The 72,089-nt window shown below is 29.1% G+C and overlaps 1 pseudogene; it reads left to right on the forward strand.

Moving 5' to 3' along the window:
- The first annotated feature begins 53,834 nt into the window (after window positions 1-53,834).
- On the forward strand, window positions 53,835-56,487 carry LOC147909113 (uncharacterized; annotated as a pseudogene).
- Window positions 56,488-72,089: the final 15,602 nt, after the last annotated feature.

The following is a 72,089-nucleotide window of genomic DNA, read 5'->3' on the forward strand; positions in this document are numbered from 1 at the left end:
AGTTTTATATTAATTTTTATATTTATGTGTAAGAATAATGAATGATTCAATATTATAATAAGGGTAGAGTGTAATTATTATTCAGTAATATTAGTGATGTTAAGATTTTGGATTTTGGATTTAATATTTATATGTTTGAATAAATTTAGTAAATTAAAGTTAGTAATTTTTGTTAATATATTAATGATATTAGTAATATTTTTTATATTAATAGATTTGATTTTATTTTATTTAATATTTGAGATTAGACTGATTCCTACTATTTTTTAAATTATTTATTGGAGTGGTAATCTTGAGCGCCTTTTGGTTATTACATGATAACATATATATTATTAATTTCATTTCCTTTATTTGTATTTTTAATATGTATATGTATAGAATAACTGTTAAGTTTAGATTAATAATAATGATTATAAGAGGTTATGATTTTACTTTTTGGGGATTTTTAATGATTTATATAGCTTTTTTTATTAAGATCCCATAATAAATTTATTTCATGTTTGATTACCTAAGACCCCATGTTGAGGCCCCTGCTTATAAGTCTATAATTTTGTCTGGAGTATTATTGAAAATGGGGGGATTAATTCGATTGTTAGAAGTATATTATAAGCTTAGGATTAAATACGAATATATTATTTTTAGGGTGGGGATTATTGGTAGAATTATAGTTGGAATTTTATGTTTAGTTCAGATTGATATAAAAAGTATAGTAGCTTATTCTTCGGTAGTCCATATAAATTTAATTGTGTAGGTTGCCAACTTTCATTAAAGTAGGAATATCGGCAGGGTATGTGATGATAATTTCTCATGGAAAGTGTTCTTCTGGAATATTTTATATAGTAAATTTGTATTATGAGCGATCTGGGAGACGATGTTGTTTTTAAATAAGTGTATAGTAAGTAATTTACCTACAGTTATTATATGGTGATTTATATTTTGTATTATTAATTTTTCTTTCCCTTTATCATTAAATTTTATTAAAGAGATAATAATACTGATAAGAATTTTAAGTTGGGATATGAAGATATTAATATATTTAATATTAATTTGTTTTTTTAGGAGGACTTATTCATTGCATCCATTTTCATATGTTTATCATGGGAAAAATATTTATTATGAAAATAAAATTTATAATTTTAATTTAAAAGAGTATATAATTTTAATTATACACTTTTTTCTTTATTAATATATTTATTAAATTTATTATATTTATTTATAATTTATATATTATATTTATATAATTTTTAAAAAAAGAGTGTAAATAATTTTAGGATAAATAAGGTGTATAAAATAAAAAATTCAAGTAGTTTAAGGAAAATATATATTTATGGGATTAAGGATACTCATATAGCTAATTTTTGAGTCTTGAATTATTTCAAATGTATTATTTTATAATATATATATATAATATATATAAAATATTGAGAATAGTGAGGGTAACATTTTATTATTTAGATTTAATAGTTATTTTAAAATAATTAGTTTTTGAGTTTAATGCTGTAAATTTGAAATTTATTATATTAATTGATTGAATTTCTATTTTATTTATTAGATTTATTATATTAATTTTTTCAATAATTATGTTGTATAGAATTAGTGTATATATTATAAGTTTAGAAAAGTATAATATATAAATGGATAATATATAAATTGATTTAATTCTATTATTATTATTTATTTTATTTATTGTTGTTATTTATTTTATCTATTGTTATTATTTATTTTATTAATAGTTTTAATAGTAATTAGATTTTATCAATAGTTTTAATACAATGTAATTAAAATATTAATCGGGAATGGTTAGAAATGGTTTCTTATTGTTTAGTTATTTATTATCATAATTATGTATCTTATAATTCTGGTATGGTTACAGTTTTATGTACCGGATTGGTGATGTTGAGATTTTAATAACAATAAGGATAATAATAAAAATTGGGAGATGGGAATTAATTATGTTTAAGGGAGAGGTTCAATCCATTTCTATAGTTGAATAGCGATACTACTTCGTTTGGGCGCGACCGATAGGAGGAATGGCGCTTCTTATTAAACTCGACATCCGAGTCGAGTCAAAAATGTGCTGTATACAATAATTTTAGACCTTGCATAAGTAGCTGGCGATTTACAGAAAATCTCAAAGAACAATACTATGCTTGCAGAAACGAGTTACGAGCTTTAGTATAAGAGCAAAGAGTATTCGAAAATTTCATTTATATGCTACGTCTATTACGAGATTGCCGCTTGTCGTTCCGACATCCGAGCAGAAAGGAAGCTCAACCGAAACACACATCGCGTTCCGAACCTTGATATATGCATGTGTAAATAATTCAGTAAATAAAGTTTAGACATGTGTTGTATATATGTACACGCACACACACGCGCGCGCGCGCGCACACGCGTGTTTATTTATGCTATTATATATTATATATATATATATATATATATATATATATATATATATACATACATACATACATACATATACATATATATATATATATGTTATTTTATATATATGCAATAATTTACTAAATAAAATGTATGTAAAAGACAGAACAGTGCAATTAAAATAATTATCTTCATTTGTATTCATATGTAAATAATATGGTATGTTTCTTGTTTAGGAAGAAATTATTTCAACAAAATTGAAATAACTAATATCATATTTATTTTATTATTTTTCCTCTCAAAAGAAAAAACTTTGATCAGGGCACGTTTATTGATATGAGCCTGAGTATTTCGATAATTCAGATCATTTCTATGGTTCAGCGACGCACTTTTCATGACAGCGCCGCTGTCAGAATATCGCGGAACTAAAATACTGCTCAGTTTCATGGCTTCACATCAATTTCACTCGTAATATACAAACGAAATTTTCGGATGCACTTTTCTCTTATACTAAAATTCGTACCGCGTTTCTAAAAGCATGGGATTGTTCGTTTAGGTTTTCCGCAATTCGCCAGCTATTTTTCATGAACGTGCAAGATCTGAAACTCTTATATGCAACATATATTGTGATGTGTTGACTACAGAAGCCGATAACAAAACTGTCTTTAATTTTCTTTCGTTTTTCGTATTCAAATGTAGCTGGCGATTTGCATTGTTGTCGATACTTTAATTGTGGAGAAGGATTTTTCAGTCCATAAACACAATTATGAGAAAGGTGTTTTTAAAATTTAATGATAAAACAGGACACTCCAGCATCCCCTTAAGCATGAATTACGTCTATGAAAATAATTAAGATTTGAATGGTGTATTTGAATGGTAAGATATATCGATTGTCGATATCAAGAAGACGGATTTTATTCAGTAAAAGTTGATTGGATTATGAATTAATCCATATCAATATTTAAAAAATCTGAATATTTATGTCTTCAATATCATTGATGGCCTATAGCTTTAATGATTAAATTATTATTGAAAATTTCATTAATAAAATATAGAATTTTAATTAAAGGGATAGCAATAAAAATTAAAATAAATATGGGAGTGACAGTTCAAATAATTTCAATCATTTAGTGTTCTAGTAGGAATCGGTTAATGAATTTATTATATAAAAATCTAAAATATAACAAATAAGATTAATGTGAAGTTAAGATAATTATTGTAGAATCATGAACTAAAATTATGTCATAAGTCGGGGAATTTAAATTTTGAAGGGAAATAGATCAAGTATCACTTTTTAATAAAAGATATAGAAAAAATCTTTATGGTTGGCATTTAAATCCAATGCACTAAAATCTGCCATATTAAATAATAATATTATATAATATAATTAATATTAAATTAAAATAATTTTTTTAAATTAAGGGAATTTCAAAGAAACTGTGATTTAAAGGGGGGAATTTATTTAATTAATCTAATGAATACTTAAGAAAGAATATATTAATAATGTCCTTTTTAGATAGAGGAACTCTCAAATAATAAATAATAAAATTGATAGTCTTAAAATTAAAGATTCAAGAGGTGAAATGATATTTCAAGATAAAAATGAATAAAGATAATCTGAGTAACGTGGTATACCTCTAAGTCTAAGAAAATATTGGGGAAAGAAGTTTAAGTTAAGTTCAATAAATAATATAAAATTAAACTAAATATTTAGATAAAAATTATTTAAACTATGTCCAGGAATTAAAGGATATTGATTAATGAATAAATCCTGCAATAATAGAGAATACTGCTCCTAGATAATATATAGTGAAAATGAGCTACCACATAATAAGTTTCATGGAGAATAATATCAATAGAAGAATGAAAAATTATAATTCTTATAAATCTTCCTATTGAGAATAAAAAGATAAATCCTATGATAAATCCTATGATAGGATTGTAATTAATATTTATGTCATGAAGAGTAGAGATTCGTCTAAAAATTTTGATACCTGTGGGAATTACAATAACTATAGTAACAGAAATAAAATCGGCTCGTGTATCTACATCAAGTCCGATAGTAAATATATGACTCAAACAATGAAATTTAAGAATCCAATTGCAATTATAGCATAAATTATTTTTAATGATAAAGGTTTCTTTTTTATCTCTTCCATTTATAATAATATGAAAAATTAGCCCAAATCCTGGGAGGATTAAAATGTAAACTTCGTGGTCCAAAAAAATCAAAATAAATGTTGGCATAAAATAGTCTCTCTCCTCCCCTATAGGAATAAAAAAAAGGAGATATTTAAGTTTCGGTCTATTAAGAGTATGGTAATGTCTCCAGAAGGGATGGCACATGGACGCTGGACCCCTAGGGGAGCTGTCCGATCACCGGCTGATCCGAATGAAGCTGGTGTCCACCCCCGCGGAGATGCTGCGTAGACGCCGCTGCGAAAAGGAGAGACGTCGATGGGCCCTGCGAAAGTTGGACCCCGGCGCTCTCGAGGTGAGCTTTCTTTCCTCCACCTGGCCGGAGCGCAACCTGGCCAATACAGGAGGAGGAGGCCGAGTGGCTCGGGGACGTTATGTCGCGCGCGTGCGATGCGTGGATGCCCCGCTGCCGCCCAATGGCGAGGAGAGCAGCCTACTGTTGGTCCGAGGAGCTGGCTGAGCTACGCCGGCTACCACCGTGGCTGCCAGAAGGGCATATACTCATCGCAGACGGCGGGGCACCGACAAGCAGAGGGAAACGGCCTCCGAGATGCTCCGAGCGCCCTTAGGGCGGCCATAAGAAAGGCGAAGGCCGACGCCTGGAGGAAGCTCGTCTTCTCCCTGGACAGGGATCCGTGGGGGAGGCCCTACAAGATCGTAACGAAAAAGTTTCGTCCGTGGGCCTCCCCGATAACGGAAACCCTGGACGCTCAGTTCCTGGAGGACGTGGTGGCTGCCCTCTTTCCCACCAGGGAAAGAAAAATACCGGAGAGAGCTGATCCCCTGTTGGGATGGACGGAGGAGCTGAGCGACACCGGGGAGGAGATGGGGAAGGCCTTCGCCTGAGGGGAATGCCGTGGGCGCCCGGACCCGACGGCGTCCATGGAAGGGTCTGGTTCGCCGCGGTCCCCCTCATCGGGAAGGCCTAAGGCAGCTTTACATGAGCTGCCTCAGAGAGGGAAGCTTTTCCAAGTTGTGGAAGAGGCTTGTCCTTCTATGCAAGGAGGGCAAGCCAGCGGAAAGTTCCTCCGCATATAGGCTAATATGCCTGCTGGACGATGCGGGCAAATTGCTGGAGCGTATTATCGTAGCCCGCATCGTCCGACACTATCTCGGGATGGACCTGTCCTGCGGTCAATACGGTTTCCAAGAGGAGTTATCCACGGTCGACCATTAGGCAAGTCCGTGCCCTCGGAGAGGATGACTGCGGGCGGGAAGGTGGCGTTGGTGTCACTCGACATCGCCAACGCCTTTAATAGTGTGCCGTGGGGCCAAGTAGTGGAGGCGATGAGAGAATATCATCTTCTGCCCCCCTACCTGCCATCGTGGAGGACTATTTCCGGGACAGGCAGCTAGAGTTCCACAATAAACAGGGACTCCAATAGCGGAGGGACACGTCGTTCCAGGGATCCGTGCTGGGCCCCTTACTCTGGAACGTCGCTTACAATTCGGTCCTCCGTGCGATCCTCCCCCCCCCCCCCGGCTGCCACATCGTCTGCTACGCAGACGACACGCTGGTGATGGTCGGGAGTTCGACCTTGGAAAAAGCAGTGGATAAGACGGACGTCGTGGTGACGTGCGTAATCGGCTCCATAAAGGAGTTAGGCCTGAGGGTGGCCCTCGCCAAAACGGAAGAAAATACCGGAAAGGATCTATAAGGACTACAGGACGATATCATATGCGACCGCCATGGTCCTCGCGGGGATCCTCCCTGCTGAATACGTGGCCGAGACTTACGCCAGAGTGAAGGCCATTCGACTACGGGGGGGGGCCGTAACCCCGAGGGCCGTTAACCGCCTGAGAGGGAAGGTCCATCAGCGGGTCTTTCGGGAGGAGTGGTGTACCACTCTTGACAATAGCCCGCCGACAACGGGCGTTCGGACCGTGGAGATCATCCTCCCCTGCCTAGAGGAATGGGTAGGCAGGGAATGGGGCGGGATTTCGTACCGCATGACGCAGGTGCTCACCGGACACGACTGTTTCGGGGAGTACCTGTGTCGTATAGAAAAGAAGCCGACCGCGCGTTGTTTCCACTGCGACGGGGACCGGGACACTGCGCAACACACATTTGAAATTTGCCCAACCTGGGCAAGCAAGCGCGATGGCCTGGTTCGTGAAATCGGGGGACGATCTCTTCCTGCCGGCTGTTAGGGCGATGATCGGCCGGGAGAGCGCCTGAACGGTATTCTCCTCCTTCTGCGAACAGGTCATGTCGCAGAAGGAGGAGGCCGAGAGAGCAAAGGAAAGGGACCGCGGCCCTCCTTCGCTGCCGGGTGGCGGCGGCGACGATGGTGGTAGTAGAGGAGAGAGAAATAGGCTCCCAGAAGTATGCTGCACGCGTTCCTGGGAGTCCCTCAATTATGGCCCAGTCAGGACCCAAAGGGATTTTAGTGGGTTCAAGTCTCGGGGTATACATCAGGCATTTCCCCTCCATTATCAAAAAAATAAAAAAAAATGATAATGTCTCCGGCAATAACAGGTAGGGAAAGAAATAATAATACTGCTGTGATAAGAATTGATCAAACTAAGAGAACAATTTATCTAAAAATAAAATTTTTTAGTAATAATATAAATTAAAAATTGTAGAGATGTAATTGATTGCACCTAGAATAGAAGATGTATCTGCAATATGAAGAGAAAAAATAATTAAATCAATCGTTGGTCCTCTAAGGAATAAATTAGATGTGAGAGGAGGATAGAGGGTTTATCCTGTGCCCATCTCTAGATATAAAAAATTTCTTAAAATAAGAAGTGTGAGGGATGGGGGTAATAGTCAAAATCTTATATTATTTATTCGAAAGAAAGCTATATTAGGTGAGCTAAGTATTAAGTGGACTAAAAAATTTTTTAATCCTCCGATTATAAAAGATATAATTATAAAAAAGATTATAATAAATGCGTGGTTAATAATTATAGAGAATTATAAATTTGATCATTATTAATTAAATTTCTACAAGATCCTAATTCTAATCGAATAATCATTCTTATTGCTGATCCAATTATACCGGATTAGCTAGTACAAAATAAAAAATTCTAATACCTTTATGATTAGTAGAAAATAATTATTTATTCATATATAAGTAATAATAAAATAATAGATAAAAATAAAGAGAATAAAAAATAAATAAAGTAATAATAAGGTATTTTTTATTATAATAAAAATATCAAAAATGAAAAAAATTATCATTAAAGAAGAAAAATGAAAAGATAAAAATTTATTAATAAAATGTAAAAAATTATAGTAAATAAAATTAAAATATAGAAAATTAATAATATTAGGAAAATGTTATGTCTAATTCAAGTAATAAATTGTAAATTTATTTGAGAAATTTATTAAAAAGTTTCTAACATTACAAATTGGATGAAAAATTAATAATAAAAATATTTAAATTTAATATTTATTATATATTATATTTAAAAAAAAAATTAAATTCAAATTTAAAAATTATAAAGATAATTTAAATAATATATAATAAATAATTAATATAATAAATAAAAATAAGATTTATAAAAAAATTATATTTTAAACTTTGAAGGTTTAAAGTTTAAATTATAAAGTAACAAGTGGTATCAATAAGCAAAGTGACACAGAAGGTTTGCCTGATGTTTATTTTCCTCTTCTAAAGAAGGATCCCTCTTTCTTTTAATAAATAATTCTAGAACTTTCTAAACTGTTGACTCAGATATATAAATAGTGGTAAAATATATAGGACAAATAACAACACATAATATCACGACAATATTCTAATTGTGCAAAAGAAGTACTTGAGATTCATCGTTTAGTTTTTTTGCTGTAAAACAGGTAATGTATTCCGACTAGAAGATATTAATGATACAATTTTATTTTAAATTAAAATCTGGAAATTCTTGTTCTACACTTTTCTTGATATGACAACTGGCATTATAACATTATTGTATAAAGCATCTTCATATAGAAAAGAACATGTTTATTTAATTACAATTCCCGACTGTTGAATTTAATGTCAACTAGATGTAAATTTGCGTTTTAAAAATATTATTGAATTACTGAAGATGGCCAGATTGTGGCTGAAACGTTTAATGTTTTAATTAATGTAATAATAATTAAATATCACAAACTATAACTTGTGCTATAGTTTTTTATGCTCTTCTTTTTATATGTTATTAAATTAAAATTAAATAATAATTAATAATAAAAATAAGAGGACTAATAAATAAATATAAGTATTGTTATTATTATAATTTAGTTTAATTAATTATGATTCTATTAATAACAACTATATTATTATTTATAACAATTATTTTATTTTATTTTTATTGAAATTATATAAATTGTTTTATTATTATTTTATAAAAATTTTAATTTCTATTTATTGAGAAATCGTTTTAACGATACGCTATCGCTGACCACAGATGGCGTTTCTACCACCGGGATATTCATCTTTTGTATGCATAATAAAAACAATAACAGTTCGAGTCTTCCCTGCGTCGCGATCCCTTCTCAACAGGTTATGGGCCCAGGCAACAATTCGCAATAAGTGTTCGTATTAAAGTGAAAAAGTGAGTGAGATTCTCAGTGATCAAGTGCATCAAAGAAAACGACACTCACAATGAATGTGTCCGCTGTGAGCCGTATTGAAACGCTCAATAAAGACAATTACGACACCTGGAAAATGCAGATGCAAGCAATATTGGTGAAGAACAACGCATGGAAGTATGTGAATGGAACCGACGTGAAAACGGAACTAGTTGCCGGCGACGATGGGATATCTGCCCAAGCTCGTGCGGAATGGGACGACAACGATAATAAGGCAATGTCAGATCTCATCCTTTCAATTCACCCGAGCGAATTGAAGCAGATCAAAGGCTGCACATCATCTCGAGAAATTTGGCTGAGATTGGAAGGGATATATCAATCCAAGGGTCCTGCCCGAAAAGCAACGCTGCTGAAACGTCTCGCATTACAAAAAATGGCGGATGGGGAAGACGTGCGCGAACATATTCGTACATTCTTCGACGCAGTAGATAAACTGACCGAAATGGAAGTGATCATAAATCCCGATCTGCTCGCGATTTTATTATTATACAGTCTACCGTCGCAATATGAAAACTTCCGATGTGCCATCGAGTCGCGCGATGAATTACCTACACCGGAAGCACTACGAATTAAAATAATTGAAGAGAGCGACGCCCGAAAAAAGGACAACGTTCTTGTGCAAAATGCTATGGCGATCAAGCCTTACGCAAATAAAAATTGGAAGAACAAAAAGAAGGCGACATCGAAAAACGAGGACAAAGAAAAATCTAAACTTAAATGCCACAGTTGCGGAAAAATTGGGCACAAGGCGGCCGACTGCTGGTATCGAGACAAACAATTACCCAAAACGGCCGAAGATATAGGATTCTTTACGACACTCGCGACGAAGCCGCTCGAAACGGACGAAGCGCACGAGGCGCGCCGAAGACTCGCGAAGATAACCGAAGGCGAAGTTTCCCGAGCGATCGCCGAAGACGGAGAATGCAGATCGCAGCGAGCGGGGCCACTCGACGACAGTATCCGAAGTTTCCCGAAGGACGCCGAAGGCGCGACTGTAGCGAACCGCAGCGAGAATAATAAGTCGACGCACGCGTTAACCGCAATTCGCAATGAACTATGGTGCCTCGACAGCGGCTGCACGTCGCACATATGCAAAGACGCCCATGAATTCACTGAGAGGAGGGCGTGCGAAATCGGACAACTCAACTTAGCGAGCATTGCCTCTACAAAAATCAATGCGAAAGGAGTCGTGAATATTCCAATTATGTAGCGAATTCAGACGGACGTGAAACAAACGTGATGCTAAGCGACACACTCCACGTCCCCGACTTGCGCACAAATTTGCTTTCAGTCGGTAAAATAACCGAAAAGGGATATAGTGTAACATTTAACAGAAACTCCGCATCTATAATAGACGAAGACGGAAATACGAAATTCGTCGCAAAACGTATCGACGGACTTTATTATCTCGAGGGAAATGCGCGATCGGAGTGTAGACTGACTTTACACCGCAAGATTCAAAACGGAATATCAACGGATTCTGAGATTGTGAAATGGCATCGGCGCCTAGGACATCTGAATCTGAAAGACTTAGTGAAGTGCGATCGCGAGAATAGAGTGCGAGGACTGCGCTTGGATAAATTCCATGGACCGCTCGAATGTGAAATCTGCACCCGAGCAAAAATGACTAGGATTCCTTTCCCGAAGAACTCAAATAGAAGAACAGAATTGTTGGAGATCATTTATTCAGACGTTTGCGGACCCATGCGCGTGGAAACGAACGGCGGGGCCCGGTATTTCGTGACCTTCATAGACGACAATTCGAAGTGGTGTCACGTGAGGATGATCAAAAGGAAGAGCGACGTATTCAATTGCTTCGTAGAATTCAAGGCCTTCGCAGAAAATTCTACCGGAAAGAAGATAAAATATCTTCAAACGGATAACGGTCTGAAATACGTGAATACGGAGTTCAATGAATTTCTGAAAGCGAACGGAATTCAGCGGCGACTCACTGCACCCTACAACCCGGAACAGAATGGAACGGCGGAAAGGAAAAATCGCACATTAGTGGAGATGGCGAGGTGCCTTCTGACACAATCTGGATTAACCACATCATTTTGGGGCGAGGCCATCAACACAGCAAACTATTTGCGAAATCGGTGCCCCACAAGTAGTCTGAAGGGGAGGACACCGTACGAAAAATGGAGAGGACGCACACCGAACGTCAGCCATCTCAGAGACTTCGGATGCGAAGTCTATGTCCTGGATAGGACACCTGGCAAGGGGAAGCTCGAACCTCGATCTACGAGAGGAGTATTCATCGGCTACTCTGATACGTCAAGAGCCTACAGAGTCTGGCTACCGGAAGAAAAGAAAGTTGTGATATCAAGAGATGTCAAATTCATGGAGAATAACGCAAAAAATTCTACCTACATTGAATCTATGCCGGAAACGTTCAGTGAGAAGCAGGCCGACGATCAAATAGACGGATTACATGAAATGGACATCGAGCTAACGCCCTCACCAATAGTTAACGAAAACGTACCAGAAGACGAGACAGAGAAAAACTTCGAGGACAGGCAATCGACGGCGAATGAGCGGGACGTCGTTGCACAGAGAGACTCGCAGGCAAAAAGGGGCCGAGGCAGGCCTACCATAGTACGCACTGGACTGAGGGGAAGACCACTCAAAAGGTATCATGAAGCTCGCACCACCAGCGAAGAAATGGAACACGCCTTCTCCGTGGAGATCCCCATACGTCAGGCCATGGATTGTTCTGATGCGGATGAATAGATCCGCGCCATGGCAGAAGAAGTGATCTCTATCGTCAAAAATGACACGTGGGAACTTGAACAAAGACCGACAAACCGTGATGTGATTGGAAGCAGATTCGTCTTAAGAAATAAGTACAACGCGAACGGAGTCGTTGAACGACGCAAAGCTCGGTTGGTCGCAAAAGGTTTCTCCCAAAAGCCAGGAGTGGACTTTCACGAAACATTTGCACCAGTAGCGCGTTTGAATTCGATTCGTGCTCTAACCGCGGTGGCGGCGAAACATCAGATGTCGATGCATCAGATAGATATGACGACAGCTTATTTGAATGGAGACCTTGACGAAGAAATCTTCATGGAGCTACCGGAATTTCTTGAAGAAATCATGCAGCAAGTGGTTCAATCTGGCATGACATCAAGAAGAATCAAAGATAAGGTCAAAAAGATGCTAGACCAGATCAGGACTGGCGACATGGTATGCCGCCTAAAAAAATACCTTTACGGACTGCGCCAAGCTGCACGAAGCTGGAACAATAAAATTAGTAAAGCCATCAAGGAATACGGAGGCATTCCTGCTGACGCCGATCCTTGTATATTCCGAGTAAATCGAGGAGGAATCACACTTTTAATTGCCGTATATGTCGACGACATCATGATCGTCTCCGACAGCATCAAGGAGATCCGTAACTTCAAACATTTTTTGGCTCAGAAGTTCGACATCAAGGATCAAGGTGAGATTGGATACTGCATAGGACTGGAGTTCAATCGAGACAACGGAGGTATATCGATTCGCCAAAAAGGTTACATCTTAGGCATCCTAAAAAAATTCGGGATGGCCGACTCAAAATCTGTGTCAACGCCTATGGACATTGGAATTAAACTGACTCACCCTGAGGGCGCCATGGAGAAGAAATATGCCGAGTTGCCCTACCGTGAACTGGTGGGTGCTTTGATGTATTTGGCCACTGCAACGAGGCCCGATATTGCACATGCCGTGAGTTTCCTGAGCCAGTTCCTAACCAACTACAGACAAGAACACTGGACCGCTGCAAAACGTGTTTTACGTTACTTGAGAGGGACACCGGACATCGGGATTACCTACGGATGTGGCGAAAACTCAATCATCGGTTTCTCAGATTCTGATTGGGGAAACTGCCTCACAGACAGACGGTCGTACACCGGATATATATTCATGTACAACGGAGGTGCTGTATCCTGGGAGTCGAGGAAGCAAAGGACAGTGGCTTTATCTTCGACAGAAGCCGAATATATGGCTCTCACCGAAGCCTCTAAAGAAGCCATTCATCTAAAAGGACTGCTGAAATTTCTCAATTCAGAGGACACCCCAGAGGTCATCGTTTTCAGTGACAATCAAGGAGCGCTGAAACTAGCCGAGAATCCGGTCTTCCACGCTAGGACAAAGCATATCGACATACGACACCATTTTGTTCGTGAAGCTATAAATAACGGATCCTTTCAGCTGCGTCACGTCTCAACGGAAGAAATGGCTGCAGACGTCCTAACGAAAGGATTATCGAGACCTAAGCACGATAAGTGCCGGAGTTTGATTGGTCTCGGAGAAGCATGAGTAATAGTTCTCCTTTAGTTCGATCGCGTATCGAGGGAAAGTATTGAGAAATCGTTTTAACGATACGCTATCGCTGACCACAGATGGCGTTTCTACCACCGGGATGTTCATCTTTTGTATGCATAATAAAAACAATAACAGTTCGAGTCTTCCCTGCGTCGCGATCCCTTCTCAACACTATTTAATATCAATTTTTTAAATTAAAAAAAATTAATATAAACTAATTTTATAATAAATTTAATATTGTATATTAATATAAATACAATATGTTAGGTGTACAAATAAGTTTCCGCTGTTTTTAATCAAAAATTAAGCATTTATTGTGAAAGAATGATACATAATGTTTTATTGAAAGTACTGTCCATCAGATAATTTTTTTATTATTTATAAATATATTAATTATAAAGATAAATAAAAAATTAGAAATCTCTAAAAATAATCAAATAGATATTAAATGATAAATAAAGAAATATAAGATAAAATGATTATATTAAAAAAAATAATGTAATTCAAAATTTGATTTAAAAAAATATTAAATAAAATATTATAATATTATATTTATATTAATATATAATATTACATTTATTATAAAATTAGTTAATTTTTTTAATTAAAAAAATTAATATTAAGTAAAAATTAAAAATTTTTATAAAATAATAATAACAAAATTTATATTATATTAATAAAAATAAAATAAAAATAAAATAAAATAATTGTTATAAACAATAATATAATTAATAATTATAAATATTATATACTTTAATGTAAAAAGGAGGTATAAAAATTTTTGAAATTTTTGAGTTTAATTCTGTTAAATATAAATTAAGAGGGGTAATTATGGTAATAAGAAGTTTTAAATAATGAAAGTATAATAAAAGTATACATAATTTAATAAAAATACATAATTAATTTCATCAAAACAATCCTTTTCAATCAAAATAATCCAAAATAATCCTAAATGTCAGTATATCATGTAAAAATTTATTATAAATATAATAATAAAAAAAATTTATACTGTGAAAAACAAAACAATATAAATAAATTAATATAAAAATTGTAATTTGTTAATTTGATAAAATAGTAAAGATAATATAAATAATTTTAATATATAAAAAAAATATATTGAAATTAATAAATAAGAATGATTTTAATTTTCTGTGTTTAGTATATGAGTCTTAAACTTTGGCTTACTTATTTTATTTATTATATATTATAATTAAAAAATAAGAAATATATTATAATATGTAAAATAAATATATATAATATATAAATGTATTAGGTGTTGGAATTAATTCGTAGCGTTTTACAAGTGATGGGAAGTACTTTCATTAATGTATTTTTTAATGCTCATGTGAAATAAATAACATTCTTTCATTAAAAACGCTACGAATTAATTCCAACACCTAATATAAATGTGAGTACAAAATAGAATATAAGTATAGAATAGAGGAGTATGAGATGTGAGATGAAGGTGAGTTAAAAGAAGTATTAAAATTAATTATAAATTATAATAATAATTTAATAAGATTTATAATAAAAAATATTTTTAAAAAATGTATAAAAATAAAAAGAATATATATATATATATTTATGTAATAATATTTAATATATATATTTATATATATATATATATATATATATATATATAAAATAATTGATATATCCTATAACATAGACAAAATATTAAGATAAAAATTGTATTATTGAGGAAAATATGGGTCATCTAAAAAATATCTGCGGTTTTTTGTTCAATTTTCGAATGAAATTTTTCTTTATTGAAAATCAATTTTAATCAAGTATATATTGGCCATTATTATCTATAATCTTTTGTCATTTTTCCGCTAATTTCATAATTCCATCCGTGTAGAACTTTTGTGGTTTATCGGCAAAAAACTTTTTCAAGTGATTTTTGGCAGCTCTTTTGTCGGCCAATGTTTTTCCATCGAGAGAGTTCTGCAGAGATCGAAACAAATGATAGTCAGACAGTGCAAGGTCCGGGCTATACGGTGGATGCATCAAAACTTCCCAACTAAGCTCCCTCAATTTTTGACGCGTCATCAAAGATGTGTGTGGTCTGGCGTTGTCATGATGGAAGACAACACCTTTTCTGTTAATCAATTCTGGTCGTTTTTCCTTAATTGCTTCCTGTAATCTATCCAGTTGTGAACATTAGAGCTCTAAATTAATCGTTAGGCCATGTGGTAACACTTCATGATGGACGACTCCCTTCCAATCCCACCATACACACAGCATCACCTTATTTGCCATCAATCCAGGCTTTGAAGTCGTTTGTGGTGGTTCGCCGCGCTTATTCGATGATCTTTTACGAACAATATTCTTGTATTTCACCCATTTTTCATCGCCTGTGATGATTTGCTTCAGAAATGGGTCGATTTCGTTGCGTTTTAGTAGTGTTTCGCTGATGGAAATTCGATCAATCAAATTTCTTTGCATTAATTCATGTGGCACCCAAACATCGAGTTTCTTTGCGTAGCCAGCCTTTTTCAAATGATTCCAAACTGTCATATGGTTGATTCTTAGTTATGTGTAAGTTAGAAATTGATAGAACCGGGGTGAAAAGGAGTTTATTTTTTGTAAATTTTAAATAATTTAAATATTCAAATTTTAGTTTAAAAAATATTTCATTTACAATGAGAAGATTTTATCCTGATAAGATAAAAAATTAAAATTAAAAATAAGATAATTTAAAAAGTGAGGGAAGAAAATAAAAGGGTGAGGGATATTAAAAAATAAGTATTAATTACTTAATAAAAAAATGTGTTATATTAATAAATGTCATAAATTATGTAAATCATAAATAATTATAATTTAATTGAGAATATTAATGAAAATAATTATTTTAAATGAAAAGTAATATGTAAAAAAAATAAATACAAATAAATGCGAACAAATAGGAAGAAATGTGAATAAATATGAATAAATATAAAGAAAAATAAAAACAAATGAAAAAAAAAGAAAAAAAATAAAGAAAAGAAAAGAAATGAAAAAAAAAGTTGAAAAAAATTAATGAAAACATTAATAATAATAAATAATAAATAAATAAAAATTTATAAAAAAATTATTTTAGAAAAAAAAATTTATATTTCATTTAGAAAACTGATATAAAAAATTATTCTAAATAATATTTTAATATTTTTTTTCTGAATAAAAAAGAAATTTATTCAGAAAAAAAAATATTAAAAATAAGTAATAATTAGAATATATTTTAATATAATAATATTTATATTATAATTACATTATAATTATAATATAATTATATTATATATACAATGTAATTATATTATAATTATATTATAATTATAATTTGAAAATAATGTAATTATAATGTAAATATATAATATAAACACATAATGTAAATATAATTATTTTTTATGTAAATATTATACATAATATAAATTTAATTATTTTTTTATAAATATTTATTATATAAATTACATTAAATTTAAATTATCTAAATTATCTGAATCATTTAAATTATATAAATTATCTTGGTTATGTAAATTATGTAAATTATTTAAGTGATGAAAATTATATAAATTAATTAAATTATTTAAATTATTTAAATTATTTAAATAATTTTATCTAAGTTATTATTTTATTTAAATTAATATTTACAATTAGTATATAATTAAATTAATAATAATTATGACAATATTTAAATTAAAATTTTTAGTAAAAAGTATACAAAATTTAATTTATATTTTAAAATTTATTTTATAATTATAGATATAAATAAAAATTTTATAAAGAGTTTTAAAAAAATTTAAATAATTTTTTTTATAAAAAGTAATAATTATAATAATTAAATATAAAAAATTAAATTTAGTAATTTATATTATTAAATAGTGATAAATTTTAATGCCAGTAATATCAGTTAAATTATAAATTATAAATAAATTTAGTATTAGACAAAGGTATTGAATTTGGGAATAAATCCCTTTTTTTATTAAAATGAATTTTTATATGATGAAATATATAAAGATTTAAATTTAAAGAAAGAATAATAAATTTTATAAATAATTAAATTATGTAGGAAATTAGGATTAGATATTTTTGTAAATGAAATTTAAAAATGATTAAAAATGTCAAACATAAAATTTAAATAATTTGGCGGTATTTTAAGGAATTTGTTCGAAAGCGAATCAGAGCGAGAGCGCTGACGTGAAATTTTTAAGGTGAAGCGTTTGTCTAACAATATTCCTTGCGAATCACATTCGGCGGTTTTCTAGCGGCGGAGCGTCTCCTTGGCGGTGCACTAATGGCGATGCGTTAGCTTAGAACGGCGGAAAACTGAGAGCGGCGGAAAACTAATAATTGCGGAGAACTAAGAGTTGCGGAGAACTAAGAGTTGCGGAGAACTAAGAGTTGCGGAGAACTAAGAGTTGCGGAGAACTAAGAGCGTTAAGAGCTTTGAGAGAGCTTTAAGAGTTTTGAAAAACTAAGAGAGCTATTGCTAATCGGTTTTGCCTTTTATACTCTTTGAGAACAAAGGTTTCCTTTTGCATTCGCCTATGAGATTTTTACACATTGAAAATTTTGAGATGATCCTCTGTGTCGGATGACGATTGGCGATTTCGCGCGCAACGCCAAGCAGCACGCTATTGTCATGCGCGCCCGTTAAATCTGGATTCTTGATTGGAATGAACGCATATTACGCGTTTTGTGTCACGCGATCGCGCGTGCGCGACGACCGATCCGAATTGGTTAGCCGTTATAGCGGTTGAAGATTGCGTACGTGCGACGTGCGGTTTGGCTTGTTGTTTTTTGACTTTATCGACGAGATGATAGCCGAGTTTATGTTTTGGAAACTTCTAAGGACGCTTGAGATCCTTCTAGAAGCTTTCGATCCGTATGTCGCACGAACGCCAAATATGGAAATTATGTACATGTTGGCCGTATCTCGAACAAATTAGAGGAACTTGTTTTATAAATGATAGTCCACGATAGGGGGGTCCTAATAGAAATGTTTATGTATTAATGTTTAAATATTATTTTATTAGAAATATAATTAATAAATTAAGTTTTTTAACTTGAATTCAAATCAAAATGTAGAATTATTAGATAAAAAGTTACATTTAAGTGAATTAAAAACAATTCAAAATTTTAAATGTTTAAATAAGGAAGGATTTAATAGTAAATTTATTAAATTTAATAGATTGAAATTTAAGTAAAATATGTACAAATCGCCCGTCATTTTCATAAATAAAAATAGAAGAACAAAGTAATTATACAGAAATGTGTATTTAGATATAGGTGAGGGAGATTCATGAATATATGAATTAAATTTAAATGAATTAATTAGTTGCAACATTCAAAATAAAAAAGAGGTTTATTAATTGTAATTTTTATATTAATTTTTAATAATTACGTTCTATATATAGACAAAATCATAGTTTTTTAGTAAATAATATTTTGGCTAGTAGAAAAATTTTTTAGAGAATAATTATANATGTATTAAGNTATTTAGTTTTATTGAATAAAATAATTAAAAATAATTATATATGGAAAAATAATGTAAATGAATTTTAGTTGAAGATATAAAGTAATTTTAATTGAATGTGTCTTTTGTATCAGTGTTTATTAAAATATATATAATTTGTAAACTATTAAATTTCTGGAATTTAAAAAAGCTAATAAAAATATTTAATTTATGTTAGTTAATGTAATATAATTATTAAAAACACGTTACTAAAGGAAATATTCTTGTTAATTTTAAAGATATCTAGTTTTTTTTATATATGAATTTAATTTAGCCTTAATGTTATTATTAATATAATATATATTTTTTGTTTAAAATATTAATATTTAGGGAATGAAATTGTGGCATAATCTATATATAATCTATATATATAATTTGAATTAAAATAATTTTAATGTGTGTGTTTGTTTATTTAAATTAATACTAATAAAATTTTAGTTTTATAAGAAAAATTTAATAATTTATTAAGAAGGGAGACGAATAATAAAGAAATAATCTTGTTGATTTTTTTATATTTAATATTTAATATTTAAGAAATATGTGGATTTTTTTTGGATAATACAAAATAAAGTAATAATTTTTAATTAAAGAATTTAATTAGGCAAAGAAATATTATTTTAAATTATTGAAAGTAAAATATAATGATAAAATAAGTAAAATTAATAAGTAATAAATAATAAAAATATAATATAATTGGAGATATTGATTTTAGGAATTAGACAAATTAGTTAAGTTCATCTGTTTAATAAAACCATTGTTTTTTTATTATAATAAAAGATATTTTTACAGCTCAATAATTAGTAATAATTAAATATTTGCAGTATATTGACTGTACGAAGGTAGCATAATGAATTGTTTTTAATTGTAAACTAGAATGATGGGAATAAATTTAAGCTGTCTTAAGATAAAGTATTGAATTTAGTTGTTAAGTAAAAATTTTTTGATGATATTATGGGACGAGAAGACTCTATAGAATTTTATATTATATATAAAATAATATATTTTATATTAGGTGTTGGAATTAATTCGTAGCGTTTTACAAGTGATGGGAAGTACTTTCATTAATGTATTTTTTAATGCTCATGTGAAATAAATAACATTCTTTCATTAAAAACGCTATGAATTAATTCCAACACCTAATATATATTATATTTATATATAAATATTATTATATTTATATATAAATTTATTATATGTATGGTATTATATAAATTATTTAATTGAAATTTATATATTTAGTTTGGAGGATTGATAAATTTTATGAATTTTAATTTAAGATTAAATATAAATTAGTAAAAATAGAATTAATTAAATGAGAGATTTTTTGTTTGAAATTAAGTAAGAAATAATTACTTTAAGAATAACAGCATAATATTTTTAGAAAGATATCATATTGATAAAATTGATTGCGACCTCGATATTGAATTAAGATAAAAATTAAATATAGAAGTTTAATATTAATGTCTTCTGTTCGACTTTTAGAATCTTTCATAATTTGAGTTTAAATCAGTGTGAGCCAGATCGGTTTCTATCTATAATTAGGTTATAAACATTTGTACGAAAGGTCTATGTTTATGAATTTGAATTAAAAAAAAAATTATTTGGGATGATAATAAAAAAATTATATAATGTATTAAAATATAATATAACTACATACATATATGAATTGTATAGAAATATGTTTAATATTTTAATTTCATTACTTTGCCAGAATAGTGCATTAAATTAAAAACTTAATATTAAATATAAATATAATATATATAAATAATAATTTTAAGATATGTGAATGTTGTTGAATTGTTTATTAATAAATTTGGTTAGATTAATTATTTTAGAAGTTTATGTATTAGTATGAATAGCTTTTTTAACACTTTTATAGCATAAGATTTTAGGATATGTTCAAGAGCGTAAGAGTGACAAATAAAGTGGTGCTATTAGGATTGTTTTGATTCTAATTTAAATAAGAATAATAAATAAAATATTATTATAAAATGTAATATATTATTAAAAATAATATATTACTAAATATAAATAATATATAAGAATCCAAATATTATTAAGACTAGAATAATTAATAATTATTTAATTTTAATGAGAAAATTGAACATAATTTTATAAAAAATATAGAAAAATGTCGGAGGCCAGCGATATAAATTAAAAATATTAGATTAAAATTAATATTATTGTTAGGTGTAAAAGAAGAATTTTTAAATATTTTAAATGATGAGAAAATAAAAATTAATGAAAAAAGAGTAATTGAATAAAAATTAAAATATATTAATCAAGAAAAATTTTTATATAAATTAAAATTATTCATCTTGATAGAAGAATAAGCTATAATTATATTAAAATTAATAATAAACATATGAAAGGGGGGGAGAATGGAACATAGAATTAAGATAAGATATTGAAACAGTTATTAAGAGTTAAGATAAGATATATAAAACAATTATGAATTTAATTAGAGATATTGTAAAGAAAGGAATAATTTTTAAAATAGTAATAAAGATTAATAATATATTTAATGGTCAAAATTTGGAAATTATAAGAAATCAAAAATGAAAAGAGGAATGCTAAGTTTAATTGTTAAGGAAAAAAATAGAACATAATAAATATATAATTATTGAATATAATAATATTATTAATAGTAATTGGAATGATTATTAAAAATGATGAGATAATTTGAATAATAAAACATAAAAAATAATTTATTTCATTTTTTATTATTTATAAAATATATTAAATATAAAGATAATAAAATAAAAAATTTGAAATCTCTAAACAAATTAAATAATTATTAAATCATGCATAAATAAAGAAATGTAAGATAAAATGATTATATTTAAAAAAATAATGTAATTTAAAAGTTGATTAAAAAAAATATTAAATAACTAAAAATAAATAAATAAAGTATTATATTTTATTTATATTAATATATAATATTAAATTTATTATAAAATTAGTTAATTTTTTAATTTAAAAGGTTAATATTAAAAGATTAATATTAAATAAAAATTAGAAATTTTATTGAAAAATAATAAAAAATTTATATTATATCAATAAAAATAAAGTAAAATAATTGTTATAAACAATAAAATAATAAATAACTATAAATATTATATATTTTAATGTATAATAAAAAGGAGATATAAAAATTTTTATTAAAGTTTTTAGAAATAGTTTAATTCTATTAAATATAAATTAAGAGAGATAATTATGAGAATAAGAAGTTTTAAATAATGAAAGTATAATAAAAATGTATTCAAAATTTATTTCATCAAAATATTCCTTTTAATGTCAGGTATATCGTTATAAAAATTTATTTTTATTCAATAAATATAATAAATAAAAAAATTTATAGTGTGAAAGAAAAAAATATATGTAAATAAATTAATATAAAAATTGTAATTTGTTAATTTGTGATAGTTAAGATAGTTTAAAATAATATTAATATATAAAAAAATATATTAAAATTAATAAATAAGAGAGATTTTAGTTTTTTATGTTTAGAGTATGAGTCTAAAAGCTTAAACTTTGGCTTACTTATTTTATTTATATATTATAATTAAAAAATAATAAAATATATTATAATTATTAGGTGTTGGAATTACATGTCGTAGCGTTTTAACAAGTGATGGGAATCTTTCATTAATGTATTTTTTTTATGCTCAGGTAAATAATAACATTCTTCATTAAAAACGCTACGACTTATTCCAACACCTAATATATTATAATAATATATAATTAATATTCTTAAATAAAATAAATATAATATATAAATGTATAAATGTGGGTATAGAATAAAATATAAGTATAGAAATATAATCTAGAATAGAGGAGTATGAGATGTGGAACGAAGATTGAAGGAAGTATTAAAATTAATTATAAATTATAATAATAATATAATAAGATATATAATAAAAAATACTTTTAAAAAATATATAAGCATAAAAAAAAATATATATATATATATATATATATATTAATGTAATAATATTTAATATGGTCCCACTCGTCCCGAGCAGATAGAGCGGACTAAACTGAGTAGAAAAGTCCCCTACTATTTTGCAATGCTCGCAATAATTAACAAGATATTAACGTTTAAAGATAGCCGAATACGCGCGTCCGCTTGACTTATTATTATCGAAGGTATGGTCTACCGAGCGTACGGCGCGAGGAGCGAGAATGGCCTAGCAGGCGCGCCACGTCGTTTAAGCTTAGATGCTCGCGACGGCCCGCTCTTCGCGGCTCGCGCGCTCGGTGGGCCGTACTTTCGGTAATAATAGATCGGGAGGACGTGCATATTCGGCTATCTTTAAATGTTAATATCTCGTTAATTATTGAACATTACAAAATGATAGAGGACTGTTCTACTCAGTTTAGTTCACTCTATCTGCTCGAGACGAGTGGGGCCGTATAATCATGCTACCCTGTATATATATACAGGGTAGCATGATTATATGTATATATATGTATATATATTATAATGAATTAGTATATATATATATATATATATATATATATATATATATATAAAATATTAAGATAGGTTAAAATAAAAATTGAGTAGAGAAAAATAGTATATTATATGTGTAAATTAGAGGTAGGTAGAGCCGGGATGAAAAGGAGTTTATTTTTTGTAAATTTTAAGTAATTTAAATAATTCAAATATTAGTTTAAAATAATATTCCATTTACAATGAGAAGATTTTATCATGATAAGATAAAAAATTTAAATTAAAAATAAGAAAATTTTTTTAATGAGGAGAGAAAATGAAGGGATGAGGGTTATTAAAAATATAAGAATTAATTAATTTGCAGAAAAATTGGTTATATTAATATATGTAATAAATTAGTTATAATAAATTATAAACTATTATAATTTAATAGAATATTAATAAAAATAATTATTTTTAATAAAAAGTAATATGTAAAGAAAGAAATAAATATGAATAAATATGAATATATGAATAAATATTTTGAAAAAATGAAAAAAAATGATAAACAAAAAAAATGAAAAAAATAAAATTAATAAAAACATTAATAAAAACATTAATTATATATAATAAATAAACAAAAACTAATAGAAAAAGCAATTTCCTTTTGCAAATTATTTTTGAAAAGCAATTACGATTATAATTAACTCTACATTTTAAATTTAACAAAATAATTTTTAAACAGATTTTTGGCATGCTAATGGGTTCTCCACTTTCCTCTATATTAGAGAATATTGTTCTATAAGATTTAAAATAGGAAATTCTCACGACCAATAATATTGTTGCGGCCTTTTATTTTCATTATGTCGATGGCATTGTATTGTTCGTACATAAAGATAAGGTTGAGAATATTCTGAAATTGTTTAACTCGTATCATGAAAGAATAAAATTAACAGTAGATTTTGACGACGAAAATAGTATTAATTTTTTAGACGTTAAACTAATGCAACAAGAAGGAAGAAAAAATCTTCGACATATATAAAAAACCAACTAATTCAAGGAGATATCTGAATTATTATTCGAAACATCCATTAGTGCACAAAAGAAGTGTAATCATCGGGCAATTTGACAGAATATTGTTTTTATCCCATCCGAAATTTCATGAAAAAAATAAATTTCAAACTTAGTTCACACTCTGTTAATTAATAGTTATCCTCTTGAATTTTTTCAACAATCGAAAATAGAATTAAAATTTTAGAAAATAGAATCAATTTAGATACAAAAATAGTGGTTGGAATAATAACGAAAACGATTCTAATTCTAATTTAAGAAAGAAGTTTCTTGTAATATTATATTTAAGTAAAGTATCGGAAAAATTTAATAAATTATCACATAGCTTTAATATCGCATAATAGTGCATTAAATTTAAAATTTAATATTAAATATGAATATAATATATAAGTAATAATTTCAAAGTATATGAATTGTTTATTAACGAATTTGATTAGATTAATTATTTTAGAAGTTTATGTATTAGTAAGAGCAACTGTTTTAAGACTTTTAGAGCGTAAGATTTTAGAATATATTCAAGAGCATAAAGATCCAAATAAAGTGGGGCTAGAAGGATTATTACAATCTTTTAGAGATGCTTTTAAATTATTTTGTAAAAAAGTTTTTATTGTTTATAAACCAAATTATTGTATATATTATGTTTGTCCAATTGTTTTATTTATAATAAATTGATTAATATTTGGATATATTACTAATATTTATTATTTAAATTATTCGTTATTAATTTTGATTGTTATTTTAACCATTATGGGTTATATATTTATATTTATAGGGTGATTTTCTAATTCTTTATATTCATCGATGGGGGCAGTTCGGGCTAGTTCTCAAACTTTATCTTATGAAGTTAGTTTAATTATAATTTTTTTAGTGTTAATGATTTTGAGGGAGAGGTATCCTTTTATAGATTTCATAAAGTGACAGATGCATTTGTGGTATGGATTTATAGTTATTACAGCCTTTATTTTTAAAATTTTTGGTAAGAGTAATGACTGAATTAAATCGTAGGCCTAGATTTTGTAGAAGGTGAGTCAAAATTAATTTCAAGATTTAATGTAGAATATTTTAGGAGTGCGTTTGCATCGATTTTTATAGCAAAATATGGTATAATTATTTTTTTCAGATATTTGGTGGTGGGTATATTTACTAATTTAATTATTTCATCATGATTATATATTAATTTGATAGTATGTTTAATTATTTTAATACGAGGGGTTTTACCACGAATGCGGTATGATGAATTAATATATTTATGTTGAAAAATTATTTTATCTTTTATTTTAAATTATATAATTTTTATTTTAATGTTGAAGTTTATGTTTGTATTTGTTTATTGCGGGGATAATGAATGATAAAAAAATATTATAAAGTAATAAGATTAAGAATTAAAATTATATATTTTAAGAGTTTTGTAATGGGGGCGACATTTAGTTTCATTTGGTTTTTGTTTTAAAAGAATTAAAAAAATTAAATAAAAAGAAATTTGTTTACAAATAATAATAAAGGTTAAAATATAATTATGTATGTTATATAAAAAAAGAGAGGGAGGAGGAAGGGATAGTAGTAAGTAGAATGAATAATTATGATAAAAATTAATAGAAAATTTATATTTCTTTAGTATGTTTTCAAAACATAGACATATTCAAGATCATTAATTATTTATAATTAAATAAATATAAATAAATATATATAATTAACAAAATATTAATATAGATAAGATAGAGGTAGGGGGGGCAAAACAAAGTATGTAATTATTGTTAAATAAGTTAGAAGGATATAAAGATAAAATAATGAGGCGGGTGGAGAAAACGAATAAAGTGGTTAAAGAGTTTAGGAAGGAAAAAAGAGAAGGTGAAGGACAGAAGTATAATAATAAATAATATAATAATATATAATTATAATATTAATATGATAATTAATTATTATGTATGTAATATATAAATATAATTGTAATTATATAGATGATTATAATAGATATTAATAATAAAAAAATTAATTTTATATAATTTGAATTTATTTGAAAAATATTAATTTATTAATAAATTTAATAATTTTTATGTTATTATTATAATTAAATTAATTAATATTATTATTTTATTTATTTACAATAAAATATATATTTAATTAAGTAAAAGTAAAAAGGGCTACGAGCCTAAAACATAAATTGACAAACTGTATGAGTAGTTAAAAAAGTTTTTTTGAAATAAAACTATGTCATAAATTAAAAACGTAAAATATAATTTGACAATCAGAAGTCGAACAAACGTTTCGATCCTGGTTGGATCATTTTCAATGTGACAAATAAATTAGTGTGACAAAATAAATTAACAACGGTAATTAACAATAGAGTTATAACGTAAATAAAAAACATATAAAAGATCAAGTAAAATTCGCATTCGGACGCAAATTAACTATAAAACTCGCTCCAAATTGAGAGGAAATCAAATAAACGATTATAGTTGACAAAAATGTGCTCCTCCGAACCGTATGTGTGTATAAGGACGAACATGTTTCTGTTAGCAAGTATAAATTGTAATAATAAATTAACGGTAGAAGTAAATAAAAATAAAAATAAAAATAATAAGAACAATAAGAAAAGTACGAATCGAGTCGCAAACAGTAAAAAGGAAAGTACAAATAAGTCGTAAATAATAAGTCAAATTTAAAGAAAGAAGCAAAAATTATCTTTGATATTATAAGGCAAACACATAAGAAAAAAGAGTGAAATCGCCAACAAGCATTGCATATGTATGATAAGTTTAGAACAAATAAATTCACAATAAATACCTTATGTGTGTCGAAATGATGTATTATAGATTAGGCAATGCGAATGGAATCGAAATTGATCGTCTCTCTGAGAAGCTAAGATATAAAGTACGACATATAAAGACAAGAAGGTTGAAATGGAAAACTAGAAAGGGAAGGGGGAAAAAATAATAAAAAGGAAAGAATAAAGTGGAAGGGAGAGAAAGTAGGGAGAGAAGAGAAGGATGAGGAAGGGAAAGCAATCAAGAGGGAGAAAGAGACTGGATGATCTGTGAATAAGGGTGAATATCGGGTAAAGATTCGGTATCGTTCTGTCTATTAAGGCCTTGTTTCTGTCTTTTAATATGAATCATTTCAGATACCAATCTCTTATTGTAAGAAGATTCGCAGTCCAAAATTCTCACATCGTTCCATTTGAAATTATGATCAAAATTGATTCGATGATCAGTTATGACAGTAGGAGAACCTGTATTCTTTTTGATGTCAGAGATATGTTCGTGTAGTCTCGTGCTCAATTTTCTCTTTGTCTGACCAACATAACTCGCCTCACAATCATCACATGAGATCTTGTAGACAACATTCTGACTGGATAGGAGGCTAAGTTCGTCCTTTCCTCTCTTTATGAAGCTTTTTAACGTGTTGGGAATAGAAAAGGCCAATTTACAATGAAACATACTAGAGATTGGAAGGAAACTTTCGGAAATGGATTTAACATAAGGAATCGTAAAATATTTGTCTTTATTGCGTGAACAGTGTATAGTATCTTTGTTGTATTTATGAAACTTTAATCTGCGTTCTATTGTAGAAAAAATAAAGGGAAGAGGATAACAGTTATTTAAGAAAATATGAATAGCATCTATCAAATTTTTTTGTTGGAATCGTGGATGTGATAATAAGATGATTTTGTCAATAAAACTGATGATGGTGCCTTTTTTATGACACAAAGGATGATTTGAATGGAAATTAAGGAACCTTCCAGAAAATGTCTTTTTATGGTAAATGTCGAATATAATTTTTTGGTTATCTATAATCAGTATTGTATCGAGAAAACTCAATCTGCCATTTGCACCAAACCTCCAAGGTGAATTGTAATCTCGTATGTAAGGAATTGAAAATGTTCAAAGTGTCATTGACAATGTCAGATGGAAGCGCGAGCAAAATATCATCAACATATCTAAAATAGAACAAGGGTTGACAGTTTTTCCAGTGCTACTTTTTCTAAATCCTGCATTACAATGTCCGCGATTATTGGAGATAAAGGTGAACCCATTGGAGTGCCGAACACCTGTCTGTAAGTTTTTATTGTTAAAAGTAAAAAAGGTTGAATTTAAAATGAATCTGACAGCCATAATGAACTCATTTTTTGATGTGCTTGTCTTCGCCGAGATGTAATCCCATCTCCTGTCGATGCTATTTAATGCTAGTTCAACAGGAATGTTAGTAAAAAGGGATATTACATCCAACGAAGCCAAAACATAATTAGAATCAAACACAGAACCATTTAACTGCTCAACTAAATGGAAACTGTCTTTACTATAGCTGGGAGCTTTTGGAATACTGTCACTGATTATATTGTGTAAAAAAAGTGAAAAGTTATATAATGGACTGTTAATACAAGAAACAATAACTCTCAATGGGTAACCTTCTTTATGTATCTTAGTTAGGCCGTACGCTCTAGGTGTAACACCATCAGAAGTAAGCAGTCTACGGTATGTCAACTCGTCGATAAATTGATCCCGCCTCCATCCCACCAAAAAAGCGCGTAAGTCTCGCGTTAATTTCTTACTGGGATCTTTATCCACTAAGGCGTAGGTACTCGTGTCCGAGAGAATCTCCTCCATCCTCGAAACGTAGGAGTCTTTGTTCAGAGCAACAGTGACGTTACCCTTATCTGCGTTAGTAATTAGTATATTGGGGTGGTCATTAATAAACCTCTTTGTAGTGCGCAACCAGTTCAAAATTAATTTGTCAGTGGATGTAGGAGAAGGAAAATTATTTTGGAATCTATTAAGGATATTATCTATTAAGGATTCTTATTATTTTTTCCCCCTTCCCTTTCTAGTTTTCCATTTCAACCTTCTTGTCTTTATATGTCGTACTTTATATCTTAGCTTCTCAGAGAGACGATCAATTTCGATTCCATTCGCATTGCCTAATCTATAATACATCATTTCGACACACACATAAGGTATTTATTGTGAATTTATTTGTTCTAAACTTATCATACATATGCAATGCATGTTGGCGATTTCACTCTTTTTTCTTATGTGCTTGCCTTATAATATCAAAGATAATTTTTGCTTCTTTCTTTAAATTTGACTTATTATTTACGACTTATTTGTACTTTCCTTTTTACTGTTTGCGACTCGATTCGTACTTTTCTTATTGTTCTTATTATTTTTATTTTTATTTTTATTTACTTCTACCGTTAATTTATTATTACAATTTATACTTGCTAACAGAAACATGTTCGTCCTTATACACACATACGGTTCGGAGGAGCACATTTTTGTCAACTATAATCGTTTATTTGATTTCCTCTCAATTTGGAGCGAGTTTTATAGTTAATTTGCGTCCGAATGCGAATTTTACTTGATCTTTTATATGTTTTTTATTTACGTTATAACTCTATTGTTAATTACCGTTGTTAATTTATTTTGTCACACTAATTTATTTGTCACATTGAAAATGATCCAACCAGGATCGAAATGTTTGTTCAACTTCTGATTGTCAAATTATATTTTACGTTTTTAATTTATGACATAGTTTTATTTCAAAAAAACTTTTTTAACTACTCATACAGTTTGTCAATTTATGTTTTAGGCTCGTAGCTCTTTTTACTTTTACTTATTTTGATTTATTGAGCCTTATTATTTTATAATATATTTAATTATTTATGTATTCATATAATTAATAAATATAAAACATTTTATTTTATTTAATAATTTAAAGAAAAATAGACTAAATAAAAAAATTTTTTTTATTAAAAATTATATATATAAATTTATATATTTTTTTACATTAGTTATAAATAATAAATTTTCAATTAATACAATATGATTTACAATTAATACAATAAAAATGAAAAATAATTTAGGGTATAAATTTGATAATTAGGATATATGATGTTCTATTTCATTGGGCTCCCGTTTATGTTAATAAAATAAAGGTATTTGTGAATATTCAATAGATTAGTTGATTAGAGATTATGGTTGAGGATGAGGTAGAGTATTTAGATTTGATTCAAGAGAGAATATAAAGAATTAAAATTGATATTTTAAGAGCATTAACTCTCCCTAATTTATTGGGGATAGATCTCTTACTCTAGGTTAGCGTAAGCTAAATAAAAAAAATTTTTGATTGAATATGAATTGGGGTTACTATAGGATTTGCGGGGGTAAAGTTATCTAGGTCGCCTAGAATATACGGATATTGAAGAATGATTATAAGGAAAAAAGAGGTGATGATAAATCTTAGGTCTTTATAAAATATTAGATAAAATATATATGAAAGGGTATTTTGTAAAGATCTCTATTTATTCTTATGTGATTGGAGAATCTAGCTGAATGTAAAAAGGATAAATGAAGAATAAAAATAAATAATATGATGATAAATGGGAGAATAAAGTAGAAAGAGAAGAAAGAATTTAGAGTTGAATTATTAATTGAAAATACTCCTCAGATTCACATAACTAATATATTTCCAATATATGGGATAGTTGAGGGGAATATAAGGTTAGTAATTATTATAATATATACTGTAATATATATATTATTAATTTCATTTCATTTATTAGTATATATTTTTAATATGTATATGTATAGAATTACTGTTAAGTTTACTGTTTAGATTAATAATAATGGTTATAGGAGGATATAATTTTACTTTTTGGGGATTTTTAATGATTTATAGCTTCTTTTATTAAGATACCTTTTATTAAGATTTATTTATTTCATGTTTGAAAGCTCATGTTGAGGCCTTTGTTTATAGGTCTATAAGTTTGGCTGGAGTATTATTGAAGATAGTGGGATACGGATTAATTCGATTGTTAGAAGTATATTATAAGGTTAGGATTAAATACGGATTGTTTTTAGGGTGGGGATTATTGGTAGAATTATAGTTAGAATTTTATGTTTAGTTCAGATTGATATAAAAAGTATAGTAGTTTATTCTTCGATAGTTTATATAAATTTAATATTATGTAGGTTGACCACTTTCATTAAGTAGGAATATCGAGAAGGTACATGATAATTTCTCATGGATTGTGTTCTTCTGGAATATTTTATGTAGTGAATTTGTATTATGAGCGATCTAGGAGACTATTGATGTTTTGAAATAAGAATATAGTAAGTAATTTACCTACAATTATTATACGGTGATTTTTATTTTATATTATTAATTTTTCTTTTCCTTTATCATTAAATTTTATTGGAGAGATTATAATACTGATAAGAATTTTAAATTGGGATATAGGGATATTAATATATTTAATATTAATTTGCTTTTTTAGGAAGGCTTATTCGTTGTATCTATTTTCATATATTTATCATGGAAAAAATATTTATTATGAAAATAAGATTTATAATTCTAATTTAAAAGAGTATACAATTTTAATTATACACTTTTTATTAATATATTCATTAAATTTAATTATATTTATATAAAAATTTTTTAAAAATGGTGTAAATAATTTTAGGATAAATATGGTGTATAAAATAAAAAATTTAAGTATAATAGTTTAAAGAAAATATATATTTGGGATTAAGGATACACATAGCTCACATAGCTAATTTTTGAGTCTTGAATTATTTTAAATGTATTATTTTATATATAAATATATTTTTTTTAATATTTATAATTTTGAGAATAGTGAGGGTAACATTTTATTATTTAGATTTAATAGTTATTTTAAAATTATTAGTTTTTATTATTAGTTTTTGAATTTAATGCTGTAAATTTAAAATTAATTAATTGATTGAATTTCTATTTTATTTATTAGATTTATTATTGTATTAATTTCTTCAATAATTATGTTGTATAGAATAGTGTATATAAATTTAGAAAAGTATATAAATCGATTTAATTATCTATTGTTGTTATTTATTTTATCAAAAGTTTTAATAGTAATTGCGTTCTAATGTAGTTAAAATATTAATTGAGTGGAATGGATTAAAAATGGTTTCTTAGTTCTTATTTAGTTATTTATTATCATGATTATGTATCTTATAATTCTGATATGAACAATTGGTACAATTTTATATAACCGGATTGATGATGCTGGGATTTTAATATTATAACAATAAGGATAATAATAAAAATAAGGAGATGAGAATTAGTTATGTTTAAGGGGGGAGGGGGCAGAGTTCATATTATGAATAATGTTGGCGGCTATTACTAAAAGAGCGAAGATTCCCTTTTCTGTATGATTATCAATGGCCATAGCTGTTCCTACACCAGTATCAGCATTAGTGCATTCTTCAACGTTGATTATTGCAGGATGTATTTAATGATCCGTTTTAATAGATTTTTAAGGTGAGGATAATTTTAGGTTTTTTTTTCTATTGTTACTATATTTATATCGGGAATTATGGCGAATTTTGAAAATGATTTTTAAAAAATTATTGCATTATCAACTTTAAGTCAATTACGATTAATAATAATAATTTTGAGTTTCGGATTTAGGTTAATAGCGTATTATCATTTATTAGTGCATGCAATTTTTAAGTCTATATTGTTTATTGCTGCGGGGGATGTTATTCATTCTACGAAAAATACTTAAGATATTCGATTATTGAGAAATTTAAATGAAGTAATACCTTATGTAATAATAAGGCTATTAACTTTTCAAATTAGCATTAAGGGATGTTTCTTTTATATCGGGATTTTATAGAAAAGATATAATTATGTAGATAATTTATAAGGAAAAGAGGGATAAATATATTTATCTTATATTTATCTTAATTATTTTGTCTTTATTGTTAACAGCATCTTATTCCGTACGATTATTTTATTACTTTTTTTTTAATAGAAAATTAAAATTTTATTGGTATATGAATATTAAAGAAAAGATTAATTAATGTGTCTATAATTTTTATATTTTTAAGAATTATAGTGGGGTCGTTGAAAAATTGGATTTTTTATTTCGATTATTATAATTTATTTGGCTTTATTAGTTAAATTAATTACTTTAGGATTTCGTTTTATAGAAGTATTTTTAATAGGGATAGTTATTATTATAAGAAAATTTTTAAGAATGTATTATATATTTTTTTTTTAGGTATATGTGATTTTTGAGGAGATTATATAAGTGGATTTATAATCCAATTAATGTTTGCGAATTAATTTTAGAATTGGATAAAAGTTGAATCGAATTTATAGGCAAAATTTTTATTATTTGATTTGTTGAATAAAAGTTTATTTATATTTATTATAAGTTATACATATTTATATTTATTTTTGTTTATTTTAGTATTATATTATAATATTTGTATTTATGTTATTTTATAAAAATTTAATAATTATTTAGATAACTTATAATATAAAACATAATATTGAAGATATTAGGAAAATTTATTTAAAAATTTTTTTTATAAATATAGAAAATTAATAATATTTTTATAATGAAAATATAATGTTTTTTTAAACTGTATTTAAAAAAAAAATAAAATTTTCATAAATAATAAATTAGATATTTATTTTTAATTATTTCAATTAGAAAATTAAATTTAATATTCAATGATACTATTAACAATGATATACCTCTTGTTTGATTTTAGCTAATAATAAATTTAAATTATGAGTATACGTGAATTAAATTTACAATATTAATTTCATGTTATATGATGTATAGTTTAGGGAATGAAAAATTTAAAATTTTTACTGATACATTATATGCATTAATATAAGGTAATAGGGTAAAAAGAAAAAAATATAAAAAAACAGGGGGGCTGACATTATAATATTTTGTTATTTTTGTTTAATATTTAAAATTTAGAAAAATAAAAGATTCTTGGGATTTATTTTTATTATTAGCTGCTTAGTTTTTATTTTCATATTTATTTTTAGATATAATTCTTAGATTTTTTTATAGTTAAAAATCAATAATTTAATTCGAAGTTAAAGTGTAAAATTTTACTTTAAGAATTGATAGATTAAGAAATTAAATTAATGTTGTAGAGGTATGTGTAATAGCGTGTGATGTAATTTAATTTAAATTGAATGGATTATTATTTATTAATATTATTAATAAAATAGAATTATGTAAGTAAAATAATAAGATATATATATTTAAAGACAGTATTATTTTTTCATGCAACTAAAATGTTATAAATTAAATTAACTAATATCCTTAATTTTTATTAATTATTAAATAAAATAATTATTAAATAAAATAATTTATTGGGAGTACAAATAAGTTTTCGCCGTTTTTTATCAAAAATTAATTAATTATTATGTATTGTGAAAGAACGGTAGATATAATCGGTAATATTTTATTGAAAATATCGTCCATCGCTAGCCACTTTTTCCCATCTTTCTGGTAGCATACGGATATCGCGTTGGAAGAATTTCATCTTTTAAGGCTTCATCTTTTAAGGCTATCCAATTATCGATCCAATTTTTGGTATCTTCATATGATGTGAAGTGCTGCTCAGACAGGCCATGCGTCATCGATCGAAATAGATGGTAATCGGAAGGGGCAATGTCTAGTGAATACGGCGGGTGGGGTAGAACTTCCCAATTGTGTATTTCCATGTAAGTTTTGACCGGCGCCGCAACATGTGGTCGAGCATTATCATGCAAGAGAATAATTTTGTCATGCCTGAAGTGGGCGCGTTTTTCCTTGAGTGCTCGGCTCAATCTCATCAATGGTGTTCGGTAGAGAGCCCCAATAACGGTATCGTTCGGTTTGAGCAACTCATACACCAAGCTCATCCGACCAAATACACAACATGAGTTTTTTTCCATGAATATTCGGCTTGGCTGTCGATGTTGAAGCATGGCCAGGTGATCCCCATGATTTCCTCTTCTTTAAGTTATCGTAGTGAATCCATTTTTCATCACCAGTGATTATATGATGTAAAAAACCCTTTCGTTTATGTCTGACAAGCAGCATTTCACATATGGAAAATCGGCGTTCAACATTTCTCGGCTTCAGTTCATATGCAACCCAATTCCCTTGCTTTTGAATCATTCCCAATGATTTCAAACGATGTGAAATTTCTTGTTGAGTCGCTCCTAATGTAAGTGCAAGTTCTTTTTGCGTTTGGCACGAATCTTCATCCAATAATGCTTCCAATTCCGCGTCTTCGTACACTTTCAGCCTTCCGCTACGTTCTTTGTCTTTGACGTCAAATTCATCGTTCTTTTGAAACCACTCACGACAACTTCTCTCACTTAAGGCAGCCTGACCATATGCTTCTACAAGCAATTGATGAGCCTCAGCTGCAGATTTCTTCAAATTAAAGAAGTAAATCAAAAGTTCCCGTAAATGACGCTTATTCGGCTCAAAATTCGGCATTTTCGCACAAAAAAAAATATATGATGCTGATCGCTAGTTATGTTGTTGTCAATGACATATGTCCAACCTTACGATATAACGTTTTACATTAGACAATTTTAACCATAGCTTGCTAGTAGCGCCGTCTTTTGTCAAACGGCGGAAACTTATTTGTAACCCAATAAATAATATAATTATTAAATAAATATAGAATGGGTGTAGAGAAAGTTGAAAGATAGAAATTTGAGGGAGAGGTTATTTTGCAAAATATTTAATTTTAGGTTAAAAAATTAAGTTTTTAAAATATTTTGTAAATTATTTTAAATAAATACGTTATATTATTTTTCAATCAAGGGAGTATTCATTGTATTCTGAATAAGGGCCAATAATTACAATAAATAAAAATATAAATGAGTAGAAAATAGTAAATAGATTAAAATTTATGGATATAAATTAGGGATGAACAGAGAGCAATTTCAATATCGAAAATTTAAGAAATCGTGATAATAAAGAATTGAGTGAAAGGCAAATGAGACCTGGATATTGGGTTGAAACTACATATAAATAGAGATATTTTTTCTTGGTTTAAATTAGTTTTGTAGAGATGATAAAATTAATTAAAAATAGAATAGAAGATAGAGTTAATATAATAGTTAATATAATAGGATCAATATAATATATAATTATATATATATATAATAATATAATAGTAAATAATATTATATTTATAATTATTTATATCAATTTATTTAAATTTTTTAATTGGAAGTTAAATGTAATAATGATTTTATACTATATAAATATAAACTGGATAATTGATTATATTAATATATAATTATTATAATTATACATTGAATAAGTAAGGAAAAATTTTCATTAAGATTTTTAATAGAAGGGGAGCATATATTTTACTTTATTTTTATTAGAGTGTTTAGAATAATAAAATAATAAATTTAAAAAATTATATTGAAACCTTTATCAATAAATAGAGATAAATAATAATAATCATACAACATCTACAAAATGTCAATATCATGATGCTGCTTCAAATCCAAAGTGATAGCATGAAAAGTGTATATTATAAAGTCGGATTAAGCATACTAATAGAAATAAAATTCCAATGGTAACATGAATGCCGTGGAAGTCCGTAGAGGTAAAGAAAGTTGAATCATAAATAAAATCAGCTATAATAAAGGGGGAATTAAAATATTCAACTAATTAAAGAAGAAGAAAGTAGATTCCCAGGATAATTGTTATTAATACTTTTTTTCTTTCGTTTATATCTTTATTAAATAAGGCGTGATGGACTCAAGTAACAGTTAAACCTGAAGAAATTAGAATAATAGTGTTTATAAGGGGAATATCAAATAGGTTAAATGGAACAATACCTAAGAGATCATAATTGTCCAATCTCACTATTGAAGGCTAAAGATAAGTGAATATATCCCCAGAAAAAAGAGATAAAAAAAAATTTCTGAAATAATAAATAAGATTATATCAATTTTTATGTCCTTATACGTAAGTTGAATGTCATCCTTGATAAGTGGCTTCTCGAAATACATCTCGTCATCATAAGTATATGCAAATTAGGGTGTTTGGGATTGGTAGAATTAAAAGTGATCTGTAAAAATTATGGAATCACCTGATAGATTAGATTAAATTATTAAATATTCTAAGGGAGATCAGGAACTAAATGTAACTAAATGGAAAGGATGGTTATGATTTATCACTTTCCATAGTGATAATTTAAGTTTCTCTGTTATAGAAAGTAGATAAAATTGATAAGACATAGGCTTGAATTATAGATACTGAGATTTCAAGAATATAAAATAAGATTTGAGTGAAAATAAGAAGTAGGATAGCAAGATTAAAAATATTGATTCGTGATAAGCCAAGGAGGGTAAGTAATAAATGTCCTGCAATTATATTTGCTGTTAAATAGCTAGAGTAAAAGGACGAAAAATTAAGCAAATTGGTTCAGTAATAACTATAAATAATATTAATATAAAAAGGAATGCCTGGGCGGGCAGGGGGTTAGATGGGATAATAAATTATTCAAATAATTAGTAATTCTAAGTAATATTAATATTATTCAAAGTCTGTAGGAAAGAAAAAAACAAAAAATCTTGTGTGATTAGAAGCTGTGAAAATGTATGGAATAGATCTTACAAAATTATTGAAAAAAATTAATAAAATAAGTCTAGTACAAATAATAATAATGTGTATAATAACTATTATATAATAATAATATTTGAAAAAGAATAATTGATTAAAGTTTTTGATTTTAAAATTCATTATATGTATATATAACTAATATATAAATAAAACTATATATAAATAAATTATATATAAAGAATATATAAATAAATTTTAGATGTAAGAAATACGAGATAAGGAAAATCAGAATTGATAAGGGAGTATAATTAAAAAAATAAATATACTTAATCAATTTATAGATAAAGAAGGGGATAAAGCGGGGTCAAAAATAAAAAATAAATTTATTATCATATTCAATTTCAAAATATATTTTTATTGATTTGTTCTAAATCTAAGTATTGTTGAATTTCATTATAATGTAATGTAATTTCATTATAATGTAAATTAGAGGAGAGAATAAAGAAATAATGTAAAAAAGGAAGTTAAAATTACCATTATGATAATTAGGAAAATTAATATAGACGTTAATATTATTTGAAGAATAAAAAAGAATACTTTTTAATATTTTTAAAATTAATATTTTTAAATTAATATTTTTAATTAATATTTTTAAAATTTAATGTTTTATATTTGATCTAATTCTTTTATTAAAAATAGATTTGTAGTATTATAATTTGATTTAAGAGATCAATACTTTTCAATCATTTAATGGCTTACAAAGATGAATTTGATTATCAATAAAATAAATAAAATTCAAAAGTGTAATATATTAGGTGTTGGAATTAATTCGTAGCGTTTTACAAGTGATGGGAAGTACTTTCATTAATGTATTTTTTAATGCTCATGTGAAATAAATAACATTCTTTCATTTAAAAACGCTACGAATTAATTCCAACACCTAATATAATATTAAATACAATAAAATTTTTTTAAATATTTATATTCAAAATATAATATATAAATAAATTATTTATTGAACAAGTTTATTATTACATATTGTTACATAATGATATTGAAAAAAAAATTTTTTAAAGTTATAAAAAAAGTTAAAAAAATATAAAAATGGTTAATTGAATTAATAAAAAAAAATTAGTCAATTGATTAAGAAAAATATAGAAGCGAAATAAAATTTTAATAATGAATTATAAATTATTGTTTTGAAATATAAAAAATTAAATTAAATTTATTATTTATATTAGTAAAGTTGAAAAATGGAAGATAAAGATAAGAAAATGAGTAATAAGAATAAAAAAATATTATATTAGGTGTTGGAATTAATTCGTAGCGTTTTTTAATGAAAGAATGTTATTTATTTCACATGAGCATTAAAAAATACATTAATGAAAGTACTTCCCATCACTTGTAAAACGCTACGAATTAATTCCAACACCTAATAAATAAAAAGTAATAATTAGAAATGAAAATAAAATTATTTATTATTGGATGGAGAATGAATAAAAATAAAGAATAAAATAAATTAATAATAAAATTATGTGAGTCAGTTTTTTAAATTGATTAGATTTGTGACTTCAATTGCAATAGATATAAAACTGTGATTTATACCACAAATTTCTGAACTTTGACCGAAAAATTCTCCAAGTCGTTTAATTAATAATAAAGTTTGATTTAGGCGACCTGGAGTAAAGTCTATTTTGATTTCTAAGGATGCGACTGTTCAAGCATGAATTATGTCTATGAAAATAATTAAGATTTGAATGATGTAATTGAATGGTAAGATACATCGATTGTCAACATCAAGAAGAAGGAATTCATTCAGTAAAAGTTGATTGGATTATGAAAGAATCCATATCAATATTTAAAAAATCTGAATATTTGTATCTTCAATATCATTGATGGCCTATAGCTTTAATGATCAAATTATTATTGAAAATTTCATTAATAAAATATAGAATTTTAATTGAGGGGATGGCAATAAAAATTAAAATAATTATGGGAGTGACAGTTCAAATAATTTCAATCATTTAGTGTTCTAATAAGAATCGGTTAATAAATTTATTATGTAGAAATCTAAATATAATAAATAAGATTAATGTGAAGTTAAGATAATTATTGTAGAATCATGAACTAAAATTATTATATCATAAGTGGAGGAATTTAAATTTTGAAGGGAAATAGATCAATTTTTAATAAAAGATATAGAAAAAATCTTTATGGTTGGGGTTTAAATCCAATGCACTTAAATCTGCCATATTAAATAATAATATTATATTATATAATTAATATTAAATTAAAAATAATTTTTTTAAATTGAGGGAATTTCAGAAAAACTGTAATTTAAAGGGAGAAATTTATTTAATCATTCTAATGAAGAATTCAGAAAGAATATATTGATAATAAGTCATTTCTTAGATAGAATCCAATAAATATAGAGTTTAATTGAATATTTAGATAAAAATTATTTTAATACAAAGAAATTAAAGGAAATCAGTGAATAAATCCTGCAATAATAGGAGAATACTGCTCCTATAGATAATACATAGTGAAAATGAATTACATAGTATCATGGAGAATATCAGTAGAAGAATTAGAAAGTATAATTCCTGTAAATCTTCCTATTGAGAATAGAAAGATAAATTCTATGGTAGGATTGTAATTAATCTTTATGCCATGAAGAGTAGAGATTCAACTAAAAATGTTGATACCTGTGGGAATTGCAATAATTATAGTAGCGGAAGTGAAATAGGCTCATGTATCTACAACAATTCCGATAATAAATATATGATGGGCTCAAACAATGAAACCTAAGAATCCAATAATAATTATAGCATAAATTATTCCTAATGATTCAAAAGTTTCTTTTTTATCTCTTTCATTTATATTAATAATGAAAAATTAGCCCAAATTCTTGGAAGATAAAATAAAAACTCTGTAGTGTCCAAAAAATCAAAATAAATGTTGATATAAAATAGGGTTTCCCTCCCTCTTCCCCAGAAGGCCAAAGAGGAGGCCTATTTAAATTTCGATCTGTTAAGAACATGATAATGGCTCCGGCAAGAACAGGGAAAGAAATAATAATATTGCTGTGATGAGAATTGATCAAACTAAGAGAAGAATTTTATCTAGGAATAAAATTTTTTGGTGTATAAAATTATGAAAATGAAAATGATTGCACCTAGAATAGAAGATATGCCTGCAATATGATAAGAAAAAATAGTTAAATCAACTGATGGGGTCCCCTGTGGAATATATTAGATATAAGAGGGTGATAGAGGGTTCATCCTGCGTCCGTCCATAGATATAAAAAAATTTCTTAAGATAAAAAAAGTGAAGGATAGGGGCAATAGTCAAAATCTTATATTATTTATTCAAGGATAAGCTATATCAGGTGAGCTAAGTATTTAGAGAACTAAAAAATTTCTGAATCCTCCGATTGTAAAAGATATATTTATAATAAAAATTATAATAAATGCGTGATTAGTAATTAAAGAGAATTATGAATTTGATTATTATTAATTTAATTTCTAAAAGATCCTTCTATTTAATAATTCTAATCGAATAAGTATTCTTATTGCTGATCCAATTATGCCGGATCAAATAGCTATATAAAATAAAGAATTCCAATATTCATATGATTAGTAGAAAATAATAATTTATTCATATATGATATGTGATAATAAAATAATAGATAAAAATAAAAAAATAAATAGTAATAATAAGTAGTAATAATAAAGTAATAATAAAGTATTTTTTATTATAAAAATTTATAATAAAAACATTAAAAATGAAAAAAAATTATCATAAAAGAAAAAAAATGAAAAGATAAAAATTTATTAATAAAATGTAAAAAATTATAGTAAATTAAAATAAAATATAGAAAATTAATAATATTAGGAAAATGTTATGAATTAAGTAATAAATTATAAATTTATTAAAGAAATTTATTTAAATATTTTTAACATTAAAATTGGGTGAAAAATTAATAATAAAAATATTTAAATTTAAATATTTATTATATATTATAATTTAAAAAAATATTATATTGCAAATTTAAAAATTTTAAATTAAAAGATAATTTAAATTATATATTGTATAATAAATAATTATTATAGTAAATAAAAATAGAGAGATTAAAGATTTATAAAAAAATGATTGTTTAAACTTTGGAGGTATAAAGATTAAATTATAAAATTTCTAATTAAAATTAAAATAATAATAAATGATAGAAATAAGAAAAATAATAAATATTGTTATTATTATAATTCAGTTTAATTAATTTTGATTCTAACTTGAATAATAGTAATGAATAAAATAATATATTAGGTGTTGGAATTAATTCGTAGCGTTTTACAAGAGATGGCACAAGCAGTACACTATTTCGTTGTTACCTATAGTTCTGTATACATTGTAAACATCTATCATAGGACGTCATTTGCCGTACATAACCTTTCTTGAAATCATAAATAACAATACTGTATAATTCATTGAATATGTCAAAATTTGTGCCAGATAAAGTGTTTTTGCGGGGAGTTTTGCTTCATTACTTTAATATGAACAAAAGTGCAGCTGAAGCTCATCGTATTTTAGTGGATGTGTATAGTGAACATGCTCTGGCTGAGCAAACGTGTAGGAAGTGGTTTGCACGTTTTAAAGCTGGTGATTTCGACTTGGATGACAAGGAGCGACCTGGTCAGCCGAAAAAATTTGAAGATAACGATTTGCAGGCACTGCTCAATGAAAACTCATGTCAAACACTTAAAGAATTATCTACGTCATTGGAAGTTGACTTCTCAACAATAGGAAAACGTCTTAAAAGTTTGGGCATGATCCAGAAGGAAGGACATTGGGTCCCATATGAATTGAAACCAAGGGATATTGAGAGACGTTTTCTCACGTGCGAACTGCTGCTTCAACGGCAGAAAAGAAAAGGTTTATTGCATCGGATTGTTACCGGTGACGAAAAGTGGATCCATTATGACAATCCAAAGCGCAGAAAGTCATGGGTTAAGCCCGGCGAACCATCAACATCAGTGGCAAAGCCCAATATCCATGGCTCAAAGCTCCTGCTCTGTATTTGGTGGGATCAGAAGGGTGTCATATACTACGAACTGCTAAAACCGCATGAAACCGTTACTGGAGATCTCTACCGACGGCAACTGATGCGCTTGAGCCGTGCATTGAAGCAAAAACGGTCGGAATACTTCGAAAGACACGATAAAGTCATCTTGCTGCACGACAATGCTCGCCCACACGTTGCAAAACCGGTAAAAACATACCTGGAAACACTTAAATGGGAAGTGCTACCGCACCCGCCGTATTCTCCTGATATTGCACCTAGCGACTACCACTTGTTTCGATCATTAGCTCATAGCTTGTGCGAGCAGAAGTTCACATCTTACGAAGATTGTACAAAATGGTTCGATTCCTGGATTTCATCTAAAGATGAACAGTTCTTCCGACGCGGTATTCATTCACTGCCCGAAAGATGGTCAAAAGTAGTAGAAAGTGATGGGAAGTACTTTCATTAATGTATTTTTTAATGCTCATGTGAAATAAATAACATTCTTTCATTTAAAAAACGCTACGAATTAATTCCAACACCTAATATATAAATAATATAAAATAATATATATAAATGATATAAATAAATAATATAAATAAGGATCTAAATATTATTAAGACTAGAATAATTAATAAATTATTTATTTTTATTAATGAGAAAATTGAATATTATTTTATAAAAATATAGAAAAAGATGGCTATATTAAGAAAAGTCCAGCTGTATTATATAATATTAATAAAAATATTTAATTAAAATTAATATTATTATTAGGCGAAGAATTTTTAAATATTTTAAATAATAAGAAAATAAAAATAAATAATAAAAAAGTAATTGAATAAAAAATAAGATATTAATCAAGGAAAAATTTTAATTAAATTAAAATTATTCATCTTGAAGAGTAAGCTATAATTATGTTAAAATTAATAATATAAAAATATATTATTAAATGGAAGGGGGAAAGAATGGAACATAGAATTAAAATAAGGTATAGAATAAAAAAATTATTGAGTTTAATTAGAGATATATAAAAAGGAATAATTTTTTTAATAGAAAGTAATATGTAAAAGAAATAAATATAAATAAATATGAATATATGAATAAATATGAAAAAAAATAAAAAATGAAATTAATAAATATATTAATATTTATATATAATAAATAAATAAAAATTAATACAAAAATTATTTTAGATAAAATAAAAAAAAATTTATATATTTCATTATATATTTCATTATATATTTCATTACCATAAATACGAAGCGCCATTACGGTCTGAATGTGGAGATGTTCAACTATTATTTATGTTCATATAAATGAATTAATTTCAGAAATGGTAATTGCGTGCCGATGTGGTCGGACTTTCGACGCAATCAATTTGAAATATTAATAAGATACAGACCGTAGTAGCGCTTCGTATTTAAAGTAATGTTATTTAACATAAACGGCCTTGTTTCCAATTTTATTATTTATATTTCATTTAGAAAATTTCATTTAGAAAATAGATATAAAAAATCATTATAAATAAAATAAAATAGGAATTTTTTCTGAAAAAAAATATTAAAAATAATTAAATAATAACAAAATATTTTAATATTATTATAATTATATTATAATTATAATGTAATTATATTCTAAATATAATGTAATTATATTATAATTATAATGCAATTAAATTATAATTATATCATAATTATAATGTTAATTTGTATAATGTAAATATACATTATTTAATATAATTTACTTTAATATAATTTAAATTTGTTTAATTATGTTAAACACATTTAATATAATTTATATAATAAATATTTACATAATAAAGAAGAGTAATTATATTTACACAAAGAGTAATTATATTACAAATAAAGAGTAATTACATTATAATTATAATGTAATTATAATGTAATTATAATGTAAATATACAATGTAAATATATAATGTAAATATATAATGTAAACATATAATGTAAATATATAACATAAATATATTAGGAGGTTGCATTAAAAGTCACTGTTCACGTTTAGATGGCAGTAGCTGCGTATGCTATGGTCAGAAAGATCTGCTACTTATATCATTTTGAAGTAAGAACATTTCCTATTAAAATTCAGTCAACAGACGTCATCCTTGTTTACATATGTGCTTTTCTATAACTGAATTATAATAAAATGAAACGTTATAAGTTTTTTCCCGATGTGTACTTTTACACTATTTTGATTTGAAAAAAAATGCGACTGAAACTCATAGATTGCTTGCGGAAATTTATTGTGAAACTGCTCGAAAACAATATGTAGAGACTTGTTTCGATTCAATAGTGGTAATTGTGACGTTCATGACAAACAATGAACAGATCAAGCGAAAAAATTCGAAGATGAACAATTGCTCTATTTGAAAAAAATCCAGTTCCAACGCTCAAAGAATTGTCTCAACAACTCAAAATCAATAAATCAACTATTTTATGACGTTTACAAGCTATGGGAAAGATTCAGAAAGAAGAAAAATGGCAGACACATGAATAGACCTTGCCAAAAATGCCTTTGCCAAGCGTTTAAACATCTCAATATCTTTGCTTACAAAGCATATCAAGAAGAGTTTCTTATGGTGTATCGTGACTGGCGATGAAAAATGGATCTTTTTCAACAACCCAATACGCAAAAAATCCTGGCCATGCATCAATATCGACTCCATAGCGAAATATCCACGGTCTCAAAGCAATGCTCTGTATTTAGTGGGATATGGAGAGTGTCGTGTATTATGAGCTGCATAAACCGAATGAAACAATCGTCGCCGAGCGTTATCGACAATAATTGTAACGTTTGAATGATATTTGATGCAAAAACGATCATCAATTGCATCAAATCATCGAAAGGTGATTTTAATCCATGATAACGATCGGCCGCATGTTGCTATAGCCGTGAAACAAACACTGATGGATCACGAATGGGGGGTTCTTCCGCACTCAGCGTATTATCCGGACTTAGCACCAAGCGATTATCGTCTGTTCCGATCGATGCAACATACTTTGGAAGATACTCACTTCCATCATTATAGCGAAATCGAAAATTGGGTTGCTGAATGGATTGACTCAAAAGGCAGACCATTCTTTCGTCGTGGAATTCAACTTCTGCCTAAAAAGTGGCAATAATCACAACTTCCAAGGGAAAATACTTTGATTGAGGTATTCATATATTTTGTTATTGAAATAAGTGCTCAAATACAAAGAAAAAACAGCGGCTTTTAATGCAACACCCTAGTACAATGTAACTATATAATGTAAATATAATTATTTTTTATAAATATTTATTATATTAGGTGTTGGAATTAATTCGTAGCGTTTTTAATGAAAGAATGTTATTTATTTCACATGAGTATTAAAAAATACATTAATGAAAGTACTTCCCATCACTTGTAAAACGCTACGAATTAATTCCAACACCTAATATAAATTACATTAAATTTAAATTATCTAAATTATCTGAATCATTTAAATTATTTAAATTATTTGGTTATGTAAATTATATAAATTATTTAAGTGATGAAAATTATATAAATTAATTAAATTATTTAAATATTTGAATTATTTTACTTATATAAATTGTTTAATTTAATTAAATCATGTAAATTATTTAGATTATTCAAGTAATTTTATTTATATTATTATTTGATTTAAATTAATATTTATAGTTACTAAATAATTAAATTAATAATAATTACGATAAGATTTTAATAAAAAATTTTAATAAAAAAAAATGTATAAAAATTTAATTTATACTATAAATTTATTTTATAATTATAGATATAAATAAAATTTTATAAAATTGTTCATAAAATATTTAAATAAATAGTTTTATTTTATCAAAAATAATATTTATAATAATTACACATAAGAAATTAAAATTAGTAATTTATATTATTAAATAGTAGTAAATTTTAATGCCAGCAATAGCGATTAAACTATAAATTTATAAATAAATTTTGTATTAATTAGTATTTAAGGTAAAGATATTGAATTTAGGAATAAATAATTTTTTTATTAAAATGAATTTTTATATCGTAAAATATATAAAGATTTAAATTTAAAGAAAGAATAATGAATTTTATAAATAATTAAATTATGTTGGAAATTAGGACTAGATATCCTATATTTGTAAATGACAATAATTTTTTAAAAATTAAATGTTAAACATAAAATTTAAATAATTTGGTATTTTAAGGAGTTAGAGGAACTTGTTTTATAAGTGATAGTCCACGATAGGGGGAGGGAGGGGTCCTAATAGAAATTTTTGTATATTGTTATTTAAATATTATTTTATTAGAAAATATAATTATTAAATTAAATATTTTAATTTAAATTTAAATCAAAATGTAGAATTATTAAATAAAAATGAGTTACATTTAAGTGAATTAAGGAACAATTTTAAATTTTAAATATTTAAGTAAAGAAGGATTTAATAATAAATTTATTAAATTTAATAAATTGAAATTTAAATAAAATATGTACAAATTGCCCGTCATTTTCATAAATAAAAATAAAAGTCGTAACAAAGTAATTATACAGGAATGTGCATTTAGATGTAGATGATGGGTGATTTTTATTTAATATATTGATATTAAATTTTAAAAAATGAATTAACATTTTTAGCTATGAACATAAAAAATGAGTTTTATTTAATTGTGGTTTTAAATATTAATTTTTCATTAATTAAGTTACATATATTATTAATAATATTTTTGATAGAGAGGAAAATTTTTAGGGAATAATTAAAGATGTATTTAAGTTATTTAGTTATATTAATTAGAATAAAATAATTAAAAATAATAAAAAATAATTATATGGGAAAGTAACGTATTATAAATGGATTTTGGTTATATATAATATATAAAAATAAATTTAATTGAGTAAATAAATTTAATTGATACTTTTTGTATCAAGGTTTATTAAAATATAATTTATAAATTATTAAATTTTTGGAATTTAAACGAACTAAAATTTATTATTACTAAACAAAATAAAAATTTATTTATTTTATATTAGTTAATGTAGAATAATTATTAAAAACAAGTTATCAAAGGAAATATTTTTGTCAATTTTTAAAATATCTAGTTTCTTTATATTTAAATTTAATTTAGACCTAATATTATTATTAATACAATATATATTTTTTGTTTAAAATATTATTATTATTATTTAGGGAATGAAATTATAGGATAATCTATAATTTGAATTAAAATTATTTTAATGTGTGTGTTTGTTTATTTAAATAAATGCTAATAAAATTTTAGTGTTTAAAAAGAAATTTAGTTATTTATTAAGAAGGGGGACGAATAATAAAGAAATAATCTTGTTGATTTTTTTATATTTAATATTTAATATTATATTTAAGAAATATGTATTATAGATTTTTTTTTTGGAATTTAAAATAAAATAATTTTTATTTAAAGAATTTTAGGTAAAGAAATATTATTTTTAATTATTAAAAGTAAAATATAATGATAAAATAATTAAAATTAATATATAAATAAATAAATGAATGAATGCATGAATGAATTAATTAATTAATAATAAAAGTATAACATAATTGGAGATTTTATTAGGTGTTGGAATTAATTCGTAGCGTTTTTAATGAAAGAATGTTATTTATTTCACATGAGCATTAAAAAATACATTAATGAAAGTACTTCCCATCACTTGTAAAACGCTACGAATTAATTCCAACACCTAATAGTTTTTTGGAATTAGGCAAATTAAGTTAAGTTCATCTGTTTAATAAAAACATTGTTTTTTGATTATAATAAAGATATTTTTACAGCTCAATAATTAGTAGTAATTAAATAGCTGCAGTATATTGATTGTAAAGGTAACATAAATTGTTTTTAATTGTAAACTAGAATGAATAATGAAATTTAATCTGTCTTAAGATAAAAAGTATTGAATTTAGTAATTAAGTAAAAATCTTTAGATATTGTGGGACGAGAAGACCCTATAGAATTTTATATATAAATGTATTATATGTATTATATAAATTATTTAAATGAAATTTATATATTTAATTGGGAGGATTGTTAAATTTTATAAACTTTAAATTTAAAATTAAATATAAATTAGTAGAAGTAGAATTAATTAAATGAGGGATTTTTTGTTTAAAGTTAAATTCGAAATAATCATATTAATAAAATTAATTGCGACCTCGATGAATTAAGATGAAAATTAAATAGAAAATTAAACAGAAGTTTTTTATTAAAGTCTGTTCGAATTTTAGAATCTTACATAATTAGAGTTTAGATCGGTGTGAGCGGTTTCTATCTATAATAGGTTATAAATATATGAAAGGATATATGAACTTGAATTTTAAGAAAAAATTATGTAGAATAATAATAATAAAATTATATAATATATTAATATAATATAATTATATACTTATATGCACTGTGTAGAAATATAAGAGGAAAGAATGCATTGATATATATTTATACTTATGACCGCTGAATTTAATGTTAAATTTATGTAAATTCTGTGTTTTAAGGATATTTGTAATTTTACTGAAGATGGCCAGATTGTGGTCTAAATTATTTATTAATGTAATTATATATTAAATATCACAAAGAATATCTTGTGCTGTGATTTTATGCTCTTCTTTTTGTTAATTTCTAATATATTTAATATAAATTTTTTGATTAATGTTAATAAAAGAGTATTTGAAAATATTTTAAATATTTATATATATCCTTATAATAACATCTATTATATCTATTCATAATCGTTAAAATCTGCTCAATTAAATCCTCCTTATTAAAAAATTAAAATTAATTAAAAAATATTTTTATTTTAATAAATCCTCTACAATCCCCCCCTCCCCCCGCCATTTTAACATTAACCCCAAATTTATTTTCTACCTCATATATAATAATAACTCTAATAAAAACTACTCTTCTATCATTATAATATATATATATATATATATATATTATATATATATATATATATATACTATATATAATAATATATTTTTTTTTTGTATGGATTCATATAAAGTTAGTGTATGATATTATAATATTGTAATATGTATTAGGGGTATGAATGGAAGTGTAATAATTACACACACACACACACACATATATATATATATATATATATATATATATATATATTAGTTGTTGGAATTAATTCGTAGCGTTTTTTAATGAAAGAATGTTATTTATTTCACATGAGCATTAAAAAATACATTAATGAAAGTACTTCCCATCACTTGTAAAACGCTACGAATTAATTCCAACAACTAATATATACAGGGTTGGCCATATTCGACGGAAAGATCTGGCAACACTGTAACTTTTGACAGAGATGTTAGATCGAGTAACGACGTTTCCCATTGAAAAAAAAAACATCTTTCCGTCGAATATGGCCAACCCTGTAAGAAAAGTATATAAATAATAATTTAGAATATATATCTCTGTCAAAAGTTACAGTGTTGCCAGATCTTTCCGTCGAATATGGCCAACCCTGTATGTGTGTAATTATTACACTCCCATTCATACTCCTAATACATATTATATATTATATATTATATTAATAATTTTTAGTTAAAGAATTTAATTAGATAAAGAAATTTTTTATTATTTTAAATTATTAAAAATAAAAAATAATGATAAAATTAGTAAAATTAATAAGTAATAAATAATAAAAATACAATTTAATTGGAGATTTTCATTTTAGAAATTAGGCAAATTAGTTAAGTTCAACTGTTTAATAAAAACATTATTTTTTGATTATAATAAAAAATATTATTAGGTGTTGGAATTAATTCGTAGCGTTTTACAAGTGATGGGAAGTACTTTCATTAATGTATTTTTTAATGCTCATGTGAAATAAATAACATTCTTTCATTAAAAACGCTACGAATTAATTCCAACACCTAATATTACTGCTCAATGATTAGTAATAATTAAATAGCTGCAATATATTGACTGTACAAAGCATAATAAATTATTTTTTAATTGTAAACTAGAATGAATAATGGGATGAAATTTAAGCTGTCTTAAATTGAAGTATTAAATTTAGTAGTTAAGTAAAAATTTTTAGATGATATTATGAGACGAGAAGACCCTATAGAATATTATTATATATATAAATTTATTATATATATGGTATTATATAAATTAATCAAAATGAAATTTATATATTTAGTTGGGAGGATTGTTAAATTTTATGAACTTTAATTTAAAATTAAATTTGAATTAGTAGAAGTAGAATTAATTAAATGAGAGATTTTTTGTTTGAAATTAAGAAGAAATAATTACCTTAGGAGTAACAGCGTAATATTTTTAGAAAGATATTATTTTTAGAAAGATATTATTTAGAAAGATAAAATTGATTGCGACCTTGATTAAAGATAAAAATTAAATATAGAAGTTTAATATTTAAATCTGTTCGAATGGTGAATTTTTAGAATCTTACATGATTTGAGTTTAGATCGTTGTGAACCAGATCGGTTTCTATCTGTAGTTAGGTTATAAATATTTGTATGAAAGGATTATGTTTATGAATTCGAATTTCAAGAAAAAATTCTTTAGGATAATAATAATAATAAAGTTATATAATATGTTAATATATAATATAACTATACAATACATATATGTGTATATTGTGTAGAATTATGTTTAATATTTTAATTTTATTACTTTGGCAGAATAGTGCATTAAATTAAAAATTTAATATTAATATAATATTAATATAAATATAATATATAAGTGTAATAATTTTAAAATTTATGAATTGTTTATTAATCAATTTGGTTAGATTAATTATTTTAGAAATTTATGTATTAGTAAGAGTAGCTTTTTTAACACTTTTATAGCATAAGATTTTAGGATATGTTCAAGAGCGTAAGAGTCCAAATAAAGTGGTGCTATTAGGATTGTTTGATTCTAATTTAAATAAGAATAATAAATAAAATATTATTATAAAATATAATATATTATTAATAATAATATGAACTTCCGATTAAGAATAGAGTGGTGACGTGTGTATGTTGACAGAGGGAATAGTAACAGAAAACAGTGAAAAACAGAAAGAGAAAGAAAAAATAATAAGTGCATCAGAAAGTAAGAAGGTGAGAAAAGATCGGGAAAAAAAGGAGAGTGTAGAAAAGAAGAATCTGAAAGAATAAAAGATCTGAGCAGGTTCAGGAAAGCCGCTAGGTAAGACGGAAGACAGAGCAATCTGGAAGAAGAGCGAAGAGTCCATGGCAGCAGCCGTCAGGTGGCATCAATGGTAGGAAGACCAGCAGTAAAAACAAATCTAAGGAAGAAAACATGCAGAGATACATGACAGGAAAAGAGGAACCTATAATAAAGTTTATGAAGGAGATGGAGGAAAATATTTGCAAACAGATGGAAAAGATGAATGAAAACATGATGGGACAAATCGAATAAATTCGAAGAAGGAATGGAAAGAAAGAAAACTGGAGATGGAGGAAAGAAGAAAAAAAGATAAAGAAGAATACAACATACAAGGAAGAAAACTGGAAAGAAGAAGAAGTCCTCCGGAAGAGGGAATAAAAAGTTATCAAGAGAAGTGTAAAGAATGGAGTAGCACACAGAAGGATACGGAGAACATTTGGATTGAGATAAAAGAAAAGATTTAAAGCGTGATCAAGAAAAATAAAAAGAAAATACTCCCATGGAAATTAGGAAAGAAAGATTGATATAATAAAGAATGGAGAAATATGAAAAGAAAGTTAAGAAAAGAACTGAGAGAACGGAAAAAAGGAAGAATTAGCAGGGAAGATTATGTGATAAAAAGGAAAAATTATAAAGAATGATGTGAAGCACAGAAGAAGGAGCATGAGGAAGAAAAGATAGATAAAAGATAGATAAAAAATATAAGAAATGAAAAAGAGGTATGGAAATAAATAAGTACAAGGAAAAAGAAATCAGAGGAGCCAAGCAAGGATATATAGATAGACAGCTGGAGGGACCATTTTATGGAGCTGTTAGGGGGCACATGGGAGAAAACGACTCTAAGTCTGGAAAGTGAGGAAAGCGAAGAAGAAAAGACAGGAAGAAGAGAAGAAGAAGAAATTGCAAAAGAAGAGTTAATAGAGGTGTTGAGAAAATTTAAAAAAGCAAAGACTCCAGGAGAAGACGAGATAGAGAATGAGGCATGGAGGTTTACGTCCAAAGAAATCGGAAAAGAATTCTGGAAAATAATCAACAGAATATGGAAAGGAGAAGGAATAGACTGGATTGTTCCATTAGACTGGAACAAGGGCTTAATCTATCTATTTACAAAAGAGGAGATAAAGAAGAAATTAAAAACTATAGAGGAAGTAATTCCTCTAATGTAAATTAATGGACACGGCATATAAGATTTACGCGACTATCCTAAACAGAAGACTTGAAAAAGAAGCGGAGGAAAAGCTGAAGGAAGGATATGGATTTAGAAAAGAAAGAGGAACTATGGATGCAGTCTACATAGTAAATCACGTGGTTAACAGGGAATTGAACAAAAAGGAGGAAAGATGTTTTTCGCGGATCTGAAAGCTGCATTCGATAATGTGGATAGGAAACTGCTAAATGAAATGATGAGAAAGATGCAGATAGAGAACAACCTCAGACTCCGAGTTATGAGAATGTATAAAGAAATAAGGAATATGGTAAAAGTAGGTAATAGGAAGTCGGAGGAGTTTTGAACTGAAAAAGGCCTTAAACAAGGATGTCTGCTAAGCCTGATATTGTTTTATATATATATATATATATTATTTATATATATATATATTAGGTGTTGGAATTAATTCGTAGCGTTTTACAAGTGATGGGAAATACTTTCATTAATGTATTTTTTAATGCTCATGTGAAATAAATAACATTCTTTCATTAAAAAACGCTACGAATTAATTCCAACCCCTAATATATATATAATATATATATATATATATAATATATATATATATATATTAGGGGTTTGCATTAAAAGCCACTGTTCACGTTTAGATGGTAACTGCGTATGCTATGGTCAGAGACATCTGCTACTTATATCGTTTTTAAATGTGAACATTTCCTACTAAAATTCAGTCAACAGACGTCATCCTTGTTTACATATGTGCTTTTCTATAACTGAATTAAAATGGAACGTGATAAGTTATTTTTCCGATGTGTACTTTTACACTATTTTGATTTGAAAAAAAAGTGCAGCTGAAACTCATCGATTGCTTGAGGAAATTTATGGTGAATCTGCTCCATCGGAAACAGTATGTAAAGACTGGTTTCGACGATTCAAAAGTGGTGATTGTGACGTTAACGACAAACAATGAACAGGTCAACCGAAAAAATTCGAAGATGAACAACTGCAAGTTCTATTGGAAGAAAATCCAGCTCAAATACTCAAAGAATTGTCTCAACAACTGAAAGTCGATAAATCAACTATTTTTCGACGTTTACAAGCTATGGGAAAGATTCAGAAAGAAGGAAAATGGCAGCCACATGAATTGACCGAAAATGCCATTGCCAACCGTTTAAACATCTCAATTTCTTTGCTTGCAAAGCATAACAAGAAGTTTCTTGTGGCGTATCGTGACCGGCGATGAAAAATGGATCTTTTTCAACAACCCAAAACGCAAAGAATCATGGGTTGATCCTGGCCAACCATCAATATCGACTCCAAAGCGAAATATCCACGGTCACAAAGCAATGCTCTGTATTTGGTGGGATATGGAAGGTGTCGTGTATTATGAGCTGCTTAAACCGAACGAAACAATCACCACCGAGCGTTATCAACAACAATTGGAACATTTGAATGATAATTTGATGCAAAAACGACCATCAATTGCATCAAATCGTCGAAAGGTGATTTTACTCCATGATAACGCTCGGCCGCATGTTGCTATAGCCGTGAAACAAATACTGATAGATCTCGAATGGGAGGTTCTCCCGCACCCAGCGTATTCTCCGGACTTAGCACCAAGCGATTATCATCTGTTTCGATCGATGCAACATGCTCTAGAAGATATACACTTCCATAATTATAGTGAAGTCGAAAATTGGGTTGCTGAATGGATTGACTCAAAAGACAGACTATTCTTTCGTCGTGGAATTTAAGTTCTGCCTGAAAAGTGGCAAAAAGTCATAGCTTCCGAGGAAAAATACTTTGATTGAGGTATTCATATATTTTGTTATTGAAATAAGTGCTCAAATATAAAGAAAAAACAGCGGCTTTTAATGCAAACCCCTAATATATATCAGACTTAGAGAAAGAGATGGCAAAAGGCCAGACAGGAGGAGTAATAGGAAAAGAGAAATGCTGGACAATAATGTATGCGGATGATGTGATTCTACTGGCAGATAGAGAAGCTGATATGAGAGAGATGTTGAAGAGATTTAAGAGGTTTATATAAAAAGGACTGAATCTGAGCCCGGAGAAGTCAAAAATAATGGTATTTGAGAAAGAAAGAGGTAAGACAAAAAAGAGAGAAGAGGAAATAGAAGAAGTTAAAGAAATCAAGTATCTAGGATACACTATAGAAAAACGGAGGGACTGAGAAACATATAAAAGAAAGAATGAAGGAAGCAATAATGGCAATGAAGAAAAGATGGAGCATTAGAGAACAAAATATTCAAAGACAACTTCGAAAGAAGAATGAAGATATTCAACTCTTTGGTGGAAAGTATAGCCCTGTATGGAGCGGAGGTGTGGGGCTAGCAGGACGACAATAGACTAGACGGAATAAAAAGGAAGTACATGAAATGGATTCTAAAACTGGAGAACATCTAATTATATATTGGTAGAAGAAACAAAGATAAATGAAATCAAAATAAAAGCAATCAGAAGAGTAGTAAAGTATGAGAAAAGAATAAGGAATTCGAGGAAATAGTTAAAAGAAGGAGTTGAAAAAGGACTGTAGAGGAAAGGAAGGTGATTGCGAAAAGAAGAGACGAGAAGTGCTGGAAAGAGTAAGCAGGAATGAGTAAAGAACAAATAAGAAGAGTAAGAGAGGTAGGAGATCAAGGTATAACAGAAGATCTCATGAAGAGACTAGAATAAAGAGGGACAGAAGAAAGACAAGTAAAGATAAAATGAATCAAGGTATAATAATAATTATAAAAATATACGGTCAGAAAAGTTACCAAAATACTTGGAAAGCAAAAAGAGAATGAAAGATAGAAGTTTAATAGCAAGATTAAGATGTGGGAACGAGATAAAAGGAGGCCAGTATTAGAGAGAGGATGTAGAAAAGAGATATAGAATCTGCTGCAGAAGAGAGTATGCGCCATATATTCAAGGAATGCAAGGAGACAAAGAGTGAGATGCTGATGGAAGAATTCATAGGTAGAAGATAAAGGGATAGAGATAATGAAAAGGATAAATAAGGCAAGAAAAGAAGCAGAGAGAGAAAAGAAACAAGAGTAAGGATTTATAACAGATTGCTACACCAAAGTTGTATATAAATATAATTTTAAGGGCAGTTCCAAGCAATCATAAAGTACCAAAGTCGCAAGTAATTATGTGTAGGCACATTATATGTAGGAAAGTTTGTAAAGTGCGATACACACTGTTTTGTTTTTGAATGAATAGTTTCTATATGTATTTCCAGTATTTCCAACGTTTATAAGAATTTATACATATATATATATATATATATATGTATATATATGTATGTATATATATATGTATGTATATATATGTATATATATATGTATATATGTATATATATATATATATATATATATACAGGGTGATCTAAAGGTATGGAAACGGCCAAATAACTGTGGAGGAATGCACTTTGGGGAAAAAAGTTTCAGACAAAAGTATTAGGTTTTTTTCCTGGCTATTCAATCGTGACCTGAGATTTGACCTTGACCGTGACCTTGAATGTCATTTCAAAGTCAAATTTACTTTTTTAAATAGGAACATATATTTTTGACCACAGCAATGGAAACAGCGGAAAATTTTACGTCCGCCAGTGACTTTGATCATGACCTTGACCATGCCCTTGAAGGTCAGTTCAACGTCAAGTTGACATTGTCAATGGAAATTCCTGTAAATTGGTATCTAGGGGTTTTCGGGGTCGCTGATTACGATTTTGAAGTCGATTTTCAAAAATTCAAGATGGCGGATCCAATATGGTGGACGAAATTTGAAAAAATTATTGAATTTTCCTTTAATTTGAATCTAGGAATGTTTGTGTTGCTGATAACGTCTAGGATCTGCTATACCTGAAAAAGTAAGGTATACCCAGGATGTGCCACGGGGAGACTCCTAAGTACGATTTACATCCCATTTTTTTTTAACTTTTTTTATTTTATTGTTTTTTTTGTTTTTAAAATTTTTTTGTTTTTTTTGTTTTCTTTTTATTTTTTATGATGAAGTGAGCACCTAGCCAACTAAGGCAAGATGAAGTGAGCACCCAACCAACTAAGACAAGATGAAGTGAGCACCCAGCCAACTAAGGTAAGTGTTAATGTAGCGGGTTAAGGTGATCCTTGAACACAAGCTTTGAAGAGAATAATTTTAAGATGACACACTTAAAAGCTTGTGTACAAAAATCATCTTAACCCGCTACATTAACACTTACCTTAGTTGGCTAAAACCAAAAAAAAACAATAAAATAAAAAAAGTCATCAAGGTCAAATCTCAGGTCATTATTGAATAGCCAGGAAAAAAACCTAAGACTTTTGTCTGAAACTTTTTTCCCCAAAGTGCATTCCTCCATAGTTATTTGGCCGTTTCCATACTTTTGGATCACCCTGTATATATATATATATATATATATATATATATATATATATAGGGTCATCTAAAAAATATCCGCGGTTTTTTGTTCAATTTTTGAATGAAATTTTTCTTTATTGAAAATCAATTTTAATCATGTATATATTGGCCATTATTATCTATAATCTTTTGCCATTTTTCGGGTAATTTCATAATTCCATCCGTGTAGAACTTTTATGGTTTATCGGCGAAAAACTTTTTCGAGTGATTTTTGGCAGCTCTTTTGTCAGTCAATGTTTTTCCATCAAGAGAGTTCTGCAGAGATCGAAACAATTGGTAGTCAGACAGTCCAGGCTATACGGTGGATGCATCAAAACTTCCCAACCAAGCTCCCTCAATTTTCGCGTCATCAAAGATGTGTGTGATCTGGCGTTGTCATGATGGAAGACAACACCTTTTCTGTTAATCAATTCTAGTCGTTTTTCCTTAATCGCTTCCTGTAATCTATTCAGTTGTGAACATTAGAACTCTAAATTAATCGTTAGGCCATGTGGTAACACCTCATGATGGATGACTCCCTTCCAATCCCACCATACATACAGCATCACCTTATTTGGGTATCACCATCAATCCAGGCTTTGAAGTCGTTTGTGGTGGTTTGCCGCGCTTATTCCATGATCTTTTACGAACAATATTCTTGTATTTCACCCATTTTTCATCGCCTGTGATGATTTGCTTCAGAAATGGGTCGAGTTCGTTGAGTTTTAGTAGTGTTTCGCTGATAGATATTCGATCAAATTTCTTTGCATTAATTCATGTAACCCAAACATCGAGTTTCTTTGCGTAGCCAGCCTTTTTCAAATAATTCCAAACTGTCATATGGTTGATTCTTAATGCATTGGCTATCTCCTGACAGCTCACATGCCAGTCTTGCTTGACCAGTTGCAAAATTTCACCGACTTTTTTAATGACTGGCCGACCAGAGCGAGATCGATCTTTGACATCAAAATTTCCAAAACAAATCGAACAAACCACTCCTACGTTCTGCGTTCCACTTACAGCATCTGCGTCGTAAACTTCACAAATTTGTTTGCATGTTTATGCCGCGTTTTTGCCTTTTTTGTAGTAAAAAAGCATCACAGCGTATTTCTTCAGATATTTCACTCATTTTCAAACCAATATAACTTTTGACACGATTGATGAATCACCAAACTTTGTTTACAAAAAATGTAACCTAAAATGTCATCTTTCAGACGCGTGTTTGTTTGACACAATCGGATTAGTGTTGCCCGATATATGACCATCAACACCATCTAGTGACAAAAAACCGCGGATACTTTTTAGATGACCCAATATATAGAGCGAGAATAGAGCTGTGTATAAGGAAGATATGAAGAATAGATACTGAAGGAGGATAGGGATCAGATATTATTAAATTAAGAACAAATGTAAATAAATGTATACTGGAAGCCTAAGCCGCAAGATCTTGAGCTGCAAGGCAAGGATTAAAATTAATAAATAATAAATAATAATTAAAAATAATATATTATTAAATATAAATAATATAAATAAGAATAAAAATATTATTAAAATTAGAATAATTAATAAATTATTTAAAACGTATGAAAACAAGAGCATAAAAAACAACCGCACAAGTTATAGTTTATGATATTTAATTATCATTACATTAAAAATATTAGATTTTCGGCCATAATCTGGCCATTCTCAGTAAATTCACAATATTCTTAAAACGCAATTATATATAAGCTGACATATAAGCTGACATTAAATTCAACCGTCGTATCATATAATTATATATAAACGTGTTCTTTCATATGGGAAGATCCCTCGTACAATAAAGTTACACTGCCAATTGTCATATCACGAAAAGTGTAGAACGAGAATTTCCAGATTCTAATTTAACAAATTTACGTATCATTAATATTTTCTAATCGAAATATGTGAGAATAGAATCGTTACCTGTTTTACAGCAAAAAATTAATGATGAATCTCAAGTACATACTTTGCACAGATTGAAATTTGTCGTGACATTATTATTTGTCATATCATATATGTTACCATTATTTATATGTATAAATCAAAAGTTTAGAAAGTTCTAGAATTATTTATTAAATGTGAGAGAGATCTTTCTTAAGAAGAGGTAGATAAACATCAAACAAACCTTCAGCGTCACTTTGCTTATTGATACCACTTACTTGGCCTAATGTATATTTTTTCAGAAATTCTTCTTTTCATTAATGACTGTTCTGTGTCTAAAATTCTTATGTTATCCCAATCCAATTCATGCAACTCATTCAACTGGTGACATGAAACCACTGACATCTCGAAAGTGGATCTTCTTATGTCAGCCTTATATTCTTTTATACGAGTTTTTAATTTCCTTTTTATTTGACCAACATAAGAAGATTCACAATTTAAGAAGATTAAACAATTTATTTTGTAGACTATTCCACGATGGTCATCCTTAAGGAAAGGATCTTTTCCAGTTTTTATAAATATATTCATTTTATTCATTTATAAGCGATATTAAAGCCATGAATATGTGCAAGTTTTTTAAATTTTTCAGATACTTTGTGTGCGGGAATGCACCGCGCGGAAAAATTAGAGTGAGAGAACGGCATGGTTGATATAGTACACGATAGTAAAGAGAACTCCGTTTCTTTGTAATTTAACAAAAGAATTTTCTTTAATATGCACAATTACAAATTCAGAAAATATAATTAATTGAATATTAGATTAACAGAATATTAGATGCGGTGATCTTTTCCAAATTGTATTTGGAATCGCGGTGATAGAAAATCTTGGCGATTTTCTCGACGCTTCTCGAAGAGATCTTTCTTATAGCGGTTTTTACTAAGCGGTTAACACGGCGGTTTTACGATATAATAAACGATATAGTAGAGACTCTGAACACTAAGAAGAAAAGGAAGGCGAGATTAAAGCATTTATTACTTTCGGCCTGGGCTTTCTTTTTGAGAAAATCCAATAGATTTTTGCCACAATCGTAATTATTACGTGGCATTAGTTGTACAAAATTGATTGGCGCTTTGGATTCTTTTCTAATGACGTTCAACGTAACAGTCATGCGCGACAGAAAATCCGTACGTGGGATTGGTGACAGCGCGTGACGTATTTGTCGGAGCGCGGCGCTCGCGTGCGCGAATTGAATTGTTCTAGAACTTTGGATGGTCCGTTGCCGGTGCTTGTTTGCGTGTACCGAATTGTTTTAAAATGAACAAAGAACGACAAATCGCTGACTTTGACGAGGATTAAGGTCATGCTCGAGATGAAATCACGAGCTCCCCTTATGCGTACGTTCAATAACAATTACTGTCGGTCGACCGAAAGAGTTCTTACTTTTTTCCCGAATTAATGATCTCAAACACTTTGCTTAAATATGGTATTGAAAAACTTTGTCTTTGAATTAGAATTAAAGTCACTTATTATTGTTTTCATTTTGATCTAAATTAGTTCTACTTTCCAAGATTTTTATTCTATTTTTTATTGTTGAAAATATGAATTTAAGAGGATAACCATTCATTAAAAGAGTGTGAATTAAATCAGAGATATTTTTTTCTTGAAATTTTGGATGGGATAAAAATAAATTATTTAATTTTAATGAAAAGATTGAAATTAATTTTATAAAAAATATAGAAAAAGTGGGAAGTTGCGATATAAATTAAAAATATTAGATTAAAATTAATATTGTTGTTAGGTGTAAAAGAAGAATTTTTAAATATTTTAAATAATAAGAAAATAAAAATTAATGATGAAAGAATAATTGAATAAAAATTAAAATATATTAATCAAAAAGAAATTTTTATATAAATTAAAATTATTCATCTTGATTGAAGAATAAGCTATAATTATGTTAAAATTAATAATAAATATAAGAAAGAGGGGGAGAATGAATCATAGAATTAAGATAAGGTATTGAAACAGTTATAAAGAGTTAAGATAAGATATATAAAACAATTATTGAATTTAATTAGAGATATTGTATAAAAAAGAATACTTTTTTAAATAGTAATAAAGATTAATAGTATATTTAATGGTAAAAATTTGGAAATTATAAGAAATAAAAAATGGAAAAGAAGAATGCTAAGTTTAACTGTTAAGGAAAAAAATAGAATATAATAAGTATAATTATTAAATATAAAAATATTATTAATAGTAATTGGAATGATTATTAAAAATGATGAGATAATTTGAATAATAAAACATAAAAAATAATTTTTAGTTATTTATAATAAATAATTTTATTATATAAATATATTAATTATATATAGTAATATATTATAAAGATAAATGAAAAATTTGAAATCTCTAAAAAAAATTAAATATTTATTAAAAATACAGTAAGTAAAGAAATGTAAGATAAAATAGTTATATTAAAAAAAATAATGTAATTCAAAATATGATTAAAAAAATATTAAATAACTAAAAATAAATAAATAAAATATTCTATTCTATTTATATTAATATTTAATATTAAATTTATTATAAAATTAATTAATTGTTTAAAAAATTAATATTAAATAAAAATTATAATTTTTATAAAAAAATAATATAAAAATTTATATTATAATAATAAAATTAAAACAAATAATTATTATAAACAATGTAATATATATTAGGTGTTGGAATTAATTCGTAGCGTTTTACAAGTGATGGGAAGTACTTTCATTAATGTATTTTTTAATGCTCATGTGAAATAAATAACATTCTTTCATTAAAAAACGCTACGAATTAATTCCAACACCTAATAATAATTATAAATATTATATATTTTAATGTAAAAAAGAGGTATGAAAATTTTTAAAGTTTTTAGAAATAGTTTAATTCTATTAAATATATATTAAGGGTGGTAATTATGAAAATAAAAAGTTTTAAATAATGAAAGTATAATAAAAATATTAGGTGTTGGAATTAATTCGTAGCGTTTTTAATGAAAGAATGTTATTTATTTCACATGAGCATTAAAAAATACATTAATGAAAGTACTTCCCATCACTTGTAAAACGCTACGAATTAATTCCAACACCTAATATATACATAATTTATTTCATCAAAACAATCCTTTTTAATCAAAATAATCCAAAATAATCCTAAGTGTCAGGTATATCATTATAAAAATTGATTATAAATTTATTATAAATAAAAAAATTGTGTAAAAAAAATATATTGGGTCATCTAAAAAGTATCCGCGGTTTTTTGTCACTAGATGGTATGATGGTCACATATCGGGCAACACTAATCCGATTGCCAAACGAACGCGCGTCTAAAAGATGACATTTTAGGTTACATTTTTTGAAAAACTTTCACAAATATCCGATTTTTATATGTATAAAGCAATATTTCTTACAAATAAATGAACACTTGATATTTTGAAGCTCGATATACATACAGAACAGCAAAATAATAATTAATACAATATGGGTTCCATAACTTCTATTGTGCAGGATTGTGAGAATTAAGGAAATTCTCCCTATGCTTACATTAGGAACGGAGTATTCAAAATAAATAGCATGTATTACATATAAAGCAGACCAATTTAAGCGCAGGAGCCAAAACGCAAAACCATCTCTAAAGTGTTGATAAGCGTCGCTCAGAAATTTTACCTATATTGATTTTTTTACGTCAATGACTTTGTTTTTTAGCTCTGAAGCTCAAATTGGATAGGCTTGATATAGAGTAAGAATGCGCAGAATGATGCTAATGCAACATAACTTATTTTAATACAGAAAATTTTTATACACGACGTCATGTATAAGTGAAAGGGGATGCCGAATTCCTTAGCATTTGCGAGGCGATTCATATAATTCGTGAGAGTATTTCCGTGTGGCGTGAACTCGCGAGAATGTAACGAAATTGATACGCCTAGTATAAAACCTCGAGGTTTATGTAAATCAGTTGTTGCGCTCACGTAGAATTTATCATTTCGGTTGTATCGTCAATGTAAATGTGAGTCGAAAACTCATTTAATACATTTGTTACTCTTGTTACTGTTAAATTCGTATGTACTTTATTCTCGCTCCTATTCGCTCCTCCAAACGATCTGCTATCCTAGACCACGAACCGCCCCCTTTGTCATTTCCGAGGTACCGAGAGTCCGTCGACATTCGCAGCCCATTATAATTGGCATAAAGAAAATATTGCGTAATTTCTGGAAAGAGTGGTACGCTCACTCGTGCCTGACGTGCAACTATTGTTTTGTAATTATGTATCGCCCTTAAGAGTGGTCGCGGGAAGACGCATTTTGTCACGTTTCGTTTAACGCCACCCGGCATCCGATTGCCTGCAAGAATCTGTGAATGTTGCGAAGAATATGCGACGAAGTTGCACCACACTCGTGAGTGCGGTTGCAGTATATATATATATATAAATATAATGAAATGATATATATTTCAAATTATTCTCAGATCATTGTTGCATCAATGTTTGTTATTCCTGCTAGTTAAGATGCAACTTTTTAATTTCATATGTATTTAATATTTGGTATAATATAATTTTAATGTTATTCTCTAGGTATGCACATTAAATGCATTCTTGGGGCATTTAAGTGTCATTAATGATCGTTACGATGAAATTTTTTGAATTTTGATAAAATTTAAAATTTTAAATGCACTTTTAAAGTAATTATCTAGGGATACACTCTACATGCATTACTAGAATAATGTAGTGATAGTCATTATCATTACGATGCAATTTTTTTAAATTTTGTAAAAATTATATATATTGTGTAAAATGCGATTCTAATGCAATTATCTCGGCATTCACTCTACATGCACTGGTGCGGAACAATGTTATATCAAACAGTATATATCATTACCATGCATTTTTTGAATTTTGCAAAAATTACATTTTCTCTAAAACGCAAATATAATGCAATTTTCAAGGCAATCATTCTCAGAACATTTTTGCGGCAAAGTGTGATATTCCTCATAGTTAGGATGCAACTTTTTGAATTTTGTAAGTATTTCATATTTTGTATAATATAATTTTAATGTTATTTTCTAGGAATGCACATTAAATATATTCTTGGGGCAACGCTGTCATTAATAATCATTACGATGCTATTTTTCTAATATTGATAAAATATCATATTATGTAAAATATATAATTTTAATGAAATTTTCTAGGAATTCTCTCTACATGCATTATTAGAGTAATAAAGTGTTAATCTTTACCGTTACATTGTAATTCTTTAAAATTTTGTATACATTTCACTGCCTGCAAAAAAATGCAATTTTAATGAAATTTTATATGGTCGCACTCTATAACAGTGTTAACGTCACTTTAACGGCAGCGTTAACGGCAGTGTTAACGACACTGTAACGGCATTTAAACGACACTGTAACGGCGTGTTAACGGCAGTGTTAACGGCACTCTAACGGCGTGTTAATGGCACTTTAACGGTAACGTTAACGGCAGTGTCAACGACACTTTAGTGGCAGCGTTAATGGCAGTGTTAATGACACTGTAACGGCACTTTAACGGTAACGTTAATGACAGTGTTAACGACCATTTAATAGCAGCGTTAATGGAAGAGTTAACAACACTGTAACGGCATGTTAACGGAACTTTAACGGCAGAGTTAACAACGGTATTAACGGCAACGTTAACGGCACTTTAACGGCAACGTAAACGGCAACATTAACGGCAACGTTAACAGCAGCGTTAACAGCATTTTAACGGCAGAGTTAAAGGCAGTGTTAACGTCACTGTAACGGCGTGTTAACGGCAGCGATAACTGCAGTGTTAAAGACACTTTATTGGCAGCATTAATGGCAGAGTTTAAAACGCTGTAACGACGTGTTAACGGCACATTAATGGCAGCGTTAACGGCAGTGTCAAAAGTACTGAAACGGAATGTTAACGGCACTTTGACGGCAGCGTTAACGGCAGTGTTAACGACACTGTAATGGCGTGTTAATGGCACTTTAACGGCTACGTTAACGGCATTTTGACGACACTGTAACGGCGTGTTAACGGCAGTGTTAACGACATTGTATCGGCGTGTTAATGTCACTTTAACGGCAGTGTTAACGGCAGAGTTAACAACGTTGTAACTGCATGTTAACGGCACTTTAACGGCAACGTTAACGACAACGTTAACGGCAACATTAACGGCAACGTTAACGGCAGCGTTAACAGCACGTTAACGGCAGAGTTAATGGCTGTGTTTACGACACTGTAACGTCGTGTTAACGGCACATTAACGGCAGCGTTAACAGCAGTGTTAACGACACTGTAACGGCATTTAAACGACACTGTAACGGCGTGTTAACGGCAGTGTTAACGTCACTGTAACGGCGTGTTAACCGCACTTTAACGGCAGTGTTAACGGCAGTGTTAACGACACTTTATTGGAGTGTTAATGACAGAGTTAACAACACAGTAACGGCATATTAGCGGAACTTTAACGGCAGAGTTAACGACAGTATTAACGGCAACGTTAACGGCAGCCTTAACGACACTATAGCGGTATGTTAACGGCACTTTAACGGTAACGTTAACAGCAGTTTTAACGAAACTATAGTGGCAGCGTTAATGGCAGTTTTAACGACACTGTAACGGCATGTTAACGGCAATTTAACGGCAACGTTAACGGCAGTGTTAACGGCACCTTAGCGGCATGATAACGGCACTTTAACAGCGGCGTCAACGGCAGTGTTAACGACACTGTAACGGCATTTTAACATCACTTTAACGTCAACTTTAACGGCAATGTTAGCGGCACTTTAGTGGCATATTATCGGCACTTTAACGACAACGTTAACGGCCGCGTTAACGGCACTTTAACGGCCGCTTTAACTATACTTCAACGCAACAGTAACGGCCGGATTAACTGCACTTTAACGGCGTGTTAACGGAATTTTTACAACAGTGTTGACGGCACTTTAACGGCCGCGTTAACCGCACTTTGACGACATTGCTAACGGCAGTGTTAACGACACTATAACGGCATGGTAACGACACTCTAACGGCTGCGTTAACGGCAATGTTCAGCTCTTTAACAGCATGTTAACGACATTCTAACGCCAGCATTAACGAAACTTTAACGACAGTATTAATCGCATTGTTAACTGCACATTGACGGTGTATTAACGGAACTTTAACTGTAGTTTCATAGCGTTAACGGCCTCTTAACGGTAGCGTTAAGGTCACTTTAACGTCAGCGTTATTGGTTCTTTAAAGGTACTGATAACGACATTGTTAACTGTACTTTAACGGCGTGTTAACGGCACTTTAACGGCAGTGTTAACGACAATTTAAATAGCAGCGTTAATGGCAGAGTTAACAACACAGTAACGGCATATTAACGGAACTTTAACGGCAGAGTTAACGACAGTATTAACGGCAACGTTAACGGCAGCCTTAACGGCACTATAGCGGTATGTTAACGGCACTTTAACGGCAGTGTTAACGGCAGTGTTAACGACACTTTATTGGCAGCGTTAATGACAGTGTTAACGACACTGTAACGTCACTTTAACGGCAACGTTAACGGCAGTGTTAACGACTATTTAATAGCAGCGTTAATGGCAGAGTTAACAACACAGTAACGGCATATTAGCGGAACTTTAACGGCAGAGTTAACGACAGTATTAACGGCAACGTTAACGGCAGCCTTAACGGCACTATTGCGGGATGTTAATGGCACTTTAACGGCAACGTTAACGGCAGTGTTAACGGCACTTTAACGGCATGGTAACGACACTCTAACGGCACGGTAACGGCAGCATTAACGGCAATGTTCAGCTCTTTAACAGCATGTTAACGGCATTCTAACGCCAGCATTAACGAAACTTTAACGGCAATATTAACGGCATTGTTAACTGCACATTAACGGTGTATTAACGGAACTTTAACTGCAGTTTTATAGACAGCGTTAACGGCCTCTTAACGGTAGGGTTATGGCCCATTATCGGTACCGTTAACGGCACTTTAACGGCAGCCTTAACGGTTGTGTCAAAAGTACTGAAACGGAATGTTAACGGCACTTTGACGGCAGCGTTAACGGCAGTGTTAACGACACTGTAATGGCGTGTTAATGGCACTTTAACGGCTACGTTAACGGCATTTTGACGACACTGTAACGGCGTGTTAACGGCAGTGTTAACGACATTGTATCGGCGTGTTAATGTCACTTTAACGGCAGTGTTAACGGCAGAGTTAACAACGTTGTAACTGCATGTTAACGGCGGCACTTTAACGGCAACGTTAACGACAACGTTAACGGCAACATTAACGGCAACGTTAACGGCAGCGTTAACAGCACGTTAACGGCAGAGTTAATGGCTGTGTTTACGACACTGTAACGTCGTGTTAACGGCACATTAACGGCAGCGTTAACAGCAGTGTTAACGACACTGTAACGGCATTTAAACGACACTGTAACGGCGTGTTAACGGCAGTGTTAACGTCACTGTAACGGCGTGTTAACCGCACTTTAACGGCAGTGTTAACGGCAGTGTTAACGACACTTTATTGGAGTGTTAATGACAGAGTTAACAACACAGTAACGGCATATTAGCGGAACTTTAACGGCAGAGTTAACGACAGTATTAACGGCAACGTTAACGGCAGCCTTAACGACACTATAGCGGTATGTTAACGGCACTTTAACGGTAACGTTAACAGCAGTTTTAACGAAACTATAGTGGCAGCGTTAATGGCAGTTTTAACGACACTGTAACGAACGGCATGTTAACGGCAATTTAACGGCAACGTTAACGGCAGTGTTAACGGCACCTTAGCGGCATGATAACGGCACTTTAACAGCGGCGTCAACGGCAGTGTTAACGACACTGTAACGGCATTTTAACATCACTTTAACGTCAACTTTAACGGCAATGTTAGCGGCACTTTAGTGGCATATTATCGGCACTTTAACGACAACGTTAACGGCCGCGTTAACGGCACTTTAACGGCCGCTTTAACTATACTTCAACGCAACAGTAACGGCCGGATTAACTGCACTTTAACGGCGTGTTAACGGAATTTTTACAACAGTGTTGACGGCACTTTAACGGCCGCGTTAACCGCACTTTGACGACATTGCTAACGGCAGTGTTAACGACACTATAACGGCATGGTAACGACACTCTAACGGCTGCGTTAACGGCAATGTTCAGCTCTTTAACAGCATGTTAACGACATTCTAACGCCAGCATTAACGAAACTTTAACGACAGTATTTATTAATCGCATTGTTAACTGCACATTGACGGTGTATTAACGGAACTTTAACTGTAGTTTCATAGCGTTAACGGCCTCTTAACGGTAGCGTTAAGGTCACTTTAACGTCAGCGTTATTGGTTCTTTAAAGGTACTGATAACGACATTGTTAACTGTACTTTAACGGCGTGTTAACGGCACTTTAACGGCAGTGTTAACGACAATTTAAATAGCAGCGTTAATGGCAGAGTTAACAACACAGTAACGGCATATTAACGGAACTTTAACGGCAGAGTTAACGACAGTATTAACGGCAACGTTAACGGCAGCCTTAACGGCACTATAGCGGTATGTTAACGGCACTTTAACGGCAGTGTTAACGGCAGTGTTAACGACACTTTATTGGCAGCGTTAATGACAGTGTTAACGACACTGTAACGTCACTTTAACGGCAACGTTAACGGCAGTGTTAACGACTATTTAATAGCAGCGTTAATGGCAGAGTTAACAACACAGTAACGTAGCGGAACTTTAACGGCAGAGTTAACGACAGTATTAACGGCAACGTTAACGGCAGCCTTAACGGCACTATTGCGGGATGTTAATGGCACTTTAACGGCAACGTTAACGGCAGTGTTAACGGCACTTTAACGGCATGGTAACGACACTCTAACGGCACGGTAACGGCAGCATTAACGGCAATGTTCAGCTCTTTAACAGCATGTTAACGGCATTCTAACGCCAGCATTAACGAAACTTTAACGGCAATATTAACGGCATTGTTAACTGCACATTAACGGTGTATTAACGGAACTTTAACTGCAGTTTTATAGACAGCGTTAACGGCCTCTTAACGGTAGGGTTATGGCCCATTATCGGTACCGTTAACGGCACTTTAACGGCAGCCTTAACGGTTGTGTCAAAAGTACTGAAACGGAATGTTAACGGCACTTTGACGGCAGCGTTAACGGCAGTGTTAACGACACTGTAATGGCGTGTTAATGGCACTTTAACGGCTACGCGGCATTTTGACGACACTGTAACGGCGTGTTAACGGCAGTGTTAACGACATTGTATCGGCGTGTTAATGTCACTTTAACGGCAGTGTTAACGGCAGAGTTAACAACGTTGTAACTGCATGTTAACGGCACTTTAACGGCAACGTTAACGACAACGTTAACGGCAACATTAACGGCAACGTTAACGGCAGCGTTAACAGCACGTTAACGGCAGAGTTAATGGCTGTGTTTACGACACTGTAACGTCGTGTTAACGGCACATTAACGGCAGCGTTAACAGCAGTGTTAACGACACTGTAACGGCATTTAAACGACACTGTAACGGCGTGTTAACGGCAGTGTTAACGTCACTGTAACGGCGTGTTAACCGCACTTTAACGGCAGTGTTAACGGCAGTGTTAACGACACTTTATTGGAGTGTTAATGACAGAGTTAACAACACAGTAACGGCATATTAGCGGAACTTTAACGGCAGAGTTAACGACAGTATTAACTTAACGGCAACGTTAACGGCAGCCTTAACGACACTATAGCGGTATGTTAACGGCACTTTAACGGTAACGTTAACAGCAGTTTTAACGAAACTATAGTGGCAGCGTTAATGGCAGTTTTAACGACACTGTAACGGCATGTTAACGGCAATTTAACGGCAACGTTAACGGCAGTGTTAACGGCACCTTAGCGGCATGATAACGGCACTTTAACAGCGGCGTCAACGGCAGTGTTAACGACACTGTAACGGCATTTTAACATCACTTTAACGTCAACTTTAACGGCAATGTTAGCGGCACTTTAGTGGCATATTATCGGCACTTTAACGACAACGTTAACGGCCGCGTTAACGGCACTTTAACGGCCGCTTTAACTATACTTCAACGCAACAGTAACGGCCGGATTAACTGCACTTTAACGGCGTGTTAACGGAATTTTTACAACAGTGTTGACGGCACTTTAACGGCCGCGTTAACCGCACTTTGACGACATTGCTAACGGCACGACACTATAACGGCATGGTAACGACACTCTAACGGCTGCGTTAACGGCAATGTTCAGCTCTTTAACAGCATGTTAACGACATTCTAACGCCAGCATTAACGAAACTTTAACGACAGTATTAATCGCATTGTTAACTGCACATTGACGGTGTATTAACGGAACTTTAACTGTAGTTTCATAGCGTTAACGGCCTCTTAACGGTAGCGTTAAGGTCACTTTAACGTCAGCGTTATTGGTTCTTTAAAGGTACTGATAACGACATTGTTAACTGTACTTTAACGGCGTGTTAACGGCACTTTAACGGCAGTGTTAACGACAATTTAAATAGCAGCGTTAATGGCAGAGTTAACAACACAGTAACGGCATATTAACGGAACTTTAACGGCAGAGTTAACGACAGTATTAACGGCAACGTTAACGGCAGCCTTAACGGCACTATAGCGGTATGTTAACGGCACTTTAACGGCAGTGTTAACGGCAGTGTTAACGACACTTTATTGGCAGCGTTAATGACAGTGTTAACGACACTGTAACGTCACTTTAACGGCAACGTTAACGGCAGTGTTAACGACTATTTAATAGCAGCGTTAATGGCAGAGTTAACAACACAGTAACGGCATATTAGCGGAACTTTAACGGCAGAGTTAACGACAGTATTAACGGCAACGTTAACGGCAGCCTTAACGGCACTATTGCGGGATGTTAATGGCACTTTAACGGCAACGTTAACGGCAGTGTTAACGGCACTTTAACGGCATGGTAACGACACTCTAACGGCACGGTAACGGCAGCATTAACGGCAATGTTCAGCTCTTTAACAGCATGTTAACGGCATTCTAACGCCAGCATTAACGAAACTTTAACGGCAATATTAACGGCATTGTTAACTGCACATTAACGGTGTATTAACGGAACTTTAACTGCAGTTTTATAGACAGCGTTAACGGCCTCTTAACGGTAGGGTTATGGCCCATTATCGGTACCGTTAACGGCACTTTAACGGCAGCCTTAACGGTTGTGTCAAAAGTACTGAAACGGAATGTTAACGGCACTTTGACGGCAGCGTTAACGGCAGTGTTAACGACACTGTAATGGCGTGTTAATGGCACTTTAACGGCTACGTTAACGGCATTTTGACGACACTGTAACGGCGTGTTAACGGCAGTGTTAACGACATTGTATCGGCGTGTTAATGTCACTTTAACGGCAGTGTTAACGGCAGAGTTAACAACGTTGTAACTGCATGTTAACGGCACTTTAACGGCAA

Source organism: Acromyrmex echinatior, chromosome 7, assembly GCF_024713525.1.
Source record: "Acromyrmex echinatior isolate Ae372 chromosome 7, ASM2471352v2, whole genome shotgun sequence".
Taxonomy (NCBI): domain Eukaryota; kingdom Metazoa; phylum Arthropoda; class Insecta; order Hymenoptera; family Formicidae; genus Acromyrmex; species Acromyrmex echinatior.